The sequence below is a fragment of the Bos mutus genome, chromosome 9 (assembly GCF_027580195.1).
Source record: "Bos mutus isolate GX-2022 chromosome 9, NWIPB_WYAK_1.1, whole genome shotgun sequence".
NCBI lineage: Eukaryota > Metazoa > Chordata > Mammalia > Artiodactyla > Bovidae > Bos > Bos mutus.
The window spans coordinates 28500438-28567127 of NC_091625.1; the positions used below are offsets into that span (position 1 = coordinate 28500438).

The 66690-nt window shown below is 39.7% G+C and overlaps 2 protein-coding genes across 3 annotated transcripts; both read right to left on the reverse strand.

Moving 5' to 3' along the window:
* Positions 1-28557: 28557 nt before the first annotated feature.
* Positions 28558-46299, reverse strand: SMPDL3A (sphingomyelin phosphodiesterase acid like 3A). Of its 2 annotated transcripts, none has more exons than XM_070376352.1 (8): positions 46078-46299; positions 39915-40128; positions 38873-39017; positions 33985-34081; positions 33118-33287; positions 32346-32526; positions 30609-30733; positions 28558-29426 (listed from the first exon to the last, which is right to left on the reverse strand). In XM_070376352.1, the coding sequence occupies exons 2-8, from the start codon at positions 40001-40003 to the stop codon at positions 29109-29111; spliced, it is 1125 nt and encodes a 374-aa protein (XP_070232453.1). In that variant the 5' UTR covers positions 40004-40128; positions 46078-46299; the 3' UTR covers positions 28558-29108. The 2 variants fall into 2 exon arrangements, with proteins under 2 accessions (XP_070232453.1, XP_005890177.1); XM_005890115.3 differs by lacking the exon at positions 46078-46299 and adding an exon at positions 45790-45947.
* A 4762-nt stretch (positions 46300-51061) lies between these two features.
* FABP7 (fatty acid binding protein 7) lies at positions 51062-55021 on the reverse strand. The gene is made up of 4 exons (XM_005890114.3): positions 54698-55021; positions 54067-54239; positions 53316-53417; positions 51062-51453 (listed from the first exon to the last, which is right to left on the reverse strand). The coding sequence occupies exons 1-4, from the start codon at positions 54768-54770 to the stop codon at positions 51403-51405; spliced, it is 399 nt and encodes a 132-aa protein (XP_005890176.1). The 5' UTR covers positions 54771-55021; the 3' UTR covers positions 51062-51402.
* Positions 55022-66690: the final 11669 nt, after the last annotated feature.

Below are 66690 nucleotides of genomic sequence, written 5' to 3' on the forward strand. Positions count from 1 at the left end.
TAGGACATAAGTCCCACGGGGGCAGAAATACTGTATTTCCTTTTTACTGCTGAAACTCCAATGACCGGAGCAATAGCAGGCATTTGGTAGACCTCCATGACTCTTTGTTGAATTAATGGAGGGACGTGCCTGACCAAGCCCAGTAACTGTAGTACATGCTATTTGTCACCAGAGGGCAGCACAAGAGCATTGAGGTTTTAACGATGGAGGCTGAAGAGACACTGAAACCGAGGTTCATACCTGGGAGATAGGTTTTTTTAAACTTTCTTGCGCAGGCTGCACAAAGGCTGCAGAGAAGAGGAAATCGGGGGGAACTGAATCAACCTCTGCTTTTTAATGTGTCACTTTGAGAATCACTTCACTGTCGGGAACTCAGTTTCTTCATATTTTAATTCAATCCCTCAATTTGTTTCACTCTGATTCACTTCTCGCCCTCGCCTTCCACCGCTGGAAATTAAACAAGCCTCCCACGTGCCCACATCACCGTTTTAAATTTCATATACAGGCCAGAAGTAAGGAAATACATTTCCCGTAAAGTTGTATTCGAACTACTGGGATTCAGTCTGTACCAACAAGTTCAACAGAAAAACTATACCAGAGAGTGAGCCTGACTCAATTTCTTTAATCCCACCTCTAGTTTTGAATGAGAGGGAGTAATATTTCCTGAAAGGGAAGAAGTTAGCACTGCTCTTGGAGATCCCCAGGGCTCTGAGACAGCATCAATTAAAAGCTATAGTTTCCTTCCTGGTTATTACTTTGGGGGATAAGCTAATGTAGAGAAATTTGAGACCCAGAAGATATTGTGTCCCGGAAAAGAGGCCATTTAAATTTATCCATTGGAGGCAATGACTAAATTTATTTTCTTAATGATGGAAGAGTTTAATTTTCTCTGAAAGAAGCAACATTTCTAAAATTGATCATGGGAGGGCAGTAAAGAGTTACATACGGCTGTTAGGCAATAAAGTATTCATGCAAGAGAAGAATTATATTTTAAGCTAATTTATTTTTAGGTTTTACTACCCCCTAATAAAATTCACTCACCATTTTCTTGGTTTGAAGAAATTAAAGTGCCATCAAAGGATTTGTGGAGATGAGTTCGGTCATTGAATTAGCATAGCACCTCAGAATTTAAAAAATTCCCTTAATTGCATGTTACCATTGAATACAGAGCCCACTACCACAGGCAAGAGAAATCATCCTTTCATGATTAGATATTTAAGTGGCTTTAATTAAAGCCATTCCTTTTATGGGATTAAATGCATTAAATTCATGCCCTACAAAATGTTTTAGAATTACAAAGCAACAAGTGATTTTTTCTTAAAAGGGAAAAGAATCTTAGAGGTGTGGCCTTGATTGTAGGGCATGAACACATGAACAAAAGGTGCTTTCCTCCCTGGGGTCGTCTCAATGTACCACGTGCTCTTAGGAGGCTTCTCGGAGCTCCAAGTACCTGGAGGGTTTCTGTGTAGGGCCCCTTAAGGGCTTCGGACCAGAGCAGAGCTTCTTGCCTGAAGCTTAGAGCAGCAAGTCCCAAACTCCAGGCATTCCCATAACTTCCACAATTTTTATCATATGAGGACCTCCTGTTCTCTCACTTCCGTAATATTTTCTTTAACTCAGCATCCTTTTTCTTTTTACTCACTTAACCAATTTAGTCTTATGCTAACTAAGCAATATATCCACACAGCCACATGTTGATGTGCTAGTTATACATGAAAATAAATGCATAACTATTAAAAAAAATGCATTAAATTCTATTTTCGGGTAATTTTTTTCTTAGTTCAGGCGTTTGACTTATTTCAGAATGTCTAATCCACATTTGGCTTCCCAGATGGAGCAGTGGTAAAGAATCCTCCTGCCAGTGCAGGAGATGCAAGAGACAGGTTCGATCCCTGGGTCAGGAAGACCACCTGGAGAAAGAAATGGCAATCCCACACCTGTATTCTTGCCTGGAGAATCCCATGGACAGAGGAGCCTAGCTGGGTTCAGTACATGGGGTTGCAGAGTCAGACACGATGGGATACGCAAAGCACAATCCACATTTATGTCTCGCAGAATTTTATTTTCTCATCAAAAAAAGAAAAAAAAAGAGGACCTAAAGAGATACAAGTTGGACTTTTTAGTACTTTGTGTACTAATAAGTACATCACTTTATTATGTTAAAGCAAAATCAGCCTAGAACTTCATTTATTTGGCCTGACTCCGTTGATTTATGGGTGTCTCTGGTTGGAGATATACTGGGCTTCTAAAGAAACAAGGAGAAAAAAAAAAAATCGATGCCATCTATCTGAAGAGTACTAAATAAACACATTTGCTTTTCTGTCCTATTTTCTGATAGAATGGTCAATAAAGTTATCTGAAAGAATCAAACAATCCAAGCTAGATCCTGGCTATGTTCTCTGCTTTCCTCTGTAGCACTTATCAAAGCTAATTTTCTAATGACTCATATGTTTTACTTTCTGTCTTTACCGTCTAGACCTGTGCCACTCCTCAACCTCGCCGCACCCCGCTCCCGAGCCAAAGCTCTCTTCACCCATCACTGTATTCCTGGCATTGCACAAGGCCTGGTCCTCCAGGTGAAGACCAGATGAAGCGTAGTCTAATTTATTCATTCTTCTAATTTATTTATTCTCTTTACCAGGTACCGCAGTGAACAAAACAAGATTCATGTCCTTGTAAAAATATATTCACAACCAAAAAGTTGACAGTTATATTTTATTCAGAGGGAATTTTTAGGACTTCAAGCCCCGGAAGCAGCATCTCAAGTAACCCCGAGAGAACTGCTCTGAGGAGGCGAGGAGGTTAGAGAAGTTCGGCAACAAAGGGAGGTAGTAAGAACAAAAGATTACTGTCAATGAAAGAAAACTAAAAATGCCAAGTTAAGGAATTTAGCACTTTTCTATATATGAGGAGAGTTTGAATTCATTCCTTTGATAGGTACCTCAGCTGTCTGGGGCCAGTATCTAGTTTTCACGTCCTGATTTTCCTGTGGGGAGTGGCTTTAGTCTGATGGCTTTCAGGGGGCTGGTATTCTTTTCCTTCCTGAGTTCCCTTAGGGCTCACCAGCTCACCAAGGCAGTGGCTGTGAGACTGTGACATCCTTTGTTTACTGATGTGGCAGAAAGCGAAGAGGAACTAAAGAGCCTCTCGATGAAGGGGAAAGAGGAGAGTGAAAAAGCTGGCTTAAAACTCAATATTCAAAAAACTAAGATCACGGCATCCAGCCCCATCACTTCATGGCAAATAGATGGGGAAACAATGGAAACAGTGACAGACTTTCTTAGGCTCCAAAATCACCGTAGATGGTTACTGCAGCAACAAAATTAAAAGACACTTGCTCCTTGGAAGAAAAGCTATGACAAACCTAGACAGCATATTAAAAAGCAGAGACATCACTTTGTTGACAAAGGTCCATCTAGTCAAAGCTATGGGTTTTCCAGTACTCACCTATGGATGTGAGAGTTGGACCATAAAGAAAGCTGAGCACTGAAGAATTGATGCTTTTGAACTGTGGTGCTGGAGAAGACTCTTCAGAGTCCCTTGGACTGCAAAGAGACCAAACCAGTCAATCCTAAAGGATATCAGTCCTGAATATTCATTGGAGGGACCGATGCTGAAGCTGAAGCTTCAATACTTTGGCTACCTGATGTGAAGAGCCAACTCATTAGAAAAGACCCCGATGCTGGGAAAGATTGAAGGAAGGAGGAGAATGGGGATGACAGAGTATGTGATGGTTGGATGGCATCTCTGATTCAATGGACGTGAATTTGAGCAAGCTCTGTGAGATAGAGAACAACAGGGAACCTGGCATGCTGCAGTCCATGGGATCGCAAAGAGTCAGACACGACTAAGCATCTGAACAACAATAATGGCAGGCAATATTCCATTTATCAGCCTCATGCAAACTTTCTAGTAGGAGGTGGGACAACAGAGATTAACAGATACATATGCATGAATAATTGAAGTATCAGGCAGTGATCAGGGTAGGTAGACTCCAGTGGCACATCAAGAAAGTCACTGACAGCCAAGTGACTTAGCCAAAGGTGACAGCTGTCTTCTGAAAAGCACGGAAGAGCCTTCCAGGCAAGGGACTAGCTCGCATAAAGGCCCTGCACTTGAGTTTGGCGATTCAAAAGATCAGCAAGGCCAGGAATCCAAAAGGAAAGCACCCTATCCACTTATGCTCTTCTCTGCCCTGGAGACAGAAGAAAAGCAGCTTGAAAAGAATGGCACAAGAAATGCAGTAACAATGCCAACAACTTGGCCTTTGTGCTCCGGTGCCAAGCCAAATCTCAGAGACAGTTTTGGGTGAAGTAGAAAAGAATGGCTTTATTGCTTTGTCAGGTAAAGGGAGACACAGCAGGCTCACGCTACAAAATCGATGTGTCCCAACCTGGGGAGATTTGATGAGGCATTTTGTAGCAAGAGGGAATAAGGAGGAGCCTTTTTAATGGCTCAGCAGTAAAGAATCTACCTGCAATGCAGGAGACCCAGATTTGATCCCTGGGTGAGGAAGATCCCCTGGAGGAGGGCATGGCCACTCAACCCAGTATTCTTGCCTGGAGAATTCCATGGACAGAGGAGTCTGGCGGCCTACAGTCCATGGGGGTCACAAGGAGTTAAACATGACTGAGCGACTGACAACTTTTCTTTCTTTACACTTTTCTTTCTTTATAGCAGTGGTTCAAGGGTAAGGTTGCTGATAAGGCTCAGGTTGTATGTAGGGCCTGCATTCCTTTAATCTGGTCTTGGATGGTTCCTTTAATCTGGCCTCAGGTGACCTCCTGATGAGCTTCAAAGTTATCAGACTGTGACCTTCTCTCTGGAGCACTTCCTTTGGTGGTGGTTTAGTTCTGCAGGAGAGCTGAAAGATACTATTACAGGCACCCCTGGAGGCAGGATCAGAACCCTGCCCAAGGCTGCACTATTGTCCCTTCATTCCTTCTCCCTGGTCTCTGTATCCCCTCTCTTGCCTGATTAGCAACTGTTTGAAAGGCTTCCATGCCCAGGAGCCCCAACGGGCCCTACTTGCTTTAAGTGTCATAACCATCACCCAAGAATGAACACAGATAAATCCTGTCCTACTCACTAGAAGGCATGGTGTTCGATAGTCAGGATCCAATTTTGCAACGTTACATAAAGATGCCACATAAAAGCTTGCAGAGATACTGTTTTTATCATGTTAATTTAAATTTTCAAGATACAAAATTACTCAGATAGGATAAATTCAACTAAGCAAGGACTAGTAAAGGGAATAAGACAATACTCACATTCATTCATGAAAGCATCATTTAACAAATATTTAGTAAGTGCCTTCAAATGTCAGGCATCGTTCTTGGTGCTGGGGATACAACCATGAACAAAAGAGAAAAAACACCTGTCTTCATGGAGCTAATACATGTATTAGTGAAGCAGAGAGAGTCAAAAAATAAAAATTACACCAAGGACAAGATCATTTCAGCTGTGACAAGTGCAACAAAGGAAAGGTGCCAGAATCAACGTGGATGGTTGGTCTTCCCAGGTCCTCCTGGCAAGTCAGCCAATCGGTACAACAGATATTAACAGGTTTCCTTTAAGGAGTGGAATGAGGGAAGATTTTCCTCCATCATGTTTTCTATGTTTTTTAATTTTTTGCAATGAGGATGTTATTAACAAAACTTATTAAATAATACATAAAAGATATTCTCATTAACATTTTAGCTGCTAAAGTCAGGAGTTTTCTTTGCCAAGGGAAAGGAGACAGGCATAAAGTAATATTATAAATGAACTTTATTAAAAGTGACAGAAAGATTTGTAGTCTGTACTTTGATGCCTCTTCTTCATAACTGAAACAAGTTTTCTCAGAAACAGTAATCTCTCTTCCAAGAAATATAAGAAAGCATACTTCACTATTTTTTTTTGGCCATGCGGTGTGACATGTGGGATCTTAGTTCCCCAACCAGGGATGGAACCCGAGCCTCCTACAGTGGAAACATGGAGTCTTAACCACTGGACCACTAGGGAAAATTCCTTATACTTAACTATTTTTAACACAAATGCTTCTTTCTTTCATTTATGATGAGTGTTATCAGCAAGAATACCATTGTTAGTCTCATGAGATCATAGAGATAATTCTGCGATTTTATTGTAGACAAAGAGCAAGAAGCACTTTCAGGAGTTTGGTCCACTTGTCATGAAGATGTTAGTGGACATCAGCAGAACCAAGTTCCTTATTTTAAAAACCTCTTGGTCACAAGTTGAAACTCAGATTCAAAACACTGCCGATCACCACAAAGCCAACTGTGGACGTGGGTCCTCAGCAGTGACTACAGTTCAGGGAGACATAGGGCATATTCTTGGCCCGGTTATCCCAGAAGGAGGAATTGCCCTGACTGTTACCGGATGACAGGATCGGTAGCCAGTGCGTCACCAGATTTCCACGTGCTGTGACTCTGCTGACCAGCATGTGATTGATGAGAAATGACGCAGGTGAAGGACTGGCACTAGCTCACCTCCTATTTTAAGCATGCAGTCCACAGTAAGCAATGTACTATACAATGCCAAACAGGAAAAAGCAACCTACTTAATTTGATCAAAATCAAAACAAACAGAAATCTGATTTTCTTTGTCTCGGTTATGTTAGTACACATACACTTCTAGATAAACATTAACATAACCACTAGAAAAATGGGAAGGGAGTCATGGGGGAGGGTTCAATAAAGTACCAAAACAGATCAAGCTGACAGACTAGTCCCAAGTCTCACTAAACTGTACTATTTTTTCCCCTTGGTCTTGTGTCCCTGTGCTTCCCACCTTCTGTTATAGAACATGAGTCACATTTTTGTTGGTGGTGGTGGTGGTGTTACAGTGAAGAGCATTCAGTAATTCTCCAGAAAAAGCAGGCATCTTTTGTTCTTTTCCCAGGCTTTATTCTCTTTTCTTAAAGACCAAAAAAAAAAAAAAAATAGCAACAAGAAGCGACTGTTTGGTACTGCCCCAGGTCCCCATCATGCGATGCTGATGTCATGGGCTGGGGGCGTCCTGACTGGCTGCCTGCAAACGGCTCACGCTCTCTTCACACGTGGAGCAGCAATCAGCTTACAACTAAATCACCTCTGAGCACAAGCTGTCTCCACAAAGCCAACCAAAGAGACAGTATTCAAAGGCTGACAAAGCATCCCTAAAGCATGAAACAAAAAGAGACCCTCAGGCTGCTGGAGTGAGCCACTTCCAACATTAATCCCCTCTCCATTGGGCATTGTGGGGACTCTAGGGGGAGCGTGACTGATGGAATACTATCTGAAGTTTACATTTGGGAAAGCTTCAAGTCCAACATCAGCAGTGAGGGGACAGTGTCAGGATATAGAATAAACAAAGAAGAGAGGGAGAAAAGAATAAGAAGGGAAAGCAGTGCCGTGTAGTAACACCCAGGACTGATGATGCTTGTTGCATGCAAAGCTTCCAGAGAACTCCACTAATTATTCATAAGCAGAAATTTTGTGAATTGTGTACACTTGGCGTGTCATTTAGTTCTAACGTAAACATTGAGAAGAGAATCATTTCTTGAAAGTGCAAGTGTCTTTTGCAAGAAACACTTCGAAGAATTTTGACACTGACCAAAGGTCATCAGATGACCTCTAAACTATAGTTTAAGTATGGTAATTCTGTTTTTCCTGAGCAGAGATAGTTAATTCCCCAATGGTTCAGGGGATAAAGAATCCACCTGCAGTGCAGGAGACACGGGAGACTTAGGTTCGATCCCTGGGTTGGAAAGATGCCCTGGAGAAGGAAATGGCAACCCACTCCAGTATTCTTGCCTGGAAAATCCCATACACAGAGGAGTCTGGCGAGCTATAGTCCAAAGCGTCACAAAGAGTCGGACACAACTGAGCGACTAAGTACAGGTTATTTACAATCACATTTTTGGTGATATTAGAGACGAGTGGAACTAGAAGAAATGCACCAGCTCTCACTTACTCTGGCCCTGGGATCTGAACTACTTCTCCTCATGGGTACTGCATCTATTTATCTACTTACTTTACCTACCTATCCGTCTGCCTGTCTCACCTATGCACATCTCCATGCATCTAACTCTCACCAAGCTTTCACGTATTGCCTGGCTGTATTTACCTCCTTATCATCACTTTCCTCTTCTAGAGACTTCTATGTACCAACTTGCATCCTTTTTGATAGACTCCTTTCAAAGAGACATTTGGTAAGATGGGTGTATGGGAAATGTTTAATTCCAGGTATCTAACATGAAAATATAAATTTCCTTCTAATAGAGCCAAGCAAAACAATCCAAACATTGAGCCTACTAAAAGTTGATTGTGAAAAAAAATTGAATGAGAGATATACAAAGTTTAGAATTAGACACGGAATGAAAAAGAAAACTAAGAGATTAGTTCACAGGTATGCATACTGTCTGCAAATTGGCACTTGCCAAGAACATTTGCTGGCGACTGAACGACAACAGTGATATCTGCCGTCTGCCTCTGGGGAGACTGAACCCTGTGCTGCTGAAGTTTTTGACCTTCAACAGCCCCTGAGGAAATCCAGGGTGCAGTGAGGCACTCTGTGCTTCAAGGAATATGGTGGAACAGGTGTTTAGATAGATATTTTCAGGAACTGATTTCATAATCCCAATCCCTGCATCTCTTCATATCTAGAAAACCACTAAATCCCTTCATGGACACATCAGCTCCTTGTGACTAGCAGAAAATGCAAGACCTTGATTGCATAAAACTCCCCCTTCACTGAAATCTTACATATCTTTCCCAACCGCCTATTTGGTGCAGTCTTTCAGAGCTATCTCAGGTGCTGTCTCCTGAGCTGCAGTCCTCATTTTGCCCCAAATAAAACTTAATTTGAAACTCTCAAGTTGTGCATCTGTTTTAGTCAACAAAAACTAAGCCCATTTATGAAATGTTATGAACTTATGATTATATAGTGTTTTCTTGCCAGATGCTATTCAAAGCACTTAATAAGTAATTCCTTTAATGCATACCATAAATTTGTCATTTAAATCCTATTACTCATCACATTTTGGACTGCAAGGAGATCCAACCAGTCCATTCTAGAGGAGATCAGCCCCGGGTGTTCTTTGGAAGGAATGATGCTAAAGCTGAAACTCCAGTACTTCGGCCACCTCATGCGAAGAGTTGACTCATTGGAAAAGACTCTGATGCTGGGAGGGATTGGGGGCAGGAGGAAAAGGGGACAACAGAGGATGAGATGGCTGGATGGCATCACTGACTCGATGGACGTGAGTTTGTGTGAAGTCCAGGAGTTGGTGATGGACAGGGAGGCCTGGGGTGCTGCAGTTCATGGGGTCGCAAAGAGTTGGAGACGACTGAGGGACTGAACTGAACTGAACTGAACTCATCATATTTTGTAGATCAGGAAACCAAGGTCCCCAAATTTGCCAAGGTCATACAGCTACCAAGTAGCAGAGATGAAATTTGAACCTCAGCAGTCCTGATCCAGAGGCTGAACTCTTAAGCTCTCTGCCACACAGCCTTCATGTTAAAGCATATTTGCAGTTTTTTAGTCAGCCCCCTTTAAGGAATTTTGACACCTAATTTTCTAAATGAAAAATGAATGTCAATTTATTAACTTGCAAAAATAAATATGAGCAGATCATTAACCAGATCAAATTCTTATTTATTAGCTTAGCTAGCATGTAATTCCAGCTACCTGAGAAATCAAAACATGAGACCAAATCTTGAGAAGAAAGGGATTAGAACAAAAGGAATTTACTACAAGTCTTTGAGCAAACTCCAGGAGATAGTGATGAACAGGGAAGCCTGGTGTACTGCAGTCCATGCGGTGGCAAAGAGTCGCACACAACTAAGCAGCTCAACAACATTAGCAAGTCTTAGTCAGGACTGAGATCACAAAGAGACTACCTACTGTGGGGCTTAAACAACAAACATTTATTTCCCTCAGTTCTGGAGCTGGGAAGTCCCAGAACAAGGGGCCAGTAGATCCAATGTCTGGTAGGAACACTTCCTGCTTTGCAGATGACCATCCTCTCCTTGTATCCTTACATATCAAAGAACAGAGGTAGGAAACTCCCCTGTCTCTTCTTGTAAAGGCACTAATTGTATTCATTAGGGCTCCACCTTCATGACTTAATTACTTTCTGGAGTCTCTACTTCCTAATACCATCACATTACATCACACAGGGGATTAGGATTTCAACATAGGGATTTTGAGGGCACAAAACATGTAGTCCGTAACCCTGCGCGATTCAAACACCATGTGATTCAAGTCCTATTTCCTGCTGCCTCCATCTCAGCCAAAGGTGAAATCGTGCTTTGTGCTGATCTAAGTCAAGAGTTTTAAGAACTTACCTTAGTTTTAAGAGGAGTCAAACCTACCTTTCAATTTTGGATAGAGATCTTTCACATACTAATCTTTGTAAAGATAACTACACTTGTCATCATATGTATGACTTTCTCATTTGGCAGCCATCATACAACCAAAAGTGTTAGACGCTCAGTTGTGTCCAACTCTTCGCGACCCCAGGGACTGCAGCATGCCAGGCTCTTCTGTCCATGGAATTCTCCAGGCAAGAATAGCAGACTGGGTATCCATCCCCTTCTCCAGGGGATCTTCCCAACCCAGGTCTCTCACATTGCAGGCAGATCCTTTACCATCTGAGCCACCAGGAAAGCCCTTCATACAACCAAAGCACCTGCTTAATAGGATCCCTGAGGACAAATAACTTGCAGATACATGACTGAGAAATGTGCTCTCTTGCTCCTTCCTGAGGAGTGTGGAGGAGGGGAGGACAGCTGAGAGATTAGGGATAGGAAACAGACGTGCAGCATGATGTTTTGAGGAGTGAGGTGCAGATCTGAGTCACTGTGGAAAACTAGAGAGGGAAGTGGCCAGGCAGCAACCTGAGAGACGGCGTCAGGGGTGCAGCCAGATCACAAAGCTGAGTCCAGCCCACTCAGCACAGAGCTGGGGAAGAACCGACACACCCTCTTGGGGGAGTTTCCTCAGACACCTGGGTAATCATTGACCCGACAGTTAAATTTAGTACTGAACGCTTGACCTCTCTACGAATGCAATCTCAGAGACAGTTTTGGGTGATGTAGAAAAGAATAGTTTCATTGCTTTGCCAGACAAAAGGGGAGAGAGTGGGCTCCTGCCCTCAAAAACTATTGTTTATCAAGCCAGGATGGTTTGATAAAGTTGTTTTTTTTGTTTTTTTTTTTTAAGCAATAGTCCAGGGGTGGAGTTAGGGCTTCCCAGGTGGCACTATGGTAAAGAACCCACCTGCCAATGCAGGAGACGTAAGAGATGTGGGTTTGATCCCTGGGTTGGGAAGATTTCCTGGAAGAGAGCATGGCAACCCACTCCAGTATTCTTGCCTGGAGAATTGCATGGAGAGAGGAGCCTGGCTGGCTACAGTCCATGGGGTTGCAAAGACTCAGACATGACTGAGCGTGCACACACCATGTCATTCAGAATCCAGACAGTATTTGGCTGTTTTAGAGCCAGACATACAGCATGGGGTCACCTCCTGGGGGCTTTGCAGGTGGCTCAGTGGTAAAAAATCCACCTCCCAAGCAGGAGACCTGTTCAGTCCCTGGATCAGGAAGATTTGCTGGGCAGGAAATGGCAACCCACTCCAGTATTTTTGTCTGTGAAATCCCATGGATGGAGGATCCTGGCAGGTTACCGTCCATGGGGTTGCAAAGAGTCAAACACGACTGAGCAACTAATTGGCAGCAGTAGCACTTCCTGGGAAATCTGTCTGCCTGGGGCAGAACCCTCCCCAAGGAGCGGAGGAACAAGGCTGGGTCTAGAGCAACTGCTTGGAGCTCTCTTTGATCAGGATCAGAGCCTACGTGTCCAGCCTCGTGGTCTGCAGAAGATAGGCTCAGAGGATTAGAGAGAAGCAGGCACCAGTTAGGAACATTCTTATTGTATCTGGAGAGTCACTCAAGCCATGGGAGATCTGCTGTCCTGAGCTGACTTTCGGGGCTGGTCAGAAAGTTCCCCAGTTGCACCTGCATCTACAGCCATCTCCCCACCCTGAGGAATGAGTCCATCAGATCTCAACTTGTTTCTCCCGCCTTAACAATGCCTGTTAACTAAACTCTGTCTCAAGGATCTTCAAATATTTTTACTTACATACTTTCTACAAAAATTTATCCAATTATGTACTCTTACACACATGTTTAAGTTTACAGGGAAAACTACTACTCATCTTAAGTTTAAACAATTGTGAAGAATCTAAATTCCGATGCATTGTCAATGTGACATTTTAAAATAGACCGTTAAAAACTCCTGGGAAAGTATCCAAAGTGTGATAGCTCCATATTGTGTTGACTGGGCTAGGCCACACTATTTTCCCCAGAATTCTCTTCCCTGTTTGTTTCTGGTAAGGGTGGCCACAGGAAAGGGTCTTGTGAAAAATTTGGAGAAAAGCAGTGATCCGCAGACATTTTGAGGCTCATGTGCATCCTTGCCTCCCTGCTGGCTCACCTTGTCTGTAACTGTGTCACCGGCTCCTTCAGCTCTTCCAGCTCCTGGGACAAGTGTGTGTTTAGCTCTGTGGTCAAGGTACCACCTTCACCTACAAGTCGCCCATGTCAAGACTAGAGGCAGTGAGAACTGACATGGATTCAAGTCTCTTCTTGCTGGAGCTCATGCTGAAAGGATGCGTGTTCTTCCTAACTTTATACCCATTTCCCCTCCCCAACCACCTGCCTTGTTGACTTCAAGATCCAGGGCCAGATACAAATGCTGCCACTTACAGGGACTGTTTAGCCAGTTTCCACAATTGTATCAGATCCAAATGTATATGTGCGTGTATGTGTATGTGTGTGTATGTGTATGTGTCTGTGTGTGTTCAATTGTGTCTGACTCTTTGCAACCCCATTGACTATAGCCTACCAGGCTCCTCTGCCCATGGGATTCTCCAGGCAAGAATACTGGAGTGGGTTGTCATTTCCTCCTCCAGGGGATCTTCCCAACCCAGGGTTCGAATTCGAGTCTCCTGTGGCTCCTGCACTGGCAGACAGATTCTTTACCACTGTGCCACCTGGGCTTAAATCCAATCATTGTGGCAAATCTCTTATTCTGTAAAAATGGAGAAATTGATATAAAGAGGTAGACAGATGAATAGACAGAAATGGTTCTGGTTGAACCCTGATACACAGATCACCAGTGATTTGATCCCCATCATTATTCATTAAAAAAAAAATGATCTATCTCTTCTTGAATAGTCAGAAGTTACTTCATCTATTTTATTCCTTGAATTCACATTTTTATCTCATTTTAACTTAAATGTAATACTTTTGCATTTTACCCAAATATTAATCACTCAATCATACTTCTCTTGAACTAGAATAAATTCATGTTATTTTTTAGAATTTCCTGTGCCCATAATGCACAAGGTATTAAAATATGCTTTATTGATTTTATTCTTATTCCATTAGTAATAGTAAGCAATTGATCAACATTACAGAAATACATCCTTAGTTCTTAAATTTTTTTTTTCCTGGTTAGCTGTTGCTGCTGATACCCCAAAACTCAGGGATTAAGTCAATAATTTCTTTTTTTGGTTCATGTGTTTGTGGTTGGGAGTCTACTTTATTTTAGGTTGGTACTGGTGGGGGCAGATGATCTGGGATTATTCTGCTCAATGTGCTTCTCATCATTTCCATGGAAAAACTGCCTGGACAGACCACTTCTTTCCCATGACTATGATGGAAGCCTTAGAGAAACCAGAAGCATGTAAGTCTGTTAAAACCCAGGCTTATTATCTCTTCCACCAACTCTGTTGGTCAAAGCAATCACAAGGAATTGGGAAATTCAAGATGCTTCCAAGAGAAATACAATCACAGGAAAATATGCTTGTAGTGAATTTGATTGTAAAAGAGTAAAAGTAGAACTGATTAAATCTGCCTTAAAACTCTGCATCAGAACGCAAACATGACAAAAATTCCCCATTGTCAAAGAGTGCATGTCTTTCAGGGAAAATGACTTCAAAGCAACAAGAAGTACCAGGAAATGATGAAAATAATCCAGGTCACTGAGAATATGAAAATACTGCTTACAGTGGTGTTGGGTAAATTCCTGCATTATAATCTGCCAGTTTTTAATCAGTGAAAATGTTAAAATTTTTCAAAATAAAAATTTGATTGATTTTGACATTGGGTAACGTTGGCTGCAGTCCATGGGGTCGCACAGAGTCGGACACGACTGAGCGACTGAACTGAACGGAACTGAACTGAACATTGGCTCAGTGGATTAAGAATTTGCCTGCAATGCAGGAGATATAGGGGATACAGCTTTGATCCCTGGGTCAGGAAGTTCCCTTGGAGGAGGAAAATGGCAATCTATTCCAGTATTCTTGCCTGAAAAATCCCATGAACAGAGGAGCCTGGTGGGCTATATAGTCCAAAGGGTCACAAAAAGTTAGACACGACTGAAGGACTAAGCAGACACACAATCACAATCATATACACAAAAGAAAACTTTATATTTTTGTTTTACACTAAGCTTCAAAAGAAAGCATGAGAGAATCAATCCCCCTTTTCCCAGGAAAATGTAACTTATAGTCATATAGCTTTTGGCTACTCATTGCTGAATTAATACATAAAATAAAAAAATTATTTATTTCAAGACCATTTAAATAGAGAGATGAGAATCCCTTACAGAGATCTGAAAATGGAAAGAAATCATGTTAAGAAGGGTTATCCTTTCTTTTTAAAGTCTCAAAAAGAAACTGAAAATGTCTGTAAGAAATTAAGAATGATTCATACAGCTCTTCAACTTGGCCTTTTGAGAGAACAGATATATTCTACCCTGTGTTTACAGCATCTAATCCCCATTCCTTCCACAAGAAAGCCTGTAATGAAAGCTGACTACGCCACAACATACCCCTAGAAAGAATGATCCGTCTATTTTCCATTGTTTACTGAATTACAAAGAGTTACCATGGTTCAGGCAGCCTCATTACAGGCAGTGCTAAGCATGCAGTGTGAATACAGATTACACAAAGGCACCAGGGATGGTGAGGTATGTAATCCAAAGGTTCCTTGTTTTATAGCAACAAAACAGTCTGGTAAATGGTGAGCATAGCAAGAGAGAGAAAAAAGCTCAATAAGACATAGGTAAGTCACATTTTATGTAAAATGTTCCTTAGCTTTTTAGTGGAAGATAATTGCTTTCTAATATTGTGCTGGCTTCTGCCATACCATCAGCATGAGGCAGCCACAGGTATACAAGTGTCCCCTCCCTCTTGAACCTCCCTCTCATCTCCCACCCCTCTAGGTTGTCACAGAGCACGGGGTTGAACTCTCTGTGTCACATGGCAAGTTCCCATGGATATCTATTTTTATGTAAAATTTTATAAGTTACCTTAAGCAGTTAAATAGTTTAACACTAAAGCCAAAAAAAAAAAAAAGGATATTTTAGAAAGTAAAGAAGTGTGTAAACAAAACCAACCTCAAAATTTTGCCCCTAATCTTTATGACTTGGTTTAAGTATTCCATTTTTTTTTCAAACCACAGACTGTAGGAAAAACAATCCTTGTTGCTTCAATACTTTTCAATTTCTTTTGCTTTGTTTTACTAAGGTCTTTCGGAGAAGGCAATGGCACCCCACTCCAGCACTCTTGCCTGGAAAATCCTGTGGACAGAGGAGCCTGGTGGGCTGCAGTCCATGGGGTCTCGAAGAGTCGGACACGACTGAGTGACTTCCCTTTCAATTTTCACTTTCCTGCATTGGAGAAGGAAATGGCAACCCACTCCAGTGTTCTTGCCTGGACAAGCTCAGGGACGGTGGAGCCTGGTGGGCTGCCGTCTATGGGATCGCACAGAGTCGGACACGACTGAAGTGACTTAGCAGCAGCAGCAGCACTAAGGTCTTTAGCTTGGAAGCTTCTCTCTAATTAACTCTGCTATACATTGGTGTGTTGTTTCAAATGAAATTGTAGGATTTTTCCCTTGTGAACAAAGAGACTGATGGAGGCATGTCCAAGGAACATATCATCTTTTATTATCAGAGGCTCTGAGGACCCAGAACCGGTTCAGAAACTTGAAAACTATTCCATAAACTGAAGTAATCAAGTATATAGGAGCTAATTTTGTACCTTGTATAAGGTGAATGTTCAGTAGATCAAGTTAAATGAATAACTTAGATCCATTAAATACATACAATGAGAGGTTAGAATTAAAAGATAAATTTTTCTAGTAACATATTGAAAGTAATGATACATTTACCATATACAAATCAAGACTAAACAAAAAGTCTCTTATACCTAAAAAGTTACATTTTACCTGTGTGATATGTGTTAGTCATTAAGTTGTGTCCCACTCTTTGTGTTCCCTTGACAGTATAGCCCTCCAGACTCCTCTGTCCATGGAATTCTCCAGGCAAGAATACTGGAGTGGGTTGCCATTCTTTTATTCAGGGGATCTTCCCGACCCAGGAATCAAACCTGGGTTTCCTGCATTGAAGGCAGGTTCTCTACCATCTGAGTGCCTACTCTGAAGTAAAAGAAAAAGGATAAATTCTTTCTTACAAGATTCCTAAATTATGTCTGTCAGGAGAAAAAAGAGACCAAAATACAAAACAGAAGTTTTAATATAAAGCAGGTCAAGACAACATCATGAAGTCTTCATCGTGTTTTCAACCTATCAATAACAATCAAGTGAATGTTTCCTCCTAGGGAGGCATGTAGCATCAAAAGAATATTAATTCTGAGGTCTCAGAACAGGCAATTTGTAACAGGAAAAGAAGCAAGAGGTTACTGAATAACAACATTTTGAAATAGTGACAGACAATCTTGGCAATAATCCATTGTGTAACTCAATTGTGAAGCACATAATTGAAATTGTTTTAGTAGAAGAGTTTGTTATCTGTTGCCCTATGAACCTGATGAATTATACATCAATGTAGAAGTGCTGGGAACTGCAAATTTGACTAGTGTAGTGGAAAGAGTACTGAGCTTGGAGTCAGAAGGTGTGGACTGTGGTTCAGCTCCTTTACTTACTTGAATATATCCCTTGATCAGGTTACTTAATCTTTCTGAGTCAAATGTGCCTATCAGTAATGTAGCAGATGATCTAAAATGCTTTTGAAATATTAAAGAAGTAAAGGAATTATTATTTTGAGAGTTCATGTAGGAAATATACACAAAGATACGTAGTTTTATTTTAAAATGTTAATTTCTTTAATGAGCAATTTATGGGCATTTAAATGGACTGAACTGATAATGACTTTAAAAATGAAAGTTCACTATATATGCCTTACATGTCTTCAGGTGAACTTCAGTGTCAAGGGACATTGTTCTAGCAGCTCTTCTCCATGAATTCACAGAATAAAATAAAAAAGCACAGCAATAATTTAAGCTCCATAGAGGCAGGGGTATTTCACCCTATATCCCCAGTGCCTAAATAGCAAGGCTATGGTTTTTCCAGTATCATGTATGGATGTGAGAGTTGGACTGTGAAGAAAGCTGAGCGCCGAAGAATTGATGCTTTTGAATTGTGGTGTTGGAGAAGACTCTTGATCCAACCAGTCCATTCTGAAGGAGATCAGCCCTGGGATTTCTTTGGAAGGAATGATGCTAAAGCTGAAACTCCAGTACTTTGGCCACCTCATACGAAGCGTTGACTCATTGGAAAAGACCCTGATACTGGGAGGGATTGGGGGCAGGAGGAGAAGGGAACGACAGAGGATGAGATGGCTGGATGGCATCACTGACTCGATGGATGTGAGTCTGAGTGAACTCCGGGACTTGGTGGTGGACAGGGAGGCCTGGCGTGCTGTGATTCATGGGATCACAAAGAATTGGACACAACTGAGCGACTGAACTGAACTGAACTGAAATAGCACCTAGCGTGTAGGAGGAATTCCATAAATATTTCATGAAAGAATAAATTAATTAACCAGGACTAAGAGTCATCCTGTTGTCAGAATCCAGAAAAAACTTGAACTGATAACTTGATGGGAAGAATAATTACTGATCTCTGCATAATATATACTTAACCAATGCAGATCTGCTGGTTTGAAAGAAAAAGAGAAACCTTTGCCCTTCTCCCACATCTGCTACTTGCTCAGAAGAAAACATTCACCAGCTGGAAATCTAGACATATACTTCTCTCCAGCCAGAGCACAGAAACTTGAGAATTGGTTTCCCTCATCCTTAATCAGTCAATGAGTATTCTGTAAAAAAAAAAAAATAGACTAAAACCCTCAGAAAATAAATAGGCAAGAAATAAGGAGGAGGGAAGGGGCTTCCCTGAACATTTATGTTGCTTCCAAGCCTTGGCTGTTCTACATAGTGCTGCTATATTCATTGGGATGCATCTGTTTTTTCAAATTTGAATTTCATCTTTTCCAGACGTACAGCCAGGAGTGGGATTGCCACATGCAGTATCATATGGTAACTCTGTTTTTAGTTTTTAAGGACCCTCCATAGTGTTTTTCAGAGTGACTGATTACATTCCCATCAATAGTATAGGAGCATACCCTTTTCTCCACACTTTTCGCAGCACAAAAATGAGCTTTTATTGGTGAAAACAATGCCCTGTGGACTAGCAAAATGAATGTTGGAAAAGAGCCCTTGAAGGTGAAATTAAAGATATGCAAAATATATAGATTAGCTAAAATGGTACGGATAGACAGATAATGATAGAGAGATAAATAGGCAGACATAGACATACACACGTGTATTTTTTTTAATAGACATTCCTCCTATCATACGCAAGCAAGGTAGATGAGCCCAGGAGGCAAGCAGCCTCACCTGTAAGGATGATACCTTAAACAATCCTCACCTTTCTGCCTCAGAAGGTGAACTCCTAAGGGTTTTAAAGCAGTGCCCCATGGAGCTATATTAAAGCATAAGCTCAGCAAAGAAAAAGGTGCATCCTTATATACTCTCACCAAAACGTTCTTTCATATTTTGCACCAAACATAAAAGTTCATAAAATCTCTACAATTAAAAACATGACCATAAATAAACCTCATGTTTCCCAGTGAGATCACATGCCATTGTTAACCTTCACAAACTGTTCTGAAAATTTGGTAACCATTGAATGCTTGGAAATGACTTCTTGTTGCACAGATGCAGAAATATAAAACAATGACTTTTTATTTTTAAATTTGACATTTTATTCATGTTAAATTATATTGCATTCCTTTTGATTTTTTAAAATATTATTTCTCTTGATTACTACGTGTTTTGGCACCTCTTCAAAATTTGCACCAGAGGCTAATGCCTCGAGCGCCCTGATTTTGAGCATCTGAGGAGACTGTAAGACTGAAACATTGTATCTCTAGAATTTGGGGGTTTTACTCTACCAAATCTTTTATCCAAGGTACCACTCAAAGAACCCCAAGGAATGGAGAACTGGATCTTCTAGAGACTATAAAATGAACATTGTAAAATGTCTGTTATTTGGTCTTATATTGTATTGTTTTGTATGTTATTTTACTATTAAATATTTAGTTAGTAAATGTCTGTATGTGTGGTATGATCTGGCTGAAACTTGCTCTCACTGTTACCTGACAAGTAAGAATTTGGGGATGGCTACCTTTATCTGCCAAAAGAGAATCTGACAATAAATTGACTTGTCAATGCACAGCACTCAAGAAAACAATGGATGAGGTCAATCAATGTAGTTAAATAAGATAAACTATGTAATTTAAGATAAAATATAAATTTTGTTTTAAAATATTTATTTTATCAATATATTCATATAAAATATAAATTTTATATCAAGTATAAAATATTTATGTATTTTATAAATATATTTTTCCTTACTTAACTACATTTTCTAGCCCTTACTACGTGTCAAACATTGTTTTACATTTTTTACAAAAATTCATTCATAGGAAGTGTCTATGTGAAGTACTATTATTACCTCTATCTCACAAATGAGAAAACTCTCTTCTTTTTCTTGGTAAAATCCAAAAGTATGTGTACCTCATTTGAAAATGCATGACAGAAAAAGTCCACAGTGGGTATTACACAAAACTAGTGTAGCAAAAGGAAACAAAACAATAAGCCTGTAATATTCATTTATTTATTCATTTGGGTGCAACGGGTCTTAGTCAAGGCACATGGGGTAGAGTTCTCCCACCAGGGATCAGACCTGGGCCCCTGCATTGGGAGTGCAGAATCTTAGCCACTGAACCACGAGGGAAGTCCTGAGCCTTTAAACTAAGAGTGGGACAGTATTTCTAAATTAGCTCATCTCAAAAACCAAAAAATAAGTTTTGAAAATTTGTTAAAATCCTCAATCAAATGCAAAAGCTCAAGAACTTATAACTACATAGGATCAGGCAAAATAAGAAAGTGTATCAGGAAGATTTATCTACTACAACAGTTTTTTTAGACGAGGAAGGAAGTTTTATTATCAAGTTAACGTAAATCTTCTTAAAGACTGTTAAGTGCTTCTGCTCCACCCTTGGCTCAAATCTACTTAAAAATTGCAGCGCTGATTGACAGAAAAATATCTGTGGTTCAGAAAAGTGTCTCGGAAAACAACTTATGTTCCTTCTAAGAGTTTCTAATATGAATTTGGGGGGAAAAAAAAGCAGAGCCCACAGTGTGGACGCGTCCCTGCTCAGTCATGTCAGACTCTTCGCGGCCACGTGGAAGGCAGCCCGCCAGGCTCCTCTGTCCATGGGATTCTCCAGCAAGAATACTGGAGTGAGTTGCCATGCCCTCCTCCAGAGGATCTTCCTGACCCAGGGATGGAATCCATGTCTCTTGAATCTCCTTCATTGGCAGGTGAGTTCTTTACCACTGCACCACCAGGGAGGCATGAATTTAAAGGAAGAATATTTCTGGACTTACATCCTTTTATCCTGATAGATCTTTTCTCCCCCAGCTTTATTGAGATATAATTGACATATAACATCGTGTAAGTTCAAAGTGTGCAACACGTTGATTGATTGTGTATTGCAATACAGTTACCAACTTAGCATTAGTTAACACCTCCATCAGGTCACATAAGTATCATTTCTTTTTGTGGTGAATATAATAATTTTTAGTTATCCACTTAAGTGTATGTTTTCTTTCTTGTTTCAGGTTTCAGTTACCTTTGTACTCTAGTATCCAGCACAAACCTTGCACATAATAGGCATTAAGAAAATGTTTGATGAATAAATGTGTGAATCTATTACTCCTTTTTCCTGAAACAATTATCAAACATATGAGTAACTTAAATAAACACATTATGGCTTCTAAACAAAGGAGCCCCCAGTTTGATATTCTGTGGCCTATTGTTCTCAAATGTAGAAGGTAAATAGACTCTTAAATGTACTCTTATTGAAAAGATCTTGTTTTGATTATAAAGCATAAAGATTCCAAATGAAAGACTTTGGTTCTTTCTTCTATAGCAATCATATCGATTAAAATATAATAATGAGTAGATGATATTTTAAAAATTTTAATGACTTTTTTCATTTCCAAAGGATACTAATATCCTTATACATCTAAAATCAATGCTACCAATCCTTGCCAAACAAACAAATGATTAAAAGAAACTATATATGTTTCAGCTAAAGATTCCAGCTAGATTTTAAGGGAACTAGTGATTAATGAATTTTCAGGCGAATAGAAACTGCCTCAGGCTACCACTTCAGTGTTTTGACCCAAGCTGGCAGTAATTTACAGGCTTAACAGGAAAGAAGACCAATGGAGACTATAGCACAATGCTCCTTGTAACTCCAGTCCTTGTTCCAAGCATACTTCCATGGCTGTCTGGGTGATCGAGAATAAATGCTTTCAAGACACACACATAAAAGGGGTTTTGTAAGTAGTATCCAGCAGGAATTTCAATATTAATCAGCAAAATACAAAAATCTGCCTGACAGACTGATCGGAAGAGGTTTTTCTTCTATGTTGTGACAGACATTTCCATGTTTGTGCAATCACATGATTTTAGACAAAGCAATCATTTTAGCAACTTTTCATCATTCTTTCCAAATACTGAAGACTTAAGTGGACATCTTTGTAATACGGTTGTATTTCTGACACTCTTTTTGTGAATGGCAGTCACAGCCCCTACTAATTAGTGTCTGGGAATGACGTCCATTGTAATGACATCCACCTTCAGGTTGTACTATTTAAAACATTTTAATTGTTAAATCAGTTTGAGTTACATGCAATGTGGTTCAAAGGCAATCAGTGTTCCCAGTAAACTGCGTGCAAACACACACACTGCTGCTGCTGCTAAGTCACTTTAGTCGTGTCCGACTCTGTGCGACCCCATAGACGGCAGCCCACCAGGCTGCCCCGTCCCTGGGATTGTCCAGGCAAGAACACTGGAGTGGGTTGCCATTTCCTTCTCCAATGCATGAAAGTGAAAAGTGAAAGTGAAGTCGCTCAGTTGTGTCTAACTCTTAGCAACCCCATGGACTGCAGCCCACCAGGCTCCTCCATCCATGGGATTTTCCAGGCAAGAGTACTGGAGTGGGGTGCCATTGCCTTCTCCGGCTATATACCCAGAATGCAGAACAGTGCCTGTAACATTACAAGAACCCCATACATATTTGTGGACAGAATTGTGCTGTACAAAACTCAGGGGTCAGCTTTATTTGCGTATTCAACTGCATGTTCCACAGAGCAACACTGAAAAATATGAGATTCTGTTTTCCTTAACTTTGTCTTCCATCTTCTGTACTCCCAAGTTCTTGTCAAATCTACTCTGCTCCTTTTCATCATTTAATAATGTCAAAAATCACATTAATATTTATAACTTTTATACAACGTTTACAACGTCCAGGAACTGAGCTCTGCACTTGTCATTTTCACTTAATTCCTACAACACTTTTATAAAACAGGTGATGTTATAACTCTCAATAAATGAGACAAAATGAATTACAGAGAGATTGAGTGCCCTGAACTATTAATACACTCAAAATGAATGGAGGAGCTGAGACCAGATCACAAATACCTCAAACTAGAATCCCTGCCCTCATCAACTTATTGTATCACTTTCCAATGATCTTCTACTCACTAAGCCCTTCTCCCTACCACCATGTCAGAGGACAGGTTACACTTCTTTTCTTATGTCTGAAAATCCCCACTTTCCTTCTCAGGTCTCTTCCCCAACCCACCAGTGCCAATGCCAGAATCCATCCTCTTTGTCTCAGCTGGAGTGAGGATGCTCTCAGACAGGTAGGGTGGCCGACTAACCAACTCATTACCCATTGGTGTAAATAAGTTCCCATCAATGGACTGCCTAAGCAGCATTTCCATTTTCAACAGTTAATCTCTGCTGATTAATGATAATAATAAATGGTTTTATCTATTCATTAAGGAACGTGGACATCAGCAAGAATTTGAGGAAAATATCTTCCAATGTAGACATAATGTAATTCATCTGATGCATGCATGTGTGGTTAGTCGTGTCTGACTCTTTTCAAGCCCATGGACTGTAGTCCACCAGGGTCCTCTGTCCATGGGATTCTCCAGGCAAGAATACTGGAGTGGATTGCCAAGATTCTCCAGGGATCTTCCCAACCAGGGATCAAACCCAGGTCTTCAGCCTTGCAGGCAGATTCTTTACAGTCTGAGCTGCCAGGGAAGCCCAATTCATTTGCTATTGCTCATTATAAAGATTACTTACCTATTAGTCAAGCATTGTGTTAAGCAAGGAGGATCAAAGTTGAGTAAAGCAGAGCCTTGTCCTCTCAGAACTAAAGGAAGAGAGAAAATGAGAGAAAGGAAGGCATAATAATGGCATTGATTGTTTTAAATAAAGTATGAGAAAAGGAGAACAAGGAGAAAAAATTATTTCTGTCTGAAGAGGTTAGATAAGTTTTGACAACAAAGGTAATTTTTATGCCAGGTCTTTAAAAATAATAATATTAGAGAGATAAAGATATGGGGGTCCTTGGTTTCAAAGAGGAACAATGTGAGCAATGATAAAGAAATGGGTAATTGCATGGACGGACCTAGCAGGCATTGTGCTAAGTGAAATAAGTCAGAGAAAGACAAATACTGTATGACTGCAGTTATGAGAGGAATCTAAAAAACAAAACAAATGAACTATCATAATTCAACAGAAACAGTTATAGATGCTGAGAACAAATAGTTGGTTGCCAGAGGGGAAATGGGTGGGGTATGAATGAAACAGGTAAAGAGAGATTAAGAGGTATGAACTTCCAATTATAAAATAAATGAGTCATGGAGATGAAATGTACAACATGAGAATTTAATCAGTTATATTATAATACCTGTGTATGGTGACACACGGCAACCAGACTTTTCGTCATGATGATTCTATAGTGTAAAGAAATATCCAATCACTATGTTGTGCAACAGAAACTAACATAGTGTTGTGGGGCAATTATACTTGAACTATTAAAAATGTATTATATGTAGACACTGAGAGTAAATGCATCAAATGCTCATGGTCATTACCTCTGAAGGGTGTGGATTATGGGTGATTGTTATTTTTTACTTTATCCTTTTATGTATTTCTAGTTGTCTAAAATGAACATGTATCACTTGTAAAATTAGAAAGAAAACAATTAAAGATGAAAAATAAATATATCCTAACCGCGTCCGAGGTCAAGGGCAGTGGCCGGGAGGAGCTACCCCACGCCCCCACACCTGAGGCCAGGGGCGGCGGCTGGGAGGACCAACCCCACACCCAAGGAGCCATGGCTACGCAAGCGCAGGAGGGCCTAGAGGAGCTATCCCATGTTGAAGGTCAGGAAGGGTGGCAGTGAGGAGATACCCCTCGTCCAAGATAAGGAGCAGGGGCTGTGCTTTGCTGGAGCAGCCGTGAAGAGATACCCCACGCCCAAGGTAAGAGAAACCCAAGTAAGACGGTAGGTGTTGCAAGAGGGCATCAGAGGGCAGACACACTGAAACCATACTCACAGCTAGTCAATCTAATCACACTAGGACCACAGCCTGGTCTAACTCAATGAAACTAAGCCATGCCCGTGGGACAAGCCAAGATGGGTGGGTCATGGTGGAGAGATCTGACAGAATGTGGTCCACTGGAAAAGGGAACGGCAAACCACTTCAATATTCTTGCCTTGAGAACACCATGAACAGTATGAAAAGGCAAAATGATAGGATACTGAAAGAGGAACTCCCCAGGTCACTAGGTGCCCAATATGCTACTGGAGATCAGTGGAGAAATAACTCCAGAAAGAATGAAGGGATGGAGCCAAAGCAAAAAGAATACCCAACTGTGGATGTGACTGGTGATAGAAGCAAGGTCCGATTGTGAAGAGCAATATTGCATAGGAACCTGGAATGTCGGGTCCATGAATCAAGGCAAATTGGAAGTGGTCAAACAAGAGATGGCAAGAGTGAATGTCGACATTCTAGGAATCAGTGAACTAAAATGGACTGGAATGGGTGAATTTAACTCAGATGACCATTATATCTACTACTGTGGGCAGGAATCCCTCAGAAGAAATGGAGTGGCCATCATGGTCAACAAAAGAGTCCGAAATGCAGTAGTTGGATGAAATCTCAAAAACGACAGAATGATCTCTGTTCGTTTCCAAGGCAAATCATTCTATACCACAGTAATCCAAGTCTATGCCCCAACCAGTAACGCTGAAGAAGCTGAAGTTGAACGGTTCTATGAAGACTTACAAGACCTTTTAGAACCAACACCCAAAAAAGATGTCCTTTTCATTATAGGGGACTGGAATGCAAAAGTAGGAAGTCAAGAAACACCTAGGGTAACAGGCAAATTTGGCCTTGGAATATGGAATGAAGCAGGACAAAGACTAATAGAGTTTTGCCAAGAAAATGCACTGGTCATAGCAAACACCCTCTTCCAACAACAAAAGAAAAGTCTCTACACATGGACATCACCAGATGGTCAACACCAAAATCAGATTGATTATATTCTTTGCAGCCAACGATGGAGAAGCTCTATACAGTCAGCAAAAACAAGACTGGGAGCTGACTGTGGCTCAGATCATGAACTCCTTATTGCCAAATTCAGACTTGAATTGAAGAAAGTAGGGAAAACCACTAGACCATTCAGGTATGACCTAAATCAAATCCCTTATGATTATACAGTGGAAGTGAGAAATAGATTTAAGGGCCTAGATGTGATAGATAGAGTGCCTGATGAACTATGGAATGAGGTTCGTGACATTGTACAGGAGACAGGGATCAAGACCATCCCCATGGAAAACAAATGCAAAAAAGCAAAATGGCTGTCTGAGGAGGCCTTACAAATAGCTGTGAAAAGAAGAGAAGCAAAAAGCAAAGGAGAAAAGGAAAGATATAAGCATCTGAATGCAGAGTTCCAAAGAATAGCAAGAAGAGATGAGAAAGCCTTCTTCAGTGATCAATGCAAAGAAATAGAGGAAAACAACAGAATGGGAAAGACTAGAGGTCTCTTCAAGAAAATTAGAGATACCAAGGGAACAGTTCATGCAAAGATGGGCTCGATAAAGGACAGAAATGGTATGGACCTAACAGAAGCAGAAGATATCAAGAAGAGGTGGCAAGAATACACAGAAGAGCTATATAAAAAAGATCTTCACAACCCAGATAATCACGATGGTGTGATCGATGACCTAGAGCCAGACATCCTGGAATGTGAAGTCAAGTGGGTCTTAGAAAGCATCACTACGAACAAAGCTAGTGGAGGTGATGGAATTCCAGTGGAGCTATTTCAAATCCTGAAAGATGATGCTGTGGAAGTGCTGCACTCAATATGCCAACAGATTTGGAAAACTCAGCAGTGGCCACGGGAGTGGAAAAGGTCAGTTTTCATTCCAATCGCAAAGAAAGGCAATGCCAAAGAATGCTCAAGCTACCACACAATTGCACTCATCTCACACGCTAGTAAAGTAATGCTCAAAATTCTCCAAGCCAGGCTTCAAGAGTATGTGAACCATGAACTTCCAGATGTTCAAGCTGGATTTTGAAAAGGCAGGAACCGGAGATCAAATTGCCAACATCTGTTGGATCATCAAAAAAGCAAGAGAGTTCCAGAAAAACATCTATTTCTTCTTTATTGACTATGCCAAAGCCTTTGACTGTGTGGATCACAATAAACTGTGGAAAATTCTTCAAGAGATGGGAATACCAGACCACCTGACTTGCCTCTTGAGAAACCTGTATGCAGGTCAGGAAGCAACAGTTAGAACTGGACATAGAACAACAGACTGGTTCCAAATAGGAAAAGGAGTACGTCAAGGCTGTATATTGTCACCATGCTTATTTAACTTACATGCAGAGTACATCATGAGAAACACTGGGCTGGAAGAAGCACAAGCTGGAATCAAGATTGCCAGGAGAAATATCAATAACCTCAGATGTGCAGATGACACCACCCTTATGGCAGAAATCGAAGAACTAAAGAGCCTCTTGATGAAAGTGAAAGAGGAGAGTGAAAAAGTTGGCTTAACACTCAGCATTCAGAAAACTAAGATCATGGCATCTGGTCCCATCACTTTATGGCAATTAGATGGGGAAACAATGGAAACAGTGGCAGACTTTATTTTTTTGGGCTCCAAAATCACTGCAGATGGTGATTGTAGCCATGAAATTAAAAGATGCTGACTCCTTGGAAGGAAAGTTATGACCAACCTAGACAGCATATTAAAAAGCAGAGACATTACTTTGCCAACGAAGGTCCGTCTAGTCAAAAGTTATGGTTTTTCCAGTAGTCATGTATTGATGTGAGAGTTGGACAATAAAGAAGGCTGAGTGCTGAAGAATTGATGCTTTTGAATTGTGGTGTTGGAAAAGACTCTTGAGAGTCCCTTGGACTGCAAGATCAAACCAGTCCATCCTAAAGGAAATCAGTCCTGAATAGTCATCAGAAGGACTGATGCTTAACCTGAAACTCCAATACTTTGGTTACCTGATGTGAAGAACTGACTCATTGGAAAAGACCCTGATGCTGGGAAGGACTGAAGGCAGGAGGAGAAGGGAATGAAAGAGGATGAGATGGTTGGATGACATCACTGACTCAATAGATATGAGTTTGAGTAAACTCCAGGAGTTGATGATGGACAGGGAGGCCTGGCGTGCAGCAGTCCATGCTATCACAGAGTCTGACATGACTGAGCAACTGAACTGAACTGAAGAAAAATATAGAGCTAACATCAACATAGCCACTGACTGAATTAGGAAATAAAACTTTCCCAATGCATTTAAGTCCTCTTATATATCTCTCCCCAATCAACTTTCCCATTCATTAACCTCCAACATTCTTGTATTTGATTTACCAACATACCTCTTTTGGGGGGATCTGTTACATATATCTCCAAGCAATCTATACTATCAATATCTCTGCCCTTTTTAAAGTTTGATAAAATATTCTGTTTAGCCATTCTCCTGCAACATTCTCTTCCTTAAAACCTAGCAGTACTAAAAAGGGCTCTCCTTCACTCACAGAGTGGAGACAGGTAATGAAGTCCTGTCCCGTGATGTCTCATAGAATCAGAGACAGCTCTAATGTGAACTTGGTGTTTTCTCAAGAGCACAGACAATGCAAAAACAGGGTTAACCTCATGATACTTAAAACAGTTTGAACCTGAGTTTACACATGAAGTTTCCAAGAGAGTGAATTAAAAACTGAAAATGACCATGTTAAAAATAATTCATTCTTCTTAAGGAAAAATAATTTGTTTTATTGTATAAATGACAATTTCAACAACAGTATAAATTAGGTACAATTATGTAAACTGGAAGATAGGGTGCGTGCGTGTTCAGTTGTATCCCACTCTTTCGGACCCCATGGACTGTAGCCCACCAAGCTCCTCTGTCCATGGAATTTTCAAGCAAGAATACTGGAGCAGGTTGCCATTTCCTACTCCAGGAGAACTTCCTGACCCAGGGATTGAACCTGCATTTCCTGAGTCTCCTGCCTTGGCATTGGCAGACAGGTTCTTTACAATTGAGCCACCTAGGAAGTCCTGGAAGATAGGGTGTTTACATTCAAACATCATTCTAGTGATGGGCAATTTAAATACATTTGATATAATAAAAATTGAGAGTGCTACATTTCTGCATCATAAAAAAGCAAAGACAGGAATTATTCCTGTCCACTCAGTAACTCACAAAGATTTGCATAACAGTTTCCACAAACTGATCTCAGAAGCAGAGCATCGTTTCATTATCAAAGAGAACCAACTGTGAAATATTACAATCTGTGCTTCATATGATATTGTCTGAAGCAATCTGTATAAGAAATAACATCAAGATTCATAATTGCACAAATCTGAAAGATCTTACATTTTCCCTGACAAATTACACTGCTGTCGTAACTCACAAAGAAGTATTTGTAGTATTTTACGAACTGTTTACTCTCTTGGATTGCAAATTGTTTAGCTAACTTATACAAACTTTTTGGCTGCAAATCTTGAATGTCATAGGCCTGGGTCAGGTTATACTCCAGCTTCCAATTGGATTCTCCCTTTAGATTAGCATCTGTCAGGTTCAAGTAATACTGCAGCATATCCTATAGTTAAAAAATAGTTAAAAAGAGTAATAAAGCCTGGTTCATATTTTGGCATATAACATACTGCATAGCAAGTAGAGTTCTTATTAGCATTTATGTTATCTTCTTAATTTTAAAGTGTAGTCAATTTAAAAACTGAGAATCGTTTTTAAGGAAAAAGAGTCCCGATAGAAAAATCTATATTGTTTTGTTCATGTAAAATAGAATGAAAGAATATAATAGAAAATAATCCAATAGAAAATAATCCAACTATACAGAAAGATATACAGAATAAAAAGCCTTCAGTTTATACACCTCAGAAGTAACCACTGCTAACAACTGTCTATAAATCAGTTATATGCAGCAGGTGGCTGTACAAGCCCACAAATGCTGTCAAATTTTCAGGAAACTCCAAGCTAGTTTATATCATTACCGCAGCTTGAAATTGGCCATTTGGGGAGTATTTATGCCATGGAAATTGGCAAACACTACAAAACAAAGCACTTTCCACCCCCCAGTGAGCCAGCCATTAAACGTTTACCAGCACTCCAGTGTATGCGTGCTGTTCCAGACTGTATGTACAAAAGAAATACAGGTATTTGATTTCTTTTTACTATCTTTTTCATTTTTTCATAAAATGAGATCACACTATACAAACTATTTTGCACTTTAAAAAACGACATAGTGTTATAGCAGGTACATCTTTCTATGTCAGTGTATACACATACACATGAGTTTCAGATCTAAGAATAGGCAACTAATAGCTGTAAAACATTTCTTTTGGACTATTCTTATCAGTCAATTGTTGTATTATCTTTCTTAATTTAAAGTTGATGGATTAAAACCAGATTTCTCCTGCACTATTGTTTTTTGTAAAAACATGCTCCAGGGAATAATAGAACTGTTGCTTACTAAATTTACCTAGAAGAAAAATGCAGTTCCATCAGTATAGACTTTACCTGAGAAATTCTTTTCAAATTACATATTTGTTGAAAGGTACAGTATTCATAAACTAAATGCCTAGCCTTTTGAAGGTGAATTGATATAAAGCTGACATTCAAAACACAAAAAAAGAAGACATCTTGAGATTTCAACATAAAGTACAACTTATAGTAGCTGTGTTGAAAACATTCAACTAAACTGATGAAAACTACATAGACATGCAAAACTATGAAGTCAATTCTAAAAGTTACACCAACTTACCAATAATTTATAATCACGAGGATCATACTGAAATAGTCTGACACCAGGATTGTTGGTCAGTCTCTCTAAAATACTTCTCACTGGAGTAACAGCAGGAGCCACAAACAAAGAATTTACTGGCTTTCCTAGACAAAACATATGTACATAAATGTATGTGTTTTTAACAATTGAGCTTAATAATATTAAAAAGTTTCAGATTAAACAGTCAAATAATGCATGATGCTTGATGGATCCTGATTTAAAACAACAGTAAAGAGACACTTTTGAGAAAACAGGGAAAGTTTTATTAGGAAGGAGATTAAAAGAATTATTGTTGGTTTTGTTAGTTAAGTTAATGGAATTATGATTATGTTGTTATCCAAATATTTTACCAATGTGTGATTCATGTAGTGTTGAAATACATTTAATGTTTGACATTTACTTTCAAATACCTCAAAAAAAAAAGAATCATGGGTAAAACAAATCTTGATAGATATTTGAATATCTCTGCTTTTATATATATTTGAAATTTTTCATGATAAAAATATCCAACTTATTACAAATATACACACATGAAAAATACAAGGCTAGTTTTTTTGTACTCCACCTATGACAATATTCCAATAATTACATAATAAGAATTTGATTAAAGTGTCACCATGTTTTATGTCTATTATAGGACTAAATTTCTTTCTGAGTAAAAAAGCTATCAAAGGCTGAAAAATGGTCATTTTTTACCAAGTCCAGTCATCCTAGATGAAAAAGGCAAAACATTTCAAAAATGTTCTCCAATTACTGAAATATATATATATATATTGATTTTTATCCTGGCTGACTACTAAAAAATCAAAACTTTTATTTTGTTAACTCTCAGTTTTCTGCCTTCATTCAGAAGTTATCTTTAAGAATAGATAATCATTGTCTTATTTAACGCAAGTGCTCCTTCTGTTTTTTTTCTTTTAATGCTGAGTAGATGACCATGTTGGTAAGCACTTTAAAGTTAAGAGCTTAATATATTTTACTTTAAACCACAGTAAACTGTGCTTTGCTCTTTAAATTCTAAGTAAAACTAGTCATAGCAAAAGAAACTTGAGGACTTCCCTGGTGGTCCAGCGGTTAAGAATCCATCCACCTACAGATGCAGGGGACACAGGTTTGGTCCCTGGTCCAGGAAGAGTCCACATGCTGAGGGACAACTAAGCCTGTGTGCCATAACTACTGAAGCCCGCACACCCTAGGGCCTGTACTCCCCAGCAAGAGAAGCCACAGCAATGAGAAGCATGCACCCCACAACTAGAGAAGCCTGCACGCAGCAGCAAAGACCCAGCGCAGTCAAAAATAAATACATTTTTTTTAAAGTATGGCAAAACCCACCACAATATTATAATTAGCCTCCAATTAAAAATAAATGAATAAAAAAAAAAGAAAGAAAGAATCTTGAGTCTCACAAGTAAAACAAAAACAGTGCTTCTCTAAGCTTTCAGACCTAAAAGAACATTGGAGTGAGCTGAAGGTTTCAGAGGCTTTTGGGTCAACAGCGATCAGATGGTGATGGCTTTGGGAAGTTAATAAGAAGTCCAGCAATTGGACTAGATATAGTCTTACACGCTATAGGACTATATATATATTCATTGAAGGTAAGTGAGAACAAGCTAGTGCTGGCAAGTAGATTTAATAAACTTTAAATTTATTGGATCAGTAAAAGTTAATATTCACTATTTTGTGTAGCAAATGGATACAAATAGAACATTCTATTACCTTTTTTATCTGAAAGAACCATAATACTATCTCTGTGAGTATGTCCATAAAATTGTCCTGCAATGATGTCACTGTATTTTCTAAAAATGTCTATCAATTTCTCATTATGGTATTTTCTCATTGCTGAGATGCCCCTTGCATAAGGCAGATACCCCACTGGAACATGAGCTATGATGTACACCTGGGGAGAGAAACACAAAGAGGACTGATGGGATTCTTTCTGCACATTTATCATAACAAAAAGACATTTAGATACCCAAGATTGAAAGTACACTAATTAAACTTTAGAAAACAAATACACCATCTCTCCTACTCATTTATCAAAAAAGGAGAAATTATGAAACTATTAATGGTCTTAAATTTATACTTGTCTATTTACACTGCATGGTTTATGATATAATAGTCTTCCCAGGTGGCGCTAGTGGTAACGAACCCGCCTACCAATGCAGGAGACATGAGAGACGTGGGTTTGATCCCTGGGTTGGGAAGATCCCCTGGACATTATGATATTAGGTAACTGTGACCATGCTGCAGTCCATGGGATCGAAAAGAGAAGGACATGACTGAGCGACTGAACTGAACTGAACTGATCAAGCCTTAGAGCAAAATAAAACAAAACTGGCATCAACAAAAGAGCAAATCATGAACTGTTTCATGCAAGAACATCTTTAAATTTTAATACTTTTATTAATACCTGACCTCTTGCAAGTCTAATAAATTCACAAGTATAACCCTCTGTTTATCCCCAGTGATGTTGGTCTATGGCATCTACCTTCTCTTTATTTTGCTGAGAGATGTTCAGTGTATTTTCTAGCCATTCAAATTGATTTGCTGGATCAGTCTGATTTAGGGTCACGGAATTTGGGCCATAGTATAAGTTTGTGTTGAGACTGATGATCCGAAGTTTCGGATTATTTGAAACTTTCTGTGTATAAAAGCCACCTATAAAAACAAATTTTAAACATATTCTATTACTAAAATAATACACAGATACATAGACACTGTGAAAGCAAAAATCTTAATTAAGGTTTACAATCCTTTCAGGAAGGTTATACTTATTTCTCATTGCCTCGTTTGCACTTAAATAGGCTTATCATTGGATAAGAATCAGATTTAACAAACACTGAAAACCTTCTCTGTGTCAATTCCAGAGCTGCCACTTCCACATACTGAGGTCACAACAGTTGTATTTAACATTCTTATGAAAAGATAACTAGGCAATGAGGTACTGATTTTTATCAAGGAACGATTAACAAATCAACTTCTACCTTTGTATATTTGGGGAATTAAGAGATACAATGAAATCTAAAATCTAAAGAATGAGAACACTGAAGATACAATAGCAGATAAATCAAAGCTGCTAGACTCTCAGGTGAGATGGGGCTTAAATGCATAGCTGTGAACCAGTGAGCCAGTGACAGAACACTGCTGTCAGGGCGCTTTCAGAGTTAGTGGACCTTGGCCCACTCACCATCCACGCCACTCCTCGGCTTTCAAACATGGTAAGGCCTCTCGGAAAACTGGGCACAGAGACTCTTCAGAATTGGCACACCCAAACAAACACTAAACATCTAAGTCCAAACGATATTAACTGGACAAAAACAGAGATAAAATAAGGCTGAGTAAATCTTTCACTTACCTTTCCTTAAAGTAGTAATAGCGTCTTCAGTCAGCCATGGTTTCCAGAGGTTTGCTACTGCATTGTACACTTTGCTGTTGACTACAGGCAGTTGATCCTGGCCACAAACAATATAATCCAACATTGAAACTCTGAAGATACATGGATGAATTAATTTAAACATGACTTGAGAGATTACTACCATAGGAGGCATCTGGAGATGCTGGAATACTAGATATACTTAATTTTTCAAGGAATTTATGGCTTTGTTGGGGAGATGGAGAACAAAATGCAAGCAGCCATCTATAAGACAGTGTGCTAGGAACCATCGCAAGGATCTGGTGAGTGGAGAAACAAGAATAATCAAGGCTGCCCTAGAGAGTCAGCAGGGAGAGTGAGAAGAGCATTTGAACCAGACCTTGAAGAATGATTTCATCAAGTTGATAGGAAAGGGAATCAAAGTAAAAACAATGGCCCAGACACCAACATGGTGCCGTATACAGAAAAAAGCCCTTGTTTTGGCATAACTGAAGTACAAAATTGATGTGGGAGTGTGCTCATTAGACACTGAAGGCTACTTTGCCCCTGAAAATTTAAGTTCTGGTGTAGCATTCCTAGGAAGTGGAGAAAACATCATGATTTCAGAATTAAACAAAGTCCTCTGAAATGTTAACACTAGTATAAAGCATTTTAACTTCTTGAAAGAAGACTTATAACCACATGTTTTTGATTTGAAGTCTCTTTATGTCAACCCTGAATATTCATTGGAAAGACTGATGCTGAAGCCGAAGTTCTAATACTCTGGCCACCTGATGCAAAGAGCCGACTCACTGGAAAAGACCCTGATGCTGGGAAAGACTGAAGCCAAAAGGAGAAGAGGGTGGCAGAGGATGAGATAGATAGCATCACCGACTCAATGGAATGAATTTGAGCTAACTCTGGGAGATAGTGAAGGACAGGGAAGCCTGGCGTGCTGCAGTCCATGGGGTCGCAAAGAGACACGACTCAGTGACTAAACAACAACTCTTCATGTTAGCCTAAATCATATCATTTTGATTTTCTAAATATTATATGTATAATATATTAGACAGTATTTTTATCATCCTACTTTATCATATCATTATTAAAGAACCCTTATGGTGACATAAGCTCTAGACAAGAAAAATAAAGCTTCAAGAAAATAGATACTGAATAAAAACTCAGAAATCATTTGTGAAATTGAGTGATTATTTCTATTTTCTTTTCAAAAAATTATACTAAAAAACTGAAGCCATTTTCTTCACTTTCTTCATTTCCCTCTGTATATTGGTGACCCAGACCTATTTCTTCAAGGAGTTTCACTGACGTCATTAATTAAAATGCTTTACCTTTTTAAAAATGACATTCAAGTCACATTAGTTCCTAATACATATGCCTAATACTGAACTGAATACATGATTAAAATATAACTATATTCAGGGAAAGTTGTAAGCAAATGACTTCTTTTAACTGAAGGTAATTATTCAAAGTATATTTTCAGTTTGTGTCAGAGATTGGAGTGATCTGTCTGAAAGCTACACAGTGGCTTTGCCCAATCTAAATCCTAATAAAACATTGGTAAGCATCATCATCATAAAAAAGCCTAACATTTTAGCCATTTGTTTACTTCAGGATGGATGCCAAGATACTGGTATAGTCATGTAGAGTCAAAATTATATAAACATTACCCTAGACTTTTCTCTCTACTTTAAACATGAGAAATATGAGCACCAGAGTTACGTGATTTATTCAGGGAGAGCTTGTCAGTTCCAGTTCAGTTCAGTCGCTCAGTTGTGTCCGACTCTTTGTGACCCCATGAATCGCAGCACACCAGGCCTCCCTATCCATCACCAACTCCTGGAGTTCACTCAGACTCACGTCCATCAAGTCAGTGATGCCATCCAGCCATCTCATCCTCTGTCGTGCCCTTCTCCTCCTGCCCCCAATCCCTGCCAGCATCAGAGTCTTTTCCAATGAGTCAACTCTTCGCATGACGTGGCCAAAGTACTGGACTTTCAGCTTTAGCATCATTCCTTCCAAAGAAATTCCAGGGCTGATCTCCTTTAGAATGGACTGGTTGGATCTCCTTGCAGTCCAAGGGACTCTCAAGAGTCTTCTCCAACACCACAGTTCAAAAGCATCAATTCTTTGGTGCTCAGCTTTCTTCACAGCCCAACTCTCACATCCATACATGACCACTGGAAAAACCATAGCCTTGGCTAGATGGACCTTTGTTGGCAAAGTAATGTCTCTGCTTTTGAATATGCTATCTAGGTCGGTCATAACTTTCCTTCCAAGGAGTAAGCATCAGTTCCAGAGCTAGATATAAATTCCACATCTTTCTACCATCACTTTTATATCCAATTATCCATTGCACAATGGGAAGTGGTACCACCCACAGTTAGGCGGCACCAGCTTTGCCAGTGTAGGAGTATATAAGGATGCTGGTCTGGGCTGCTTCCTTGAGTAGTAATGGGAAGAAATCCTTGGGCTGTCCATATGAATATCTACTTCTGACATAATGGGTGGGAACTTGTGTCTGTATGTTTATGTAGCTATGTTTATATACACGTTGATGGGAGAAATAACACATCCAATTTATTTATTACTAACATTCACCAGAATTTTATCTCAGATATGAGTAGCCTCTAGGTGAATTTGTTGTGGGGCTTTCATGTTACATTTGACATTCCTGAAACTGGGATGGAAGGAAAGATGGCAAAATAGTAGAAAGAAGATTTTCAGATACAAGATCACAAGCCAGAAAGAGGAAAAAATTAGCTGTTTAAGGTAAAAGGCTGCCCAATTTATCCTAGTTATACATGTAATAGGATATATTTTAGACTTCGATAGTACCTATATCTTTGAATTATTATATGATTTGGCTTCACAAAAAGAAAGCAAAGAAAAAAGTAAAATGAAACCAATCCTCAGAGGAGTTAGGAAACACGTGTCCCGTGTCCCTGCTTCATGCTACCACCACTCCACTGACTGAGGGCTTATAATGTGCCAGGTAGGAAACTATGCCCTTTCCACCGAGCATCACTCAGATCAGATCAGATCAGATCAGTCAGTCGTGTCCGACTCTTTGCGACCCCAGGAATCGCAGCACACCAGGCCTCCCTGTCCATCACCAACTCCCGGAGTTCACTGAGACTCACATCCATTGAGTCAGTGATGCCATCCAGCCATCTCATCCTCTGTCGTCCCCTTCTCCTCTTGTCCTCAATCCCTCCCAGCATCAGAGTGTTTTCCAATGAGTCAACTCTTCGCATGAGCATCACTAATTCTCCCCAAAACTTTGCAAGGTTAAGTATTACTGCTCTTGTTTACAAATGATCAGGGATAATTACATGCATTACTCAAGTTGCTCAGCTATTAGAAGCAGGACAGGTTTTTAAATTCTAATGAATGTGACACTAAACCCCACAGGTTTCCATTACAGCAGTCTGTCACCTAAAGCTTATAAAAACAATGTGTGTAACCTCTGGTTCCTGGAGACTGTCCACCTCCAGCCCTCTGCTCTGTGTGGTCTCATGTTTCAACAGTAACAAAAGCTGATCACTATGTTAAGAGGCTGACTGTCACCAAGACTCACATATTATTCATCTCAAGACTAGAGGCCAGACCCAGGAAGTCACTTAAGCTTGTCCTAAAGTGCAACTTTCAAAGTCACAGTATTTAGATTAATTAACTAATATAATCAAGACCCTTATTAAGCAGTCTTTTGACATGAGATGGAAAAGATATTCTAAACACAGAGCAAACGCAGACAAAGAAAGGCATGAAAGTAAACACCATGTTCAGGAAATGCTGATACGTTAGTCTGGCAAGAGCAAAGTACCTGTGAAAGGATGTTTGTTCAGCTGAACACAAAAGATACAGGATGTGGGCTCTGCCACTGAGTGACTGAGCAGTTAAACGAGCACAGTTCTGGGCCTCAGTTTCCTCATTTATAAACTGAAGAGTTAATCTAGACCAAGGGTCAGCAAACTGTTTCTATACAGGGTCAAATAATAATACTTTAGGCTTCGGGGTCATATAATCAATATGGTAACTATTCTCTGCTGTCACAGTACACAATCCACCGCAGGTAAAACAGAAAGAACAGCCATGGCTCTATTCCAATAAAACTTTTATTTACAAAATCAACTGTGAGGCCATATCCTGACCACAGGCCCTGGTTTGTCAAGCCCTGTAATAATCTCTAAGATCTCTTGAATCTGAACAAATGTAAGATTCTACACTGCTACAGCAGATCCCTGTTACTGGAACTGCTATCCGACTGTTATGCACAGGCTGTTTAATAAAACAGCCACTCTAATAAAGGTTGAAGCCTAAGTTGTATCAGACATTAAAAATATTCTGAACATACTCTCTGCCTTGAATTATATTTTGAACATGGACTTCCCTTCCCTTCTTCCCTTCCCATAGAAGGGAAGATAATTCTCTATGCTTTGTTTTTAATCACAATCCAGCTTAGATCAGAGCATGAGTAGCTTAGTATGTCTAATAGAAATTCTAAAGTATGTAAACATTTGTCAATATTAACCTTTTTATGCTAGCCTGAACATGAAAATTAAAATGAACAAAATAATTAAAAAAAAAAAAACTGAGGAAGAATAAGAAGGAAATCACAAATTAATAACCCATCAACTAATAATCTGCTTCCAAAACCCCACTATGGACATAACTTTTTTGAACTATTAAGAGTCAGTTTTAAGTCCCCAAACCATGTGTCTTGCCATCCTTGATGGTTAGTGTTAAGAGCACACTCTACTTCCACAAGCCCTGATCCCATGCTCTGTTATCAACCAGTTAGTTGCAAAACTTTGACACTACTGATGGGGAAAATCCTTCAAGCATTTCCAGAAGTTGTGGTCAAATTTACCTGTGGCCAGTAGTCATGATTACCCAATGCAGGGAAAACCTGGAGATTTGGAAAGAGACGCTGGATAGTGGTCGTGATATTAGCAATCACATTTATGACTTTGTCTGTTGAGAGTTCAAGCACTGGAACATGAGGTGGGCTATCCCTGCAAAGAAGACAGAATCATAGAAAACAAAATCGGCTTCTATAAAAAGTCACTAGACTCTTGTGTAAAGCTTTGCTGAAGTGTCATTGTCGAAGTCAACCATAAATCAACAGATGATAAAGAGCTGATAAACTACTCTGCACTTACTTTTGTTCCACTGAGAACCCTAAAGAAAAAGAAAACCTGTGAAATACAAAAGATAAACTGAAAATGTCAGCCTATTTCACTGCCTGACTGAAGATTTATAAGAGGCAAAAATGCTTAGTAATTAAAAGCACAGACTCCAGGGCCAAAAGTGCCAGGTTTGCCCTCTTATAGCTGTGAGCACTTGGACAAGCTACTTAGATGCTCAGGGCCTTAATGTCCTTATCTGTAAAATGGGAAGAATAATAACAATTTCTATTGCGGAGATTGAACGAGTTACAACGTATAAGTTAAAATAAGGCCATGATCATTATTGCGGGTACAGGAAATACAGAACTCTTCACTCTGTCGTGATGAATAGAATTAGTTAACTACACCACCAGAAGATGATGTTTGTAAAATCGCTATCACAGGTTAATTCCCATTGCTGACTTTTGTTTTTTGATTATTTAACCAAGACTTATTATCACATTAATAAACATCTCAAGATAATGACACAAAAAGCTATTTATAAACTCATCTCTTAGTTAATATGGACATATTTCTAGAGGATATATTCTAAACAAATAAAACTGGGACTTTGAAAGTTTTTCTTATGCCTAATAATGCTGACTTATTTGATCTAGTATTTTTTAAGCACCAATAATTCTTAACATGTAAATTAAGTTTCTGATGAAATTCAACATCTTAATGAAGCTTAGGACACTGTAGATATATACTCAGTAACTATATGATATTTATGTAATCACTCACCCTGTCCATATCATAAAAGATACTTTTTGTCCTGAATTTTTAATAAAATCAAGTGCTGAAAAAATGAGACGATATGGAGAATCACACATTACATCTCCAAAAGGACCAGGATCTGAGGCTTCTGCACCTTTGGAGGAAGCGCACACTTTCGTGTGGTCACCTGTGATGTGGTAAGTAGGATCTAAGTGGAAGTCCGTCACGTGCCAAAACTGTCCTGTTGATGAGAAAACAAGTGGTGTTAAACCTACTTCTCTTTTGGAATTCCCATACAAATATTTACAGTAAGATGAAACAGGAGTTCCATTCTGTGTTAGAGGAAAGCCTTAGCAATTTAAATATCCATGTGCTGAGTAGCTCAGTAGTCCTGTCCAACTTTTTGTGAACCCAGGGACTGTAGCCCTCCTGGCTCATCTGTCCATGACATTTCCCAGGAAAGAATACTGGAATGGATTTACACTTCCTTCTCCAGAGGATCTTCCCACCCCAGGGATCAAACCCACGTCACTTGCATCTCCTACATTGGCAGGTGGATTCTTTACTACTAGTGCCACCGGGGAAGCCCAAATATCCATATGCCCTGAAATTAAGCACAGTCTTTCCCTGTGAGAAATACTGACTCTAAAGATAGTATGAAGATTTTACCAGAATTCACTACTTGCACACAACAAAATTGATGAAATCAGTGACAGCGTGACTACTTAACAATGACCTGATAACAAACATAAGTTTTCATAGTGATATACATGGAAACCCCTTTCTGGGAAGTCCATAATAATCCCATATATTGTATCTTAATATGCTTATTAAGGAAGAAGCTTAATATGCTTAAGGAAGAAGCATATCTTCTTCCTTATAGAACTTAATGTTTTAGAAATTATTTTCTTCTTGTAGAAAAATGGACATAAAAATATGATGTGTTTTGTTAGGGTTACACAGTGAAGAGATTGCAGATGTTTGTATGTATGTTAGTCGCTCAGTCACGTCTGACTCTTTGCCACAGCATGGACTGTAGCCAGCCAGGCTCCTGTGTTCATGGAATTCTCCAGGCAAGAATACGGAAATGGGTAGCCATTGCCTTCTCTAGGGGATCTTCCCAACCCATGTATCCGCATCACAGGCAGATTCTTTACTGTCTGAGCCACCAGGAAAGAGATTTCAGAACTTATAACGAAAAAAATCTTGCTCCTAATTTCGTGTAAAACCTTGCCTCTCAACATTAATGGAAAATGAGTCTTTAGCTTTCAGCCAAAAATAGCCATTGCTAGAGGTTCTCAAAAGCTATTTAATAGAGGAACATCTTCTATTATACACAGTCTAAAATGTTAATAATAACATTAAGGGAAGCATTTGTTAAAGAAGATGCTTCCATTTGGGTTTTCAGGGAGAAGCCCAGGAACCATTTGATAGCACCCTTGCTTGGAAATCATCTTGACAAAGATTCTTTCATTGAAGGAAACACTAGTACTAATAAGCATAGTAGCAGCCCTCTTTATTAAGTATTCACCATATGCCAGACATTGTGGAAACAACTGAAATATACTATGCAATTTCATTCTCAAAACTACTTCTTAAGCAGGAATCCCTGTTCCTATTTAGAGTTGAGAAATTAATAATGGGTCAATTATAACATTTGCTCTAGTATATACAGCTTTAGAAACAGGACAGCCAAAATCTGAACCCCCGTTTTGAAAGGCTCTCAAGTTTGCCCTCAAGTTTGATTTACATATATCTTCATGAGACTTTTTCACGCTTTGAATTTTGAGCTTAATCTGCTAATGACTAATTTACAATAGGAAACACATCAGAAGTGACAGAGTAGCAACATACCACACCAAGAGCATGGAAAAAATGAGCAGAATACAAAGTTTTATCTATACAAATAATAAAAAGCTAAGTTTGCACCTGAAAAAATACTTGAATAAAACCCAAAGCTGGATAATAAAGTAGAAAATTGAAAGCAGTTGATTTAAGGTGGAAAAGGCATATTATATATATTTGGGATGTTGTTTCTCCACGATGTTGTTACAATAGCACATTTTAAGCCCATAGCTAAGAAGTGGTAGATAAAAAAATCCAGAACAAAGTAGTCCTCAAATAGTCTTCATGGTCAATTACTTGGTATTCAGTCCTCATTTGAAAACTTTTGCCATGAATAATTTATTTTATTCCATAATGCAGAAAGTACTCCAACTTTTTCCCAGCTTGGACCTACTTTACTCAGCACATAAAGTGGATTGGCAGATAACTCAGAATTATCCTGGAGACAGCTCTTTCTTGGGGTATAAATATACACTGCATCTCAGTTTTATGTAAATATGTATATTATTCAAAGAATGTTAAGGTGTGTAGTGAACTTACAAGCAGAAAAGCATAGTGTTATGGTTAAGAATGGGGGCTCCACAGACTTCCCTGGCAGTCCAGTGGTTAAGACTATGTGCTCCCAAAGCTGGGGACATGGGTTCAAGTCCTGGTTAGGGAACAAAAGTCCCACATGCCCCGCCACATAGCAAAATAAATAAATAATTTTAAAAATAAAAATTAAAAATGAATAGGGGCTCCAGAGTTAGACTGCCTGACTTCAAACCCAAGCTCTTCTTCCCAATCTAGTTGTATGATCTTGGCCTGTTTCATCTGTAAAATGGAAATAATATTATTGTCTACTGAATAAGAGTTAAGTAACTTAGTAGAAATAAAGGCCTGGTACTTGGTAAGCTCAGCATTAGTTATATTATTCTTCATTTGTAATGTCAAGTTTGCATTTGACACTGAATTTCCTCATTTCCAAGTAGTGGAAATGTATTGAGTGCTTACTTTAATACTGTTTCTTATGCTTTACATGTATTTACTGACCACTATTTTCATTTTACAGATAAGTCCAAATCACATACGTCATATGCAACAGAACTAAGACAGCAATTCCAGAAATCTGATTCCAGAGTTGATACTGTTCTGAACAACCGCACACAGTGCCTCAGCGTGTTAGTTCACATGCAAAAGTCCTTTCAGAATAACAGTCCTTCCACCTCACTTGCCTCATGCAAAACAGGTAACACACCTACAGGAAATACTGCGTCAAGTAAGGGACAGGAAATTACTAATATATTACATTTCTAAACAAAACTTTTGTAAAACAAAGCTGGAAACACATTGAAGACACTCGTCTGATGTAACCTGTTACCTGGATTTATACATCCCCAGCATCTAGAAAATATCTGATCTATGGTAGGTCCCCAGTAAACATTCTTTAATTTAGGCACAGGAAGATTCAGGATTTCCTCAAGATCACATGGTGACTCGGTAATGAAAGCTGAAATGCAACCAGTCTCTCCAGATTTTCAGTCTAGTGCTCTTTCCACTACCATTGCACTGCTGAACATATCAGTAGGGGGTAATTATTTAGATACACTGAAGGGTGTCTTTAAGGAGAAGCCAAGAACGGAGCCCTGATAGGTTCTTAACCCGGGATTTATCAATAATAAACATCTAGAGACCTCACCTCCTGCCTCTAATGAAATGTATACAAAATCCTGTTTGTGTGTGTGTGTGTCCAAGGCTATAAACCTGGCCTGTGGCAGAGCCCACACTTCAACCCAGATTCTCTGGTTCACAGTCCAACATGCTTTTCACTACTCAATTATCACATCTTGTTTGGCAAATAGGGAAATCTCATGTGTCTCAGTGGTAAAGAATCCACCTGCAATGCAGGTGACACAGGTTCGATTCCTGGGTCAGGAAGATCCCTGGAGAAGGAAATAGCAACCCATTCCAGTATTCTTGCCTGAAAAATCCCCTGGACAGAGAGGAGCCTGGCGGACTACACACAGTCCATGAGGTCTCAAAGAGTCAAACATGGCTTAGTGACTAAATCTTTTAGAAGATTCTCACAAATGTATATTGGGTGTTTGAACCCTGTTCCCCCTGTCCCTGTCTCTTCCTCAGGCAACAACTCTGAGTAGCTTCCTTACAGAAACAAGGAGCTGCGGAGATTCACCAGACCACAGAAATCTGTCATGGAGGCCTTCAGCAACCAGACCCTTAAAACCAAAAGGTGAATTTGCCAAGGGCTGGCCTCCTGCAATCTAGGACATTTTATCTCAGAATCCTAAACAGCCACATAATTGAAGAAAGACAGCTTTAATGAAAGCAGAAATCAGCATACATAAGTATTTGGGGACAATTTTTTGTTACGACGGACAGTTGGGAAACCAGACTGACAGTTCTAGCTTTCAAATGAGTCATGAGCAGCTGAGTCATGAGGACTTGGCTCTTGGACAAATAGGCGTGTGAGAAAGTAAAGTGATAAAGATAAGCAGTCTCAGCAGTCAGCACTGCGCTGTTTCAGAGACAGCTATGCCCAAACCACAAAACATAAAAATAACTCCACCTTGCCCATTTCCCCCTCCTCTAGATAACAGAGCCACCACCAGCACTTGTGTGCGGAGTCTGTGTCCAACTCTTTGTGACCCTATGAATTGCAGCCCATAGGATTCTCCAGGCAAGAATACTGGTGTGGGTTGCCATGCTCTCCTCCAGGGGATCTTCCCAACCCAAGGTTGAACTCATGTCTCCTACACTGGAAAGCTGTTTTTTTTACCACTGAGTCCCCTGGGAAGCCCAGATAACTGAGCAATTCTATTTGAAAATGAGTCAGGGAGGTGGGGATATCCTGACACTGAAGGCTCATATGGCATCATAACATCTCCCATCCAACGTTTATCTATTCAGGACCAGTGGTTCTCAAACTCCAGCATCTACCAGAATCAGCTGGAGGGTTTGTTACACGGATGGTTGGGGTTTCGGATTTAGTAAGACTTCAGTTCAGTTCAGTCGCTCAGTCGTGTCCGACTCTTTGCGACCCCATGAATCGCAGCACGCCAGGCCTCCCTGTCCATCACCAACTCCCGGAGTTTACTCAAACTCATGTCCATCGAGTCGGTGATGCCATCCAGCTATCCCATCCTCTGTCGTCCCCTTCTCCTCCTGCCCCCAATCCCTCCCAGCATCAGGGTCTTTTCCAATGAGTCAACTCTTTGCATGAGGTGGCCAAAGTATTGGAGTTTCAGCTTTAGCATCAGTCCTTCCAATGAACACCCAGGACTGATCTCCTTTAGAATGAACTGGTTGGATCTCCTTGCAGTCCAAGGGACTTGGGGGTGACTAAAAACTTGCACTTTTAACCCGTTTAGGTGATGCTGGGGCTCTTGGTCCCAGACTTCACTTTGAGAATCACTTCCGTCCAGGTAGGCGTTGGGAATGAATAAAACTGACTCTGCCCTCAGAGAACCCAAGGGCGTCCAGGTAAAGTGAAATGAAGGCCCCGAGCGTTCTAACGTAGCCTAACGAGTAGGGAGCGCGGTGCCTGCGGCCGTGCTGTGGTTGGTGAAGTAGGACGAAAAGGTCACCAAACTTGGCGAGCAAGATGGAATAAACTCCGAGTCGCACTGAAATGTACACTGCTGAGCGATTGAAACCCGGCAGCTCCCCCGCCCTACAAGGGCAGATTCGGGGCCCCTGGGAATGCGGGACATCCAGCCCCCAGCTTCTTTTTTCCCTCGAGACACCCAATGTTTCCTTCCTTTTGCCCGGGAGCAAAACACATATGGAGACACAAAGTGAAAACAACTGCACGAGAAGAGCAGCGCCCCTGCAGTGCCCCCACTGTTGTCAGCCAGTCCCGATCTCCCCGCCGAGCCGAGCGGGCACTCTGGTGCCTCCGTCACCTCGCCCTCCCCGCGTCCCGCAACGGGGCCACAGTCCCGGATCCCGGGCCCTTGGCGCAGGCGCCCCTCTGCCCACTCGCTGTGCTCGCTTCGCGCATGCGCTGTGGCCGCGGCTCTCGGGCAGCTCCAGGGACGGAAAGGATACAACGACTCACCCACCGCGGGACCAGTGCCAGCGGGAGCCAGAGGCAGTCCGAGGCCGGGGCGGCAGTGCCAGGCGGCTAGCAGGCAACAGACAAGCGCCCCCAGCCGCGCCATCGCGAGTTGCAGCCACGGATCTGGGAGACTCTTGCTGTAAGCAGACTCCCCTGGACCGTGGGACCTGGGGAATCCGGGAGGAGGTAGAAGACCTCTGCGGTTGTTAACGCCCAGCGGTCACGTGCTAGATTCCGATTCCTCAACGAGTACGTTCTCTTGACCTTCAGCAGCTGTCTGGCGATTACCTGGTTTATTGTTGTTTCTAAATCGGCGACAGGTCCCGGAAGGAATGTGCTTGAGGCAACCCCGCGCAGATTGGGTCCCCTAAGTGCCACTTAACCCTAAGTGTATGGGTCTCCTCAGAAGTGATGCAGAGAACCTCCAAGTGTCTTGATTTGAGCCAGGTCAGCAGAGATTTCGACTACAGTGGATCTGAGTGTGATCCCTGGAACAGCAGCCTCAGCACTATCTGGGAAGTTGAGTTAGAAGTGAAAATTTCCCAATAGACTTGCCCCAAAGCTGTTGAGCCACAAACAGGACCTGAAGCCTAGTCCTTTTGTGTCCAAGTCCTCCACAAGATGCTAAAGTTGTGGTGACGTTTGAGAACCACTACTCAGAAACACTGCACTTCCCAGGGGCACTAGTGGTAAAGAACTCGCCTGCCAATGCAGGAGATAAAGGAGAGGTCAGTTTGATCCCTGGGTGGAAAAGATCCCTTGGAGGAAGGCATGGCAACTCACTCCAGTATTCTTGCCTGGAGAATCCCATGGACAGAAAAGCCTGGCAGGCTAGGGTCCACAGGGTCCCGAAATACCAGACACGACTTGAGTGACTTAGCACTCACACTAGGTTTCAGTTTTTGTTTATCTGGGGTTTTTCTTTGCTTGCTTGGTTATTTTTGCAGTTGAGTTAGAGCAGTGTCTCAGAACTGTGTTGTATGCATTTCAGAGATAATGGAAATATTTATGGAAATCATATGGAAATCTATATATGGAAATCATATATACAACTGGTGGGTTTTATTCTTCAAGGAATTTTTGAAGATAATCTGACAAAGGAGCCAAGATTCCCAATCTTCCTTGGGTTCTGTGTTCCTTGTGATATCACTTATGAGGATTCTGATCCCTTCAAGATAAAGGAGCATATAATTTAAATTTATAGGATATGGAATTCCTTTGAAGAAGAAAAAAACCTTCCAGAATTACTAACCTCATAAAAAATGTTACCAAGTGTATTTGTTTCCCAACAGAGAAATTCTTATTTTGTATGCTGTGTAATTTAATGGGAAAGTGTCTCATAAAAAAGGCTTTGAAATGGGAATCAAGGTGCCTCCATTTTCTGTTTCGTGTCTTGCCAGGGAACTTCCCAGGTGGCAGAGTTGGTAAAGAATTCTCCTCCCAGTGCAGGAGATGCAGGTTTGATCCCTAGGTCGGGAAGATCCCCTGGAAAAGGAAATGCAACGCACTCCAGTATTCTTGCCTGGGAAATCCCATGGACAGAGGAGCCTGGTGGGCTACAGTCCACAGGCTGGCAAAGAGACAGACAGGACTGAGCTATTGAGCATACAGGCATGTCCTGCCAGGGCTGTTCAAGTTCTGCCATGGCTTTAGGATGATTCAAAAGCCTTTGGACAACCAAAATGCTTTCTAATTGTGGAAAAAATGGTCCTTGGAAAACAACCTTAAGGACAGTAAAAATAACTTGCATGTTTCTAGGACAAACATTTTGAAAGACAGAAAAAAACTTTTAAAATTCATAAAAATAGCAATTCTCACTTTTTCTTTTGCCAGTTTTCTTGTGTGTGTGTGTGTGTTTATGAGAAAAGAATTGAATTTTTATTTCACATCACATGCAAAGTTCCGAAAAAGATCAAGAGAGAAAAATAAAACTTAAAACATGAGCATGTCTTTAACTTACAGGCTAAAAAAGAATTTCTTACATTAAAAGCACATCAAGGGGCTTCCCTGGTGGTCCAGGGGCTGAGACCTCACACTCCTAGTGCAAGGTGCCCAGGTTCAAACCCTGGTCAGGGAACTATATCCCACATGCCGTCTTTTACTGATGTTCAGTCAGTTTTACTGAAAGTAAACTGATGGTGAAATAATTCTTCAGTCAGTAAGCATGAAATATGGCATACACATTTTGAAACTTAAGCAATGCTTCCATTTTTAAAAGGTGCTATGTTAAAAAAAAAAAAAAGGTACTATATTGAGTTAATGGGTAGAAACATTATCTTCCCTTCAACTCTCTCCCCTCTGTTTTGTTTTCCTTTATACCTTGTCTCTAAGGCACACAAAGCTACAATGCCTTAACATCTCTGGGTGTATAGCTCACGCCTCACATGTATTTGTAGGTCCCCATGTTCTAAAGGTCTGTCTAGTCAAAGCTATGGTTTTTCCAGTAGTCATGTATGGGTGTGAGAGTTGGACTATAAAGAAAGCTGAGCGCAGAAGAATTGATGCTTTTGAACTGTGGTGTTGGAGAAGACTCTTGAGAGTTGCTTGGACAGCAAGGAGATCCAACCAGTCCATCCTAAAGGAAATCAGTCCTGAATACTCATTGGAAGGACTGATGCTGAAGATGAAACTCCAATACTTTGGCAAGGTATTGATGCAAATACCTGATGCAAAGAACTGATTCATTTGAAAAGACCCTGATGCTGAAAGGATTGAAGGCAGGAGGAGAAGGGAAAGACAGAGGATGAGATGGTTGGATGGCATCACCGATTCAATGGACATGAGTTTGAGTAAACTCTGGGAGTTGGTGATGGACAGGGAGGCCTGGCGTGCTGCAGTCCATGGGGTCACATAGAGTCTGACATGACTAAGCAACTGAACTGAACTGAACTGATGTTCTCATGTGGGGCTTCCCTGGTGACTCAGATGGTAAAGAATCTGCCTGCAGTGCAAGAGACCCAGGTCAATCCCTAGGTCAGGAAGACCCCCTGGAGAAGTTGGCAACCCACTCCAGTATTCTTGCCTGAAGAATTCCATGAACAGAGGAGCCTGGCAGTCTACAGTCCATGGGGTCACAAAAGAGTTGAGTACAACTGAAGTGAGTAACACTTTCATTTTCACATTCTGGTGTAGGTATAATTTGTTGTGAGGGTGTATAGGTTAATACACTAGGTGTATTAACCCAGTGTAGCTTTGCTTCCCATCAGGCCATCCCCAAACCTTCCCCTTCTTCAGAGAGTTGTTATGGAAATGAATGCCGGGATGTTATTTGACCTAATTCTCTGGAGAAGGAAATGGCAACCCACTCCAGTAGTCTTGCCTGGAAAATCCCATGGACAGAGGAGCCTGGCAGGCTACAGTCCCTGGAGTTACAGAGAGTTGGACATAACTGAGCAACTAAACAACAACAATAATGAGGTGAAACTAAATCCCTATTCTTGCCCTTTTCTTGTGTCTTTAAGAATGGAGAGGCCAGAAGCCATGCTTCTATTAGAGCATAAGCTGAACACCAAGAGAAAGCTGTATTCATCCAGATGCAGAAGTGAAGGTGTTCAGAGCAATTGGAGCAAATGCCCTCTCTGTTCCATGCTTTCAAAGACAAAGCTTACTAGTTTTAGTAATGATAATCTGGGCCAATCTTATCTTGACATTCAGTAATAATTGCACATTCACATGTTAAATTCTACAGCTGCACTTTAGATTTTACTACTCTTTCTTATAGTAATTATAGTAAAGTAATAAAATAGCCAGGTTATAGTATCATTGTGTAAGTTAAAGAAAGTTTCCTCATACTTATATCTGAAAGTTCACTGGACCTTGAATTAACTTGTAGAACCTTACTGAACATATTGCTTTGATTAAAAATGAATACTGAATGTTCTGAAAAACACTTACATTTTTTTCTGCCTCACCCCCTACCCTTCACAGAGGCTAACAGAAGAAAGTTTTCCTAAGAAGTGATTCAGGGAAAATAAAAATTCTTACATTTTGTTTCAGAAGAAAATTTAGCTGAATATTAATTTTTAAGAGGAATATTATTATTTTCAGTATTATTCACTAGTTAGATGGCACTAGTGGTTAAAAAAACAAACAAACAAAAAAAAACCCTGCCTGCCAGTGCAGGAGACAAAAGAGAGCCAGGTTCAATCCTTGGGTTGCGAAGATCCCCTGGAGAAGGGCATGGCAACCCACTCTAGTATTTTTTGCCTGGAGAATCCTATGGACAGAGGAACCTGACAGGCTACAGTTCATGGGGTCACAAAGAGTCAGACACGACTGAAGCAATTTAGCATTCACAAGAGAATGTGGACACATTAATCTAATCTTCAGTTTCCTCATCAGTAAAGTAAAGGTAGTACCTTCTTACCTGCTTCACACTGTGGGTTTGAGAAAATGTACAAAAATCATCTTGTAAACAATAAACTACAAAATAACATTTGTAGTTTACAAATGCAAATCTTAGCCAGTCATAAACAGGTATTTACTTTCCTTTGGTCAACTCAGTTCCACCAACCTCCCCCACCTCCCTGCTCCCCTACTACCACACACACACACAGAGGAATTCAGATGCCCTTTGCACACTCCATTTTATCCATTATAGCACTTCTCAACTTAGTTCAGCTCAATGTACTTGCCTGGAGACACATCTTTATGGTCTGGGATAAAATTCATTGCCTGTTTCTATTTACCTTTCAATAAGAAACTTGAATTACATGACATTTTGATTATATGAGACTTTGATTATATTTACTTTTTAATAAGGCATTTTCATGTATATCAGCTTGCTTCTTCAGACTACCTGTTTTTAGTATCAAGAGGTCATTTGTGCAACTTAGCTTACCATAACAAATCTCCTTTGGATCCTAGCCAAACTGTCTATGGAAGTTCCAACCCAAACATTTTCCACATTTCCCTAGGCTTCTGATCTTGTTTTTCAATTGGAGGCTAATTATTTTACAATGTTGTGTTGGTTTCTGCTGTACAACAACTGCAATCAGTCATAACTATATATATATTTCCTGTCCCTCTTGAGCCTCCCTCCCACCCTCTCCTACCCCACCCTTTTGGGCCAGCACAGAGTACCAGGCTGAGCTCCCTGTGTTATATAGCCACTTCCCACTAGCTATCTACTTTACATGTTGCTTATATTTTAAATTAGTATTTTAAGCAAAGTGCTAACTTCTCCAGCCTAATGTTATACCAGAAAAAAAAAAAGGCTATTTTACTTAAAACTTTCTAATATACAACTCCCAGCCAGATTAGTGAGTGATATTAAAAACAGCAACACATTTCTCACGGGTGTAAGATTTTTTTATTCCAATTTGATTTGCATTCCAATGGAAATTATAGTACGTATTCCTTTCTTGATTTTAAAAACAGTAGCTTAAAAACTTAATGTGAATTATAAAATGTGATAAATTTGCATATCAAAGATGGCTTTGATTGCTTGCAGCAACAAGTTTTTAAAACAAGGTTTAAAGTCATCATTTTCCACCTCCACACCAAGATAACCTTCTAATTAGTGATCAGCCGCACTGTAATAGCAGTTTAACACTGAGACTTGAGTAAACAGAAATATTGTAGAGCTTCTCCAGCCCCAGGTCAGGATGTTTTCTACGCCTTCTCATAATGGCGAACAGCAACCACATCGCCAAAAGTAAGAGTCTGAAAGATTCCAAAGATAACCAAATCTTCTTACACAGGTACATCAGTGGTTGTACCTACTGATTATCATATTAGTTTAAATATTATCATATTATTATCTTAAAGATTGTCATATATATGATTTAAGTATTATACAAAAGAATAATGGCATTTACAAACATTAAACGTTGTATGCTCAGTCATGTCCAACTCTTTGCAACTCTATGGACTGTAGCCCACCAGGCTCCTCTGTCCATAGGATTTTCCCAGGCAAGAGTACTGGAGTGAGTTGCCATTTCCTCCTCCAGGGGATCTTTTCAATCCAAGAATCAAACCCACGTCTCCTGCATCTCCTACGTTACAGGCAGAATACCTACTGCTGAGCCACTGGGGAAGCCCTAAATGTTGTATAAAAACATTTTCATTTTTCTTCTACATCTTCATTTTCTAAAAAGAAACCCTTATATTTATTGAGTGAATGACATGTATACATAGTTCATATCTCTGAAAGAAATATGAAAAAAAAACTTAGATTAACTATCTAGATTCAGGTCAAAAGAATTCCTTTTGCCTTAAATTATCAGGGTAATTGGAGCATTTTAGCTCTTTCTTTTAAAAGTGCAAAAAATTTATAGTAGGTTCTCATAATAGTTTACAATTCATGACCTAGATAAATTTTGAAGTTTTTAGACAAATGGTATTTGCAATGACTTGGTCCAAACGCAGGAAAAGGTAAACATCCAAATGTTCTCGCTGCTTTGACTGTCGTGCTTTAGGCTGTGTGAACCTTGGTGGTAATGTGGCTATAATGTGCACCGTGGGCTCTTGTATCAAATCCAACTCGAAGAATTGCTATAAATCCTCTTTACAAAATGTAGTGTTTTTTAGTGTTCATCATTTTCATGGAGTCCTATGATTTTCGAGAGGATACCATGCCCTTGTCACCCATTACTTTCATTTCCTTTTTTCAACTCAGTCATGCCTGATCACAGTCATACATACCAAAGCTGAACTATCTACTTTTTTGTATTCAGGAAAAAAATAAAGAAAAAAAGCATAAAGGAGAACTGGAGAACTTCCAATTGAATCTTTTATAAATGAATCGCTCTATCTCTCTCTCTTTTTGGTGATGATGATCACTGCAGAAAAATGTGGCCAAATATTTGTCAACGTGAAAGGAAAACTGTCCCTCTGCTCCCCACTTCCACCCAGGAAAGAAATGTGAATATGTAAGTCCTCTATCTGAACCTAGAACAGCTGGTACTCAAGGGAAGGAGAAGAAAACTAGTCAATAGTCTTAAGTAACAAAAACGAAAAACCCATCCTGCTATTATCTCAGAAGGAATATGTAAAGCAACTCCCATCCAAGAAAAAAATCCAAAATGATGTATTGACTTCTTCAATGTCATCTATTACTCAACTCACCCAAAAAAGTGTCTAGGGTGCTAGATGAGGATAAAACATTTTCCCCAGTTTATGATGCTACTCCACTATTAGATACATTATTTTTCAACTATTTTCTATTTTATAATTTTTACAAGACTATCTAGTATTGAATAGACATGTTTTAAAGGCATCTTATAAAATTAAAAAGGGCTGAAGGGAAGCAATATCAAAATAGTTCTCTCTGAGGGGGCAGTAGAAGGGAATTTTATATTTTTGTTACATTTTCCTGTTATATTCTAAATTATCTGTCCTGAACTTGTAAAACTTTTATAAGCTAAAATATAAAAATTTTCACATGATTAAATACCCTTGCTAGTGACTTAATGTTATTAAAAAAAGGAAAGATGGGAGAAAAGGAGGGAAGGAGGGACAAGGAAGGAGATGGGAAATTTGAGGGGCGGTGAGGAGAAGCAGGAATCGGGAATTGCTGTACTTACCATGATCATTTTGCCGTCCTTAATCTCTCTTACAAAATTTGTTTCTTTGCCATCCCATTTCTGTACATGAACAAGTTTGTCTCCATCCAGGCTAACAACAGACTGAGACCACCAACAAAATGCAGAACATAGCAATAGGTACAGATCAGATTTCTGATATGGAAGTCAAACAAATTGATTTTTCAAAGAGTAATAGTTGAATGAATAGTGATCAGTTATCACAATAGTACCATTTCCTCTGTTGCTTCCAGGGTTAAAACTCTGAGAAAACTCTAAGAAATCATAATTCGATTGAAATGTGTTCGTTTAGATGCAAAAATTATGAGGCACATAAATTATCAGAAATAAAAATCCTAAACTAGTGCTTTCTGAAGAATCATCCTACTCCTTTAAACAGGGTCTTAGAATGAAGTAAACTATTGATGAAGCCAACTTGAGGCAAAAGAGAGATTAAACAAAGTACAATCTTTCTTTTAAATGAACACGATGAAATACTTTCTGAAATACAGATTTGATGCAAAATGAGAGAAAGACGTGGTAAAGAAACAGATTGGAGCTTTGAGCTATGGTAGTTGCCCATTATTCAGAACATAAGCTATGGGACACTAGAATGCAAAATTAACCCTGGGTCTTTCTCTCTGAAGTGAAATACTGAGAACATTTTCCACTTCCCATCATCTAGGAAAAAAAAAAAAAAAAACACTTATTATCTCCTCTCCTCCCCACCCCAGAGGAAGGAGCGGCTCCTTACCTTACAGTTTCTGTCGTCTGCAGTGGTTTCATCAAACTCTTCTCCCAGATGGAAACTAATCTCTGTGTTCTTGAATGTGCTTTGAGTCCTGATCACCACTCTGTCCCCCTCCTGACTGATGATCACTGTTGGCTTAGTCACATTGCCCACCTGCCTAGTGGCAAAGCCCACACCTAAAATAGCAAAAAGAAGCAATACAGTTGGTGGCAACTTCCGAAATAGCTCATGAAGTAGGAATCCACTTTCCTATTCTGGAATCCAGGTCGTAAAGTGTAAGTCTCATTAAAGTACGTTTAGCCCATCAGTTATGCTAGACGACTACTGAGCCTTTGTCATATGTGGATTGCCAATTTGGAAGCATAAATAATAGGATGCTGGGGAAAAAAAAGCTGAAAAGGCACAGAAACTTCACATTCTTCACAGAATACTTGGCCCTAGGCAAGAAAGCGGACAAATGCCAGATTTAAAAAGCCCTTCCGTGGAAAATGGTTTTTTAAAATCAGCACAGCACGTGATTATGACAATGGGATCTGCTTTTGTCTCTTGCTAATCGGATGGGTGAAAAAAGGAATCTGCGAGTATCTGAAGCTGCAAGTTTAAGAAGAGATCAGCACATCTTAGTTTTACCTACCAAGCGCCTTCATGTACTCATCAAAGTTCTGACTCTCCGTCAGCTTCCAGGTAGCACAGAAAGCCTCCACCATCCTTGCTCTTTCCCCGTTTGCTTCGGAAGCAGATAAAAGCGGCGGATAAGGGTATCTCCGGATCTCAGGGCCACTGCAATTCCAAAGACCCCTTTGCACCTCACCGCAGCTCCTGCCTTTTATTTAGAAAAGAGGCTGGCAGAAAGCCAAGGATTTGAATTGCAAACACATCCCAAACACATCCCTCCGGCGTCCCTCTTTCCCGGAGGTTGTTGAAGGGGCAGGGGATGGGAAGGGAGAGGGGCGGGAGGCTCGGGAGGTTCCAATCCTCTTTGTGATTGGCTCAGGCCACTGGGTTAGCGGAGTAGGTCGCGTTCCTCTCAGTCCTCGCAGCGCAGCCCTTCTTCAGCCTGAGAAATCTCTGCAAAGGTTCAATGAGGCTGGAGGCAGGGAGCGGAAAATGAGAGGGTCTTTCAGATTCAGCTTGAAAACTTGGCAAAGGCCATTTCAGGCTGTGAGAAAAGAAAAAAAAAATGCACAATGGGACATTCAGATTGATTTCCGTTCATGGCAAAGCTGGTTACAAATGAGGACCCCCACACACACACACTTCAAGAAAACCACTGAAATGCCAAACTTTTCAAAGGAAGATGAATAGTGTCTTTTATTTTTCTCTCATATTAATAGGAAGAGCAAAACACGAGCTAGAATATGCCAAGCCAGGGAAAGACGAGGAGAAGGAGGAGACATAAATGCCTCTCCTAGACTGTGCTGCTGAAAGACTCCTCCAGCGGAGTACTAATGGGACCCTGATTTTGGCCTCTTCCCAACATGAACTGAGTGAATTTAAAGATCCTATTTTTCTTTCTAAGGAGATGAGAACCAGACTGAGATGGAAAAGGGACCTAAGGGAGAGTATGGTTAGGATTCACTAATGAGCTATAGAAATAAAGCAGAACCCACTCTTTCCCGCACTCCTTCACATAAACTGGGCAAAAGTTCATCCAATAAGATTTTGAATGACCTGCACGCTAGAACCTTTTGATTTCCCGAGGTCACATCTACATCTGTTTGCTGGTTGTGTTAGCAGTAGAATGAGGGGAAGAATTAGAGCAGCAGTGGGAGTCAGAAGACTCTGGCTTCCGTACTCGAGTCCAGCGGCTTCCCTGATAGCTCAGCTGGTAAGGAATCCGCCTGCAATGCAGGAGACCCCGGTTCGATCCCTGGGTCGGGAAGATCCCTTGGAGAAGGGATAGGCCACCCACTCTAGCATTCTTCGGCTTCTCTTGTGGCTCAGCTGGGAAAGAATCCGCCCGCAATGCGGGAGACTCCATCCCCCGGGTTGGGAAGATCCCCTGGAGTAAGGGAAAGGCTACCCACTCCAGTATTCTGGCCTGGAGAACTTCATGGACTATACAGTCCATGGGGTCTCAAAGAGTCGGACACAACTGAGCATCTTTCACTTTCATTTTCTGGAGCTCAAACCTTCCACTCAATGACAATCTATAGTCCCCTAAACTTGCCATGGGCACTAGACAGGACTTGCTGTTGTGCTGACAGGAACCTGAAGCTACCAGAGGCTACAGTAAAAAGTCTGAAAATCTGAAATGAAATAAGCCCAGAGGGAGCAAAGCTTGCAATAACATCAGACACATCTGACATCATTTCAGCCTTTTTAAACCAACTCCCTGAAGATAGCCCCACCTAGGAAATTTTCATACATTTTTTTTTTTTTTTTCTAAATCTAAGCCACTAATTTATCCATTTACACAAACCATCTTTATGGTAGAAGTTCTCAAACCAATTTATTTTGTTACATCAAAATGCTCTTCTATGTTCCACGTAATAAAACATATTTAAGCTGGTGGAATAGTTAATTATTATCCTAAAATGTAATAGATCATTTCTTTTTCATAGTCCAGAAATATAAGATCAAGATTGTTGAGAGAAGGGACCAGATGTAAGACATACTCATCATTGCTCCTTACTGATTGTGATGCTGAAATATTTGTTTACCTAATTTACGTCTTCCATTCTTTAGATAAGTAGCTTTTGATATACTTATTCTAACTTAAAGCGTATATTTCTGTAATGCAAGTTTTTTACACCTTATATAAAACATGAAAGTCCAGCAACTTAGAAATAAATTTTTTGGAATAATGTATTAATTTAGTAATAAGCAGAAGAGAATATTGCTATGCAGATGTCTATAACAAAAATTTTAGGAAAAGCCACTTGACTATTTTGTAATTTCCTAACCTAAACTGACACATTTAATCTTACTATTTTTAATTGTTCAAGATACCATAGATTTACAACCAAGAATAATTGCTTTCAAATAATAGGTAACTTGCTCTGTTTATTGAGGACTTTATTAAAAGAGAAAGTAAAAGAATAGAGAAAAGATTGTGTTCTGCTAAGGAGGATTCAAGTATTAATAATAGATTGTTTTTCAATTTTTCTAAACCTAGGAGTAATTTATGATCCTGCTATGGCTTTTATATTATAAGTACATCCACAGATTTAAACAAGGAAAGAATCTGACAGAATGACCCTTCTCTCAGGACTATTACCATTATATAGGTAATATGGACTCTAAAGAATCTATTTATAAAGACTATTTTTAATAGTGAAATAAAAGAAACAAAGAAAGTTGCTTTGGGAGATCTTGACAAAATCTCCACATGAGGCTGAATCTCCAGGCACCTGCTTTATGAAAATTTTTCTTTCTTAAGGTAACAGAAGGTTTTAATAAAATTTTAACACTGTTCTTGAGCCAAGTAAGCCAGCCAAGGTCTCGGAACTATTTCCTATAAAATATCCAAGTATCTTCACCAAAAGAGATTAAATAACATTCAAAGTGCTTGCCTGAGTTTCTTTTCTTTTTTTTTTAATATAAATGTATTTATTTTAACTGGAGGCTAATTACTTTACAATATTGTAGTGGTTTTGAGTTTCTTTTTGTTACCAAATAACACAAAAGAAAATGCTAATAGATTATCTTTCTAGTTGGACATGATATGTGGTTACACCATGAAGGCACTATTTATTGATCCACAGTTAATGAATGACTCGTGATAGCCAATATCCTCAGCCAACACCTTTTGCTGCAACTGTGGTCTGTCTAGTGCACCACGGTCTCTCCCCTCAAGCAACCAACCAGCAAAACCAACTCTAGGCTTCAGAAATGGTGAAGACTCCGACCTTCAAGCCGGAGTGAACGCGATATGGATGATGGAATTCAACAGGAGGAGGTGTGTAGAAAAAGACCTGTGACTTGTCTGTGCCTTGTTGTTGTGAAATTTTTATATTGTTATATTTTTTAAAATGTGGACTAGACCAGAGAGGAGATACACCTGCAGGTGTGGCACAATCTTGAAAAGAAGTGCTGTTTCATCCTCTTCTACTGAAGTGTGGAAACCTAATAAAGACAAGCTTTGTTTACCTCCCTTTGTCCTAGTATTCCACTCTCCATATTTTCTTGGGCATAAAATGCAGAAGTCCTTTACCTGCTTCCAGATCTAACAAAGAGACTTGGGAGAGAAATTTGTTCCAAGTTAGTTTAGGAAAGAGTTATGGACCTTCCCTCTCTTCAGGCTGTCTATATTGCCACAACTCTGCTGAGAAAATGCTCCTCTCAAGTCCCCTGGTTACTTTCCAACTGTCTTTTAGAGGTTAACTCAAATATTCACTCTGAGAAGACGATCAGAACCCCAATTATGTCACCTATGGTTTTGTTTATATCTTTTTAAATGTGTCATAAATGTAATTAAATGCTTGTGTAGCTAATTGTTGAATATCGTTCTCTCTCATTAGAACATGAGTTCCCTGGAGCATCTATTTTAGCATCTATGTCTTTTATTATCCATTGTGCTCTATCCTTATCTTCTGTTACAGTATCAAGTTCATAGTGTTTGTTCTACAATGTTAAAGGTACGAACAAATATAGAGTGTGGACATAGAGAATCAGAGAACTTCAAAAAATAAGAATGAAAGCAATTGTATAAATGGTCTTTTCCAAGTTTCTATTCAAACTTTTCCTCTCTTTGCAACCTATATAATCCTTCCTGTCCTGTATGATGGGCTTCCCTGGTGGCTCAGATGGTAAAGAATCTGCCTGTAATGCAGGAGACCCAGGTTTGATCCCTGGGTCAGGAAGATCCCCTGGAGAAGGGAGTGGCAATCCAGGATATAGTCCTGTTTGATAAGGATACCTAAAAACTCTTCCTCATACTGTCCATGGAATTCTCCAAGCAAGAATACTGGGTTGCTATTTCCTTCTCCAGAGGACCATGTTTTGTCAGAACTCTTCTCTATCACCCATTCATCTTGAGTGACTCTGCAGTCATGGATCATAGCTTCATTGAGTTATGCAAGCCATTTCACCACAAGACTGCAATTCGTAAAGAGATCCAGTAGTCATATACGAAAGTGAGAGCTGGACCATAAAGAAGGCTGAGCACTGAAGAATTGATGCTTTTGAACTGTGGTGCTGGGGAAGACTCTTGAGAGTCCCTTGTACTGCAAGGAAATGAAACCAGTCAAAGAAAATCAACTCTGAATATTTGCTGGAAGGACTGTTTCTGAAGCCGAAGCTCCAATACTTTGGCCACCTGATGTGGAGAGCTGACCCACTGAAAAAGACTCTGATGCTGAGAAAGATTGAAGGCAAAAGCAGAGTATGAGATGGTTAGATAGACTGAGCTGAGTAATACTCCCAGAACACACCACTGCATCATAGAAACTGGCCTCCTAAGGAAAGGGTTTTCTCTACTAAAATCAGAAGTCTGGGGAATCAGGAAGCTGCTTCCCCACCTGCTGGTGGGAGAAATCTCTCGCCTTAGCTGTCATTCAGGAATAGAGGAGCATCTCCCAGAAACAGTGATTCCAGAGGCATGTCACATGGGCCAGATCTCAGGAGCAAAGTAGATGTCTGGGGTGCATTTTCTCTCAGTTAAATCTGAGTTTTGAATTCAAGTCTTACCCAAGCATGCACGCTAGGCAGGGCTGAATGGAGAACTCCATGGACAGAGGAGTCTGGTGGGCTACAGTCCATGGGGTCACAAAGAGTCAGACACGACTGACTAATCACAGGCATACATACCAGAGAGGAGATTGGGAAATGTTGTTTTGCTCTCTGCTGCCTCCGCAGAGCAGAGAAAACCACAGAAGGCAGTGGGATCAAAGGTCAACCTATCCACAAACTAGAGATAACTGGATATGCTTTTAAAATGTTTGTTTAAAAAGTTAAGTTTAGGGTTATAAAGAAAAGATAGAGATCCTGCTGCTGCTGCTGCTGCTGCTAAGGCACGTCAGTCGTGTCCGACTCTGTGTGACTCCATAGACGGCAGCCCACCAGGCTCCTCAGTCCCTAGGATTCTCCAGGCAAGAGTACTGGAGTGGGTCGCCAGTGCCTTCTCCGATAGAGATCCTAGATGGCTGGAAATATCTTAAAGTAGGTAATCATTAGAGTTACTTGGAGAGACTGATAATAATGCAGACTCTAAAGTCACCCAGGGGCTTCCCTGATAGCTCAGTTGGTAAAAAATCCACCTGCAATGCAGCAGATCCCAGTTCAATTCTTGGGTGGAGAAGATCCCCTGGAGAAGGGATAGGCTACCCACTCCAGTATTCTTGGGTTTCCCTTGTGGCTCAGCTGGTAAAGAATCTACCTGTAATTCAGGAGACCTGGGAACCCTGGGTTGGGAAGATCCTTGGAGAAGGGAGAGGCTACCCACTCCAGTATTCTGGCCTGGAAAATTCCATGGACTACTTATACATGGGATCACAAAGAGTCGGACATGACTGAGCAACTTTCATTTCACTTTCACCTTCGAAGTTATCCAGAGAGATTTTGAAATAGGTAGTCTGGGATAATGCTGAACTTTGTACTGAAAAACAAAATTTTAAGTTGAAATTCTGCATATGCTAATTACATTTAATGCCTTATAAAATAAATAGTATAGTCTGTCAGAATCACATTAATTTGGATTCTCATACTTCTTCAATGCAAAATACAAGAAAAGACTAAGGGAACAGTGATACTATTATTGACCCTATCATTTCAGAAATGGTGTGTAACTTGTACCAAGGATAGCTTCACATTTAAAATTATGTGTATTACACAATACACTTATACCATGGTATAAATCAATTATATCTCAAACTGGAAAGAAAAATATTTTTAAATAAAAAATAATGTGCCATGAGATACCAGCAAGGAAGAAACATGATCCAACTATCCTAAGAATGAAACATTAATTAAACCAATGCTAACAAGTAAAATTCTGTGTAGTAATGGAGAATATAATCTATCAGAGTGCAAATTATCAAGATTTATAAAATTAAGGCACTCTATTAATTAATTTAAATGGAGACACTTCTGAAGACACTGAGAAGTCTTGTTGCAGAAAGTATCTGGTCTACCTGGGCCTCTTGTGAATAAGATATTTTCATGCATGTTTTCTAGAAGAAAAGGAATCCTTGAATAATATGTTCCATCTAAAATTTAAGTCTCTGCAACACGTAATTTTCAAGACAGTTTATTGGAACAGCTCTTGATATAGTTTGATCAGTAACATCATTAAAAATTATAAACGGGCCATTGAGATTCATGGTATTTTTTACCCAATAACTAATTGGAAAGCATAGGAATATTAGGTTTGTGCAAAAGTAATTTGCATTGTTGAACTTTTCTGTTTGATGTTGGAATACATTCTTAAATAAATGTGGTTTTTTAAACATCACTTTTATGCATATTTCTTGCTTTATTTTTTTGCTAATGACATTACTTGCTATTTATTTTATATTTATTTTAGGCTAGGTAAATGATGTTAGACAAAGAGCAAATTCAAGCAATTTTCTTATTTGAGTTCAAAATGGGTCGTAAAGCAGTGGAGACAACTCACAACATCAACAACACACTTGGCCCAGGAACTACTAACAAGCATACAATACAGTGGTAGTTCAAGAAGTCTTGCAGAGACAAGCGCCTTGAAGATGAGGAGCACAGTGGCCGGCTATCGGAAGTTGACAGCGAACAACTGAGAGGATCATCGAAACTGATCATCTTACAACTATATGAGAAATTACCCAAGAACTCAACATCGTCCTTTCTATAGTCATTTGGCGTTTGAAGCAAATTGGAAAGATGAAAAATTTGGATAAGTGGTGCCTCATGAACTAAATGCAAATCAAAAAGACCATCTTGTTGGCTTTTCTTGTCACTTCTTATTCTATGCAACAACAACAAAACCATTTCTCAATCGGATTGTGACTTGTGATGAAAAGTGGGTTTTATATGACAACCAGCAATGGCCAGCTCAGTGGTTGGAATGAGAAGGAGTTCCAAAGCACTTCTCAGAGTCAAACTTGCACTCAAAAAAGGTCATGGTCACCGTTTGGTGGTCTGCTGCCAGTCTGGTCCACTACAGCTTTCTGAAAACTGGTAAAACCATTACATCTGAGAGGTGTACTCAGCAAATTGATGAGATGCACTGAAAACTGCCAGTATTGCAGAAATGCAACTGCAGGTTGCATTAGTCAACAGAAAGGGCCCAATTCTTCTCCATGACAATGCCTGACCACGCATTGCAGAACCAATGCTTCAAAAGCTGAACAAACTGAGCTATGAAATTTTGCCTCATCCACCATATTTACCTGACCTCTTGCCACCAAACTACCACTTCTTCAAGCACCTCAACAACTTTTTGCAGGGAAAGCTCTTCCACAACTAGCCAGAAGCATAAAATGCTTTCCAAAAGTTTGTTGAATCCCAAAGCACAAATTTTTATGCGGCAAGAACAAACAAACTTATTTCTTATTGGTAAAAATGTGTTGATTGTAATGGTTCCTAATTTGATTAATAAAGATGTCTTTGAGCCTAGTCATAATGATTTAAAATTCACGGTCTGAAGCTGCATTTACTTTTCCTCAACCTAGTCTAAACATTATCTAAAATTAAAATAAAATAGGATATTAATTAATTTATTGCTTATTTCCAAAACAACTTGTTAAAACCATTATTATGATTACATTATTTTTGTTAAGTCATAGGAATGACTTAACAAATGCTAGCACCCATTGATTTATTGAAGAGTAAGCCTACATTTGAAATTGTTAAGAAAATGCCAGAATATCACAAATTTTCTGCTCCTCATATTAATTTACCATTTGGAAATAGCTAATATCCTGCAGTGGAGATAGTAATATTAATACATAGCATAATATTGTTTGAAGAGAATTTCTAGAATATAGAGAGATATAGTAAATGATCAAAGTGAAAATAATAGATATAAAGAGAAGGAAAATACACCCTAATTATAAATATTACTAATAAAGACATCTAAACAATTGGGTTTCCCTGTGGTTCAGCTGGTAAAGAATCCTCCTGCAATGCAGGAGACCTGGGTTCCATCTCTGGATTGGGAAGATCCCCTTGAGAAGGGAAATGCTACCCACTCCAGTATTCTGGCCTGGAGAATTCCATGGGCTGTCCATGGGATTGCTAAGAGTCAGATACGACTGAGTGACTTTCACTTCCCAAACAATTGGAATCAGATATGTAATGAACTAAATGACAATTGAGAAAAACTTTCTGTATGCTAAAAAATCATGCATGTTCAGTTGCTCAGTTGTGTCTGACTCTTTTCGATGCCTTGGACTGTAGCCCGCCAGGCTCCCTCTGTCCATGGGATTTTTCAGGCAAGAGTACTGGAATGGGTTTCCATTTCCTACACCAGGGAGTCTCCCTAACCCAGGGTTCAAACCCGTGTAGTTAAAAAATAGGTACCAATATATAGATCAAAATGCCTCATTATTTGACATAATTAGTGAAAGTAGAACACAAGCTCTCTAATTCTAGCAATATTTTTGAATCAAATATAATTCAAATAAGAATACATAAATATAAGGGGAAATCCAATATTCAATCAGATATTCATAAATCATTAGAAGAAATATGGCTGACCATAGTTTTTCATTGGAGCCTTTAGAAACCAAATAAATATAGAGCACTGATACAATTTTTTAAGTGGTGGCTCAATTTTTTTCATCATATTGTGAACATAGAAGAGATTTTCTCTTTGAAAATTAGTAAGCACTCATTTTCATTATACCATCCTCATGTGCTACTTGTCTGTAGGAAGAGAATATATTAGACATTGGATTTGAGAACTCAATCTACTCTACACTTAAATTTCTCCTGCAAAGCCATAAAATCTGATTGCATATATCAGTCATGATAGCCTAGCTGACTTGTGTCTGCCGAGAGACAAGATCAAGGTCTGCTGTCAAACTGTTTCCAAATCCCCATCATCAGAGTCTGGTTTCTGAATAATAACCAGCACTTTTCTGTTTTGTTGGTGAAAGCTAGTTGATGTACAGTATTATGTTAGTTCTGGCGTGCCACATAGTGATTTGGCACTCACATAAATTATGAAATGATCACACAATAACTTCAAACAAAAGGTTATTTTTGATCCATAAAAAGTTACTAAAATAATATCCTTATGCTGTGTATTACATCCTCATGGCTTCTCTTTTTTATAACTGGAGATTTTTACCTCTTAATCCACTTCACCTGTTTCTCCCCTCCCACTACCCTCTGGCAACCACTGTTTTGTTCTCCGTACCAACAAGTCTGTTTTCACGTTGTTTTGTCGGCTGGTTTGTTTTGTATTTTAGATTCCACATATAAGTGAGATCACATGGTGTCTGCCTTTGTCTGACTTATTTACCATAATGTCTTCTAGATCCATCTGTCTTGTCACAATGGCAAGGTTTCATTTTTTATGACTAGTATTCCAACCCATAGGAAAGATACACACACACACACACACACACACACACACACACACACACACGTCCCTTCCTTGAGGCTGAGGATCCTGAATGTTGAAAGAGACAATGTGTTCAGTTTAAGAAACTATGTTCAAAATTGCATTGTTTTGACTTAAAAATCAAGGGAAGGCATGCAATTTTTGGCAAAAAGGAGATAGGTCATAAAATACTGAAGTAATTCTTCAGTTTGGGATCTTCAGCATCCTTCAGGAGAGAATAATCCTTCTGTCTCTTTAAACATCTTTTCAAAATGTTAACAGGTCAGAATTGAGTTAAAATTTATAAATTTTTCAGAAAGGATTGAATCACAGTTACATGCAGTCTTTCCATTTAGAAACCGTAGGTTTTAGCTCCATTTATTAAAAACTGTGGTACTTCTTTCAGCAATGTGTTTGTCTTCCATGTATAAGTTTATATTCCCAGTCTCTTCAAGATAGTATTTGGGTGTAAAAATAATTAAAAACAAAATGAAGCAAAACTCCATAACCTAGGGATTATCACCTTTAATCTTCTATCTGTTCACAACCAGCATTTAGATAAATTAATAAAATAATCTTCTGCTGCCCTACATGAAAAGCCTATTAAGAGAAGATTTTCTTGTTTTGACTACTGTCTAGGTTCAAAACACAGGATTTCTTATACTGGCTATTCTATATATCTATCCTTAGATAAATTATCTAACCCCTTTAACATTTGTATCTATGTCTGGAAATGATGCTGTTATACTGGGTCATCAATTTAGGTTTCTTCTTTCTCTAATGCCCTAGAATTCTTCAGTACTTCTACATTATGTTAGTCCATTTTCAAGTTCAGCTTTATGGAAACTCTATCTGAGAAGTTAAGAGAACTTTGACCTACTTATGTTATCAGTCACCTTGTAGGAGCCTCATATGTCATATCTTATGCACTCACCCAGATGCACCCAGTCAGTATTTAGCAACACCCAGAGGCTAATTCAGAGAAAATAAAACAATTCTATTGATGCAAAATTTTTTAAAAGTCTTTATTGAATTTGTTACAATACTGCCTCTGTTTTATGTTTTGGCTTTTTGTTCAAGAGGTATGTGGGATCTTGGCCCCCTGACCAGGGATCAAACCCACACCCCCTACATTGAAAGTCAAAGTCTCAACCACTGGACCACTAGGGAAGTCCCTGATGTAAAAATTTGAGATTAAAAACATAATCTTTTTAGGAAGATGGAGTTGGGGAAAAGAGAAAGAACTAAATAGCTATGTTTGAATTTGTCAAGTAAACAATTCTAAGTTTAACCTGGAAATCTCATAAAATTCTCTTCAACATGAGTTTTACTAAAAATTTGATTGTTTACTTAATGAGGAGCTGTATACTAGTCATTGGCAAAAGCTTTCGTTTTAAATTGTTGTAGTGATACATGTCGGAGAGGGCAATGGCACCCCACTCCAGTACTCTTGCCTGGAAAATCTGGACGGAGGAGCCTGGTGGGCTGCAGTTCATGGGGTCACTAAGAGTTGGACACGACTGAGCGACTTCACTTTCACTTTTCACTTTCATGCATTGGAGAAGGAAATGGCAACGCACTCCAGTGTTCTTGCCTGGAGAATCCCAGGGACGGGGGAGCCTGATGGGCTGCCGTCTATGGGTAGCACAGAGTCGGACACGACTGAAGCGACTTAGCAGCAGCAGCAGCAGTGATACATGTGCTGTTTTCTTTCAGGTATTTATGGCTGATAAAATAGCCCTAGTCAACATAAAAGGAAATGCTCAGCAAAGACTCGTTTTAATTGTTCAAATCAATTTTGAAACAAGGAGTACATTGCAGAAGCCACACTTACAGATTTATCTCTCAAAATTTTTCATTTTTTCATTTTTAGCATTTTGTAGCTTTATTATATCCATTTTGGTCAGTATAGCAATATACTTCAATCAGTTCAGTTCAGTCACTCAGTCGTGTACAACCCTTTGCAACCCCATGGACGGCAGCACACCAGACTTCCCTGTCCATCACCAACTCCCGGAGCTTACTCAAACTCATGTCCATCAAATTGGTGATGCCATCCAACCATCTCATCCTCTGTCATCCCCTTCTCCTCCTGTCTTCAATCTTTTGCAGTATCAGGGTCTTTTCCAATAAGTCAATTCTTTGGATCAGATGGCCAAAGC

Bases quoted from the DNA above. Each gene is read 5' to 3' on its own strand.
- SMPDL3A (XM_005890115.3), bottom strand. From the start codon at position 45,892: ATGGCGCGGCTGGGGGCGCTTGTCTGTTGCCTGCTAGCCGCCTGGCAC. The intron at 40,129-45,789 runs GTGAGTCGTTGT...TCTCATCAACAG, and splicing joins TGGCACTGGTCCCGCGGTGG to GACAGTTTTGGCACGTGACG. The intron at 39,018-39,914 runs GTGAGTGATTAC...TCTTCTTTGCAG, and splicing joins TCTTTTATGATATGGACAGG to GGATAGCCCACCTCATGTTC.
- FABP7 (XM_005890114.3), bottom strand. From the start codon at position 54,770: ATGGTGGAGGCTTTCTGTGCTACCTGGAAGCTGACGGAGAGTCAGAAC. The intron at 54,240-54,697 runs GTAGGTAAAACT...TTGCTATTTTAG, and splicing joins TGAGTACATGAAGGCGCTTG to GTGTGGGCTTTGCCACTAGG. The intron at 53,418-54,066 runs GTAAGGAGCCGC...TGGTGGTCTCAG, and splicing joins CAGACGACAGAAACTGTAAG to TCTGTTGTTAGCCTGGATGG.